The sequence below is a fragment of the Apaloderma vittatum genome, unplaced genomic scaffold (assembly GCF_000703405.1).
Source record: "Apaloderma vittatum isolate BGI_N311 unplaced genomic scaffold, ASM70340v1 scaffold5567, whole genome shotgun sequence".
Classification (NCBI taxonomy): domain Eukaryota; kingdom Metazoa; phylum Chordata; class Aves; order Trogoniformes; family Trogonidae; genus Apaloderma; species Apaloderma vittatum.
Window position 1 is genome coordinate 1 of NW_009725589.1, and position 58,190 is coordinate 58,190.

A 58,190-nucleotide genomic window follows, 5' to 3' on the forward strand; every position below is an offset into this window, starting at 1 on the left:
AACCCCTACGGGTACCTGCAGTCCGATAGCTGGTCACCCAGATAAATGAATTAATGTTTTCGGAGAGGTTGTGCTATTCAGAGCGCTGTCTGTATTTTCACACATAGAGTCATAGGATGTTCTAGTCCAACCCCCTGCCAGGGCAGGATCCTCTAGGGCAGCCACACAGGAACGTGTCCAGGTGGGTTTTGAAAGTCTCCAGAGAAGAAGACGCCACAACCTCTCTGGGCAGCCTGTGCCAGTGCTCTGTCACCATCACAGTAGTTTCTCCTCACATTGAGGTGGAACTTCCTATGTTCTAACTTAAACCCATTATTCCTTGTTCTATTGCTGGGAACCACTGAGAAGAGATTATCCCCTTCCCCTTGACACCCACCCTTCAGATATTTGTATACGTTAATATGGTCCCCTCTCAGCCATCTCCTTTCAAGACTAAACAGCCCCAGTTCTGTCAGTCTCTCTTCACAGGAGAGATGTTCAAGTCCCTTAATCATCCTCATAGCTCTCCATTGGACTCTCTCCAGTAGGTCCCTGTCTCTCTTGAATGGGAGAGCCCAAAACTGGACACAATGTTCCAGGTGTGGTCTCACCAGGGCAGAGTAGAGGGAGAGCAGAACCTCCCTAGCCCTGCTGGACACACTTTGCTTAATGCACCCCAGGATCCCATTGGCCCTCTTGGCCACAAGGGCACGTATATACATGAACATGCGTATTCACACAACATATCCCTGCAAGGTAGTTTTAGGCTGACCTGGTTCAGTAGATTCATCTTTGCATCAAACTGCTCAGCGAACAGTGATTTAAGACATCATGCCATCGATGAAAAATGCACGTGCCTTTAAAAATTAAACCTTTATCTGAAAACAATCAATGTTGCCTCTGAGATTCAGCATCTGTTCTCTCATACGCTGGGGGTATCCTAAAGGTCTGCTGGAGAAGAGACTGTCGTTGCTCCAGTAGTCACAGAGGTGACATAAACACGTCGGAAATCAAGTTTTATTTGTCCCACAGAAACAAAATTCTCAAGAAGTGTGTTCAATGTCTGCTCATACAGACAGGTCAACTGAAAAACATGCTTACAAGTAGCGAGACCGCTATGGTAGATACTTTTACTGGCAGATGTGTTTCAGTTGGGGGACTTTACAATCAACAATGGCATTTTCTTAGTAATAAAAAAAAATGTTGACATTTAGATAATTTTCTGTTTTACTTGTGTACCAGCAATGTTTTGAAAACATAGAATAGACTTAAAATGTCAGGGCCAACAATCCAGGATAGAGTTCTGTTGGTCTGACAGCCAGTTTATAATCCTTCCTTCCTCTCCAGATTTAATTATGTTAGACCTTCCCTACATAAACCCCAAATTATCTGAGATAATCACAATGTAATTATTATAAAAAGTATAATAAAATTGTCATTGTCATCATCATCATCCTAGTTAAAAGCAGAATTAACACTGAAAAGTGTGCCTGCACACCAGTATATTGGTTGTATGATGATGTCATTAGACCAAAGAGCTTCAGAAGATTTTTCTCAAATTCTCCTAATAAAATAGTCTTTTTGGCCGATAATATTAACACAAGTAATTTCAACTAAGAAATTCTGTTGAAAATACTGTGAACAAATTTAAATAAGTTGTAATTAGAATTCAAAACCAAAAATCATAGTAATGCACATAGATCCTTCACTGGACATTGCTCCTGGAAAAGAAAAAACAAAAATGTTTCTGAAGCTGTTTCCTTTTTTTCCTTACTGTTGATAAGTTGAAGCATTTCTTTTGCTGCCCCACCAGGACTTAGATGAATTTGTATAATGTAAATTATGTATCATGTAAATGAATGTGTGTGATGTAAAAGGTATCAGCCAGCATATGTCCCAGAAAGTAACTAATAAACCAAATAACATTCAGATGATATTAGGTAAAACACAGTAAGTGTTTATTGAAAATTTTCAAGAGAAAGAAGCAAAATATATATTTTGATTTTTAAACAAACGACTGAAGTAGTAACCACAAAACATTTTCACATTTCATGGATCAAAACTTTGTGTCTGCCTGGCAAAGTATATATCAATCTCTTTTAACTATTAGCATGGAAATTTAGTATTTTTAAAGAAATACCAAGTGTCCTTTAAAACCGTAATATGTTATCATTTGTAAGTTGAAAGTGATAGCCACAAATGTGCTCGTTGGTTTGTGGGTTGTCACAGTGTTTCTGTGTTGAAACTGATGTACATTATCATTCCTTACTTTCAGGATCAAAATAGAGGTTATGGTTGTCTCCTCAGCAACTGATATATATCAATTTAAAACGTAATTTTGTTATAATAGTATTTTATTTTATGAAAAGAATACTTTTTCAGATTATGTCTTTCGACAGTTTAATAAACACAAAATCATGTTTACCTCCATCTACCTGGAATTCCAGTAAGAAAAAGCATGCTTTGCATATAAGATTAAGATAAAACCACACAGATTTCCTCTAGGCCTGAAAGAGTTAGCTAAAATGGCGCTATTGCAGAATTATGTCAGTAAACTACTAGTTTTTGGCAGCGTTCAGCTGCATTTTATTCGTTTGCTAGTATTTCGATTCAATTAGCTAAACGAAGGCAGAGAGATTGAAAAAGCGTTAGTTTTTGGTGAGAGATTTGTCTACCTAAGGACAAGTCTGTCTACCTAAGCACAGCAAGATTGATCAGGAACAAGGGGAAAAGTCAAAACAGGCTTGCTAGTGAAACTGTATCAACCATACCTCTGTGTACGTATGTGTTTAAAAGTTGGTGTGATGTAGATTTTGCAGAACAAAGTGTCACAGACTCATTCTGAATCATTCTGAAAACTTTGTACCTGATTTCCCTTTACATAAATTGTGAATAATATGGTTCTTAAAAACCAAGCCTGCCAGATTACTGCCTCTAAAGGCAGGACTTAAGTTTTCAAGAAGAGAAACCAAAGTTCTATCAAATTCCAGTTCCTGTGAGGAGCTAAACATAGTTTCAGTAATAAATAAATAAATAAATAGATAGATAGATAAATAAATAAAATCAACATGTGTTCCTCTCATTTTTATTTCTTTTTAATCAGCAGTTTGTCAACATACAGAATTTTTATGCTATATTTTTAAATTAAGAATCGGTTTTCCATCTATAGCTCCTTTCACTTTGCTTGAACTCAGACAAAAATACAAAATTAAAGCATTAAAATTTTTAGTGTTTTATACAATTTAAAGTTTTCCTTAAACTTATAGACAATACAGAAATAGACTAAAGGAACCTAACATGTATGAATGGAAAAAGCAATTTCCTTGTTCCTAATCTATCAGAAGGATTAAGTATTTTGGATAGTTTTGAAAACAAGAAAAAAAAGTTGTTTGGTGACTCAGATATTAACAAATGAGAAGTTTTCCTTTTTTAGCTTATATTAAACTTGATTTCTTTTTTTTTTTTTAAATAACTTCTGAATCAAAATGTGTATGCAACCTTTATGAATACAGGTGGAATAGTTCAATACAATCCGCGGATGTCTTAAGCACATCTTTGATGATGTAAAACTCAAAGGTACAAGAATGCCATCAAGTGAAAGAGAGCAGGATTGCAGTGTCTCAACAAAATATTCATTGAAGGAAGACTTTCTTTTGTTAGAATGATAAAGCAGAAAAAAATAGTCACATCCGTGGGCTGAATGTCACCAACGAAAGGAGCCTGTGATCAGAAGGCAGCTCTTCTTTCAGCAGTTTACACTGTAGCCCCACCTGAAAAATGAAGATTGAACATTCAGTATTTCCACCACAGATGCCCTCTGACAGATTTTCTGGGCTTTTTTTGCTCCAGCCCTTTTGAGGCAGCAGGTGGGAACCTCGCATCCCCCAAGACGTACAGGCAGCCTTCCCGCTTCGTCTCACTCCCCATTTCCAGAGGGCCATGGGATCTCTGACCTGACACTTATAGCAACACCCAGGTCACATAAATGGGGGAAAAGAAGCAAATGTTAGGACCCTGAGGGCACAAACAGCCTTCACGGCCCTGACCAGCCTCTCCTGGGACATCCCCAGGCCGTGCTCCAGCTGGATCTCCCCTGCGTAACCCTGCCCAAGCCTTCCCACAGAGCCCAGCATGGCACCCCCAAGCCCTCATCCTTGAACCCATTTCTGCCTCTGCTGGAATTGTTTGTAAAATTCCCACCTACTTCAGCACTGAATGAGCTCAGAAAGAGGGAAGCCAGTTAGGTCTTACTTACCCTGTGGTTTGAAACAAAGTTTTTTGTTCTTGTAGGCAGAGTAGGCTGCTATGGATCCAACGACTAGTATTACGAAAGCAGATATTATAGGAGATGTAACGCCAGCTATTAATCCTGAATCTGTGGGGGCAAAAAAAGAGCTTTTTCTTCCAGAGGCACTGAAATGGTTTGGCTTAAGCATATTCTCTACTAAGGTGTGCTTTTTCCAAACTATGAGAACTGTTTGGTGAAACACTGGAAATACATTAAATGGAATTAGGCAGGATTCTAGAAATTATGTTAAATTACAGATGGTGTGAGAACAGTGTCTTAAAGCGTAGTTAAGTATATATGCTACATACCTATGACTAGTATTTTCTTACTACTTTATGACAATCAGAAACAAATTGTAAATTACCTGTGTTTCCTCCATGATTGAAATTATGCTCCTCTTCTCCTGGAACAGAGGGTGAAGTTTCATCAAGAAATGCTTATCATCTGGTTTTGATAACAAAGTCTTTACTCAGCAAAGGGTGATTTCTTACAGAAGGTGAAGGGGGAGAGCTTGGCAGGACTGTGAGAGAGGAGCTCCCCTTCCAGTCCTGACTGACAGCTGCGCTGGCTGAAGGAATAACTGCCCATCCTCCTGACACTGTGGTTTGGGAGGAGAATATTATCTTCTAAAAACAGGATAACACTTAGCAGTCTGCATCAAGCTCATTTCACAGGGAGTGGGAGGCCAGTATACTCTGGCTGTTCTCTAGTGCCAGACAATCAGATGATTTATCAATAACTTAAGATCATAGGGCCGATGTATCTCCTTTTGGTTCTCAGCAGAAGTCCCTTGCATCGGGACTATCCTAGCTGAATTCAAAGGGATAAGTCTTGCAGGGTTCTGGCATATGCTAGAATGCTACAAAATGTTTAGGAACAGATTTCAAGTTTGAGCTTTAGACTCAAACAATTGTTTATGGAGAAGGACAACTAATCTAAGTTAAAATAGCAGAGACTTGTCCCATACCTTCAGTGACAAACAAATTACCACTAAGCAAAACCTGCCATCTGTAAAGAGAATTGGTAAATATTACCTGCTATGTGAGGTGGTAAAGGCTTCCCATCAAGGAGGTCTGAGTCAGCAAAACCTCCTGCAAGATAAAGATTAGGATTCCTGTTGCAAAATTATCTGAGCAATGGTAACCTCTTCAGCTCCCTTGTCTGGTCTTTTTGTACCATTCTAGGGAGGGGCAAGGGGCCTTTGAAATCCCAGCTTCGACATGGCACATTGGTCAGGTCTCTTGCACTGAATGGTGACCTACTCAGATTAACATAGAAGCTCGAGTACTTAAAGTGTTGGTGTCTACCCATTCTGCATCTCTCTTGGGCACCTATGGGATGTGTGGGCTTGGGCTCTTAGTAGCACAAATCCTTATATAATATGGACATATCAAATCCCAGCAGTTCCTGGAGCAGGAATTCAGTGGGTCCTTTCCAGGAAAAACTCCAGGAGGACTTGTCCGTGGCTTACCACTACAATCATACCAGAAATAAATATGGGTTAGATGGTGGTAGGTGGGGCAGGTGTACCACTTGCACTTTATTTAAGTGGGTATCTGGGACCACACTAAAGAGCAGTATAGGCTTGCATCCATCTCCCAGGTCCCACCCGTTGTATGCCCCAGGGCCATCTCAGATGCGCATCTCAGTAAGGATTTGAACATAGGCTTATCCATGCTCTGTAGCTAAATGTCAGATTTGAACCTTAGTGTGGTTCAGTGTATACATTACCAAAATCAAAAAGCAAACAAGATGAGTGTTAGTTTCATGCCACTTAGGAGTCAGCATCCCACGTTTTGGGCAGAGAGAAAAGCTTTATGGTACCAACACTATAACTCAGAAAATCTTTCCAAACACTGAGTCAGGAACAGTGACTACAAAAGGGAGATGGAGGGAAGGAATGATAAAAACTACTAATAAAGAAATAAGAGAGAAATCTGGTCAAAATATCTGCTCTGAACAGCTCACAGTCCTAGATTTTCTTAGGAGAAAATATTCTTACCAGAATTGCTGTAGGTTCCAGGTCGTGGTGGAAGAGGTGGGTATAAAGGTTTTCTTGAGATGTCACCTATTGATAATTAATATTATTAGATGATTGGGCAGGCAAAACAGAGAGCTGTAAATAAAGAGTATGATAAGCTGAGATTTTATACCTATTTCTAATTTGTCCTCCGATGAATTAAGAATAGGATCTTGTCACTAGTTACGCCTCAAGCATGATATAGTGCTAGCTACTAAAACTACTTAGGAAGTGAAAAGGGAGTATTTTCAAAATTAAAATGAGAGAACAATGCACAAAAATGTTGAAGGGAAATATTTCATGTATTTCTGGCAAGGGCTGACATTGTTTAACACTGACAGGAGGCAGGCACAGGGTGTTACTGTAGGCATTGGTGGTGCAGTTATGCAGAGCTCGCAGAGAAGTTGATACTGGGCATGAGGCAGCAGGTTGTCTCTGTGCCATCAGCAGGTATGAATAACATCTGCAGATTGGTTTCATCTAACAGATGCTCAGTTCATTTAACTCATGATGAATTTGCTACTCTTGAAAAATGCAAAACGAACTCAGACTTCAGCTTTGCTGTTTAGGACTTTGTGCTTGTATTTGGCCTTAATTTTTGCCAAAGTATTACAAAGAGATGCATTGGACAGAGCAGGAGATCTGTTGACTAATAGCCATTTCCAGATTGCACATACAGTGCTGGACCGGTAAGAGCTGACTCAGGACAAAATATGCCAAAGTTGATGTCCAGGGCTGTTGGTCTGCCTATATAGAGTAGGTCATCTCTTGCCATCTTTTCTCCAATCAGTTCAGTCACATATTTAACTGTTCTCATAGCCACTGAATTTAGCTCCAAGTAAATCAAAGCTAAGTCACAGAAATAAATACCAATTTCCCTCCCTCTCCTTAAACCTTTCCTTCACCTTCAGTACATGCCAGATACCCTTTTATCATGTTTTCATCTTGCCTAGCTGTTAAATATAATGCTTCTGTTTGCGAGCAACACTGAGGTTCTGATTCAGCAAATTATATAGATACATGCTTAACTTCAGGCAAATTTAGCCTACTGCACTCAGTGGATTTTAGATGAAGTCTTAAAGCCTCGCTGAATCAGACTTTGCCCAATTAATTCCATTCAATGGAAGAGACTTGTTCTGTTCCAGAGCAGTGTGTAACAAAGACTCACCATGGCACACAAGCAGAAAACTACTGATCCCATTATTCATTTCTGTTATGAATCTGCACTTATTCAGTCTTCTTTAAGTGTAAGAAGATATGTCCTGTGGCATAGCTACTGAAAAAACAATGTCCCCAGAACAACTGATAGTAAGGTACATACCATAAACCCCATTATACCATGTTTGAATGTCAATTAAGAACCTGAACCGAAGATGGAGCAAAGAGACAAAACCCGAGGGAAACATAATTTTTCATCCTCTGAGTGAAAAGGCAGATTTTAATAAAGATACTTAAGCTATTCATTAATAATTTAATCAACATCGTCAACCCATCCTATCATAAAATTGCCCGTTAAAAACTTACAGGAGTGGAACAATTAGTATGGGCAGGAAGAAGTGACAGTGTAAACATGGGAATTAGAAACAAAATTAGATTCAGCCTTATAAAATACAGGCTAACACATCATTCAAATACAAGGGTGAAATGCCACAGGGGATCCTGGAAATGCAGAAAGCTCTGGAATTGAGAAAGTATAACATAGAAGTTATGATTCTATAAGAGTGAAACATGAGTAAAGGGACTGGAATCATAATTCAGAGGTTCTGTGCAACAGCCTGAGAAGTAATTTTTGATTTGTGTAGCCTTGATTCAAGTGGAATTTTAGGCTTTGATTCAATCCTACTTGCACTTTAGGTAATTTCACTGTGCAAGAACCTTTCTAGAGCACTTCACATCCTTGGTATATTTCTAAACACACTAAACAAAATGTGGTGCAAAAATTCCCAAAGCTAAGGATTTCATATATCCACACAGCTCAGCACAGTACCATGAGTACTTCCTTGGTCAGTTCTGGATGTTGTAGGAACACCTGGAAGTTATAGCAACTTACAACTTGACTGCTTCAAGCTTAAGCTGCATCATGTCCATCAGTGCTCATCACTGAAATATTCCTTCCTACATTTCTGGAGGGATTAGCAGAGCTTCAAAAAGCTCAGACCTCTCTCTATCCACTGTTACCTCTGATTCCTAGTCTTAGGAAGACCTGGGTTTTGTACCCGAAGAAACTACTGCCACCACCTGTTGTCTTCAACATTCTGCCAGAGGCAGAGGCAAAAGGGCTGCATGTACACACTTTGTAAAGACTCCCATTACTGCTCTTTCTCGTAGAGTCTTGAAATCTCTTTTCACAAATTACGCAGACTTCAGGAAAAAAAAAAACAAAACACAACACTAGGAAAAAAACCCAACCATCATATTAGAAAAAAAGAAGAGAGTACTCACCTCCACCAAGAGCGTCTCCTAAATGCAGATCGTTGTCTGAAAATGAAAAGGAGCAAGATGTAAAGTGAGTTACATACCATTCTTGAGGGAAGCGAGGTGTTAGTTTTGATAGAAAATATGTAACTGGAAGTTTGACAAGCAACTTTTTTCAGGTCAGTCACACAAATTCCAAAAAGTACTATGCTTTTCTTGGAAACTCTTACAGAATTTAATGTTTGCCTGTGCAATAATTGAAAAATGATATGGTACTTTGTACTCAAAATATGAAAATTTATTCCTGCTTTAAATAAGTTCAGAATAAATCTCATAATGGAATCGAGATCATTACCTCTTTAATATATTTGCAAGTAAGTTAATGTAATTAGCTATGTTAAGATATTAAAATGTATCTATTTTAAGATATACTTTATTAACATTTATGTCTGTGGTTAAAACTGGTATATGCATGTTTGGCTCAGGTTTAATTTGCTGAACTACAAAAACTGAATATCTATTTCAAGAACAAACACTAGGAAGTAATAAACATACTTAGGGAGAGAGAATTGAATCAACTAATATATGTAAGGTCATGGCGACATAAAAATTTTGCTTCAAGCAATCATACACTCCTGTCTGAGGTTGGGCGACAGTCTGTTTTAGTTTGGCTGAGCTACAAAGGTTTTAAAATATACTTAAATATTTGCACGTGCATGTTAAGCAGTGAATCAACAGACAAGGACCATTCCCCCAGCACTATACATGCGTCTCAGTGTTCCTGGAATGGAATTTTCTACCCAGTAAACAATTTGTCCATGAGCTGCAGGTGAATAAACAAGAACTCCATTTTCAATGTGCGAGCCTGGATATGAGTATGTGGATAATATTTTAGGGCTTGTATGTAACAGTCAGAAATACATTAGATGGATGTCATAACTCCAAGAATCCCTTTCTTGCTCCTTATGAATATGGAATGATGGAATGATTCAGGAGGAACAGCAAAATCTACCTAAATTTTGATACTTATGTTTATTGCCACAGAAAATGAGATAGGCACTCAATTACATCTAGGAGTTTTTTTCATTTCAATTACATCAGAATTCCTGAAACCCAGGAAAATCCATCCAAATGCATCGCTGTGCACAACTCTGCCTTCTTGTGGTCTTTATATCTAGAGGGTGTGGGAAGCTGCTTTTGCACAGTATCCAGTCTCATTTGTGTAACAGTGCTTTGATGTCACCAGGAAATCTGGCAGGAAAATAACCAAATTCATACTACGTGACTTGGGTTGTTCTTGTCAAGTCGGGTGTTGATCCTGTCTGTGTCTGGCCAGCAAAGAGTTGTATTTCGAAAATGCCTTTGCCTGTAAAAGGCTGACACTGTAAGAAGCAATAAATGGCAAACTGGATTTGATCTATTATCGAGATGAATTCAATGAAGATGCAGGGTTCCACTCTGGAGGGTTCATGCAGAGATTTTTTGCAGAAATGCTAAGGCTCACATGAATGAAATATGAGTGGAAATGCACGTGTCTGTAGGAACCAGAAGAAACAGCAGCGCAAAGGGTTAAAAGAACAGACAATAAAGGTCACTGTTCCCAGCAGTAAGATTGATGAGTGAGTTGCTTCTGCTAAAGCTGGCCTGCACTCCGATAAGATGACAGCACAGATGACTTGTCAGCAGAGGGAAAGCAGAAGGGCACCTGAAAGCCAAAGGTTGCAGCGTATCACCTATTGCACTACTTTCCTGTTTACGCACCCAGAAAATTGGCTGTAGACATAGTCTGAGTAACCCAAACAAGCAGAACCAGACAGTGGGCAGCAACCTGGCCTAGGGTCTAGAGACACTGAGGTAAGCAAGATTATGAGGCCAATGACCTCTCCATAAGAGCTGATGACTCCTAAAAGGTATAAAAGGTCTGTACATAAACTGGCTTGTTATTTCTGATCAAGAAGAACCACAGCAACAGGATAAGGCCTCAGTAGCTGATGTAACTGGTCCCATGTTGCACATGATGCTCATCAGATCCCCTGAACACATGCATCTTGGTGCTCATGTGTATACGGGTTTGAGCATACTGTAAAATTAAATTAATGGCAGGATGAACGCTAGTGGGTAAAATTAACTTATTTAGAGATTTGGTAAATAAACATCACCTTCCGTTCAGTTTTGTGTCAAATTTTGTCACATTAGATGGGAGGTACCTGCAGGGGGATTCAACGCTGTCCTGGGATGCATCAAGAGGAATTTGGCCAGCAGATCAAGAGAAGTGATTCTTCCCCTTTGCTCTTGTGAGACCTCACCTTGAATATTGTGTCCAGTTCTGGTGTCCCCACCATAAGCAAGACATAGGTCTGTTGGAACAAGTTCAGAGGAGGGCCATAAAGATGATCCAGGGGCTGGAGCACCTCTGCTATGAGGATAGTCTGAGGAAACTGGGATTGTTCAGTCTTGAAAAGAGAAGACTCCAAGGGGACCTTATAACTGGCTTCCAATACCTGAAGGGAACCTACAGGATGGTCATCAATAGGACAAGGGGAAATGGATTTAAGTTAAAGGAAAATAGATTTAGATTGGATCTTGGGAAAAATTCTTCAGTACGAGGGTGGCAAGACTCTGGAATAAATTGTCCAGAGAAGTTGTGGCTGCCCCCTCCCTGGAGGTGTTCAAGGCCAGGTTGGATGAGGCCTTGAGTAACCTGATCTAGTTGAGAGGCGTCCCTGCCCATGGCAGGGGGGTTGGATTAGATGATCTCTAAGGTCCCTTCCAACCTAGGCCATTCTATGATTCTATAATTCTATGATTCTATGAACTCAAGAAGAGAGGTGTGTGGAAAGTGATGCCCAGAGCACATGGTCTGAACAGTAACTGGCCTCAGTTGAACCAAAGTCATCATCTCAGCCAATCTCATTTCTGAGTGATACCGACTGAATGAGACATAGGGGAGACACTGAGGTTAAGATGAAGCATCAAGTAGATGTCAGGACATACTTTTGTATCATCTTTCTTCACGTTTCCAGGTCTAGTAATTGATTTTTAACATTCTTGCTTTAATTAGTTTTAGTTGATTTTAGAGTTCCTGCAATCCTCTTCAGTGGTAAAAGAGATTCCAGAATGGTCTGTAAAACAGAGTTCTTCATTCTCAAGAATTAGTGAAGTTGATAGGGCAGATAATCATCTGACTGTTGCATCTCTAAACAGATTTAGGAATCTCTAAAAATCAAATTCCTTTCACCTGGCTGAGGCAGTTTATATTAGGATGAGAATAAATCCACAGTTAGAGCAATATGAACCATCCTTAGACATGATGGTTTCTCTCCATTGACTTTAAAGGAAGTCAAGACAGTTACCTAAGTAGAGAGCGATGGCTTATCAGCACTTGACAACAGAAGCTTCTAGTCTAGGCCAAACACACGTTTTCTTCGCAAAATGAAGCAGAAAAGAAAAATTTAACAATTACAGGATTTAGTAATCATCGCATTCACAAAATGCTGCCCCGTTAGTTCAAAGTGAGCCAGAGAATAGTGGGGAAAATGTAATTGCTTTCACATACCTAAAAACTTAGTGCAACGTTTATCCAGAAAAAGACTGAAAGTTGTTGTGTGGTCCGATGTTATCCAGCATTTCCTGATTCAAGCATTATGTTTGATAGCCATAAATTTCTTTCAGTGTAATTTAGTTGAAAAGTCTCTATATTATCGTAAAATGTGCCATCATAAATGCATGTGTGATTTTGTCGTTGTTTGGAGTTTGGGATTTTTTCAACAATAATGAGTGTTCATTGGAAATCATCATTTGTCATCTTCAGGACTATAGCTAAAATCTTTTGGCTCTCTCAGCTGTTCAGGGCCTTTTTTCCTTTCAGACACAGATTTTTGTAACCATCAACACTAGATAATATTAAATAAATACATGGGGGAGAGGAAAGAATATACAAATATATTCTGATTCATTTCAAAGTCCACTACCAAGCATCATGAAGATTTATGCTAAAAGAAAAGATGATGAGAAAAAAAGTCGAAGAACATTTACCCATTTTTTAGCGACAGTTACCCATTGTTATACTCCCCAGGGAGTTCAGTAGAGGCTGGAAAAGCATGAAGATCTTCAGGAAACAAAATGCTGTCAGTGGCCAGTCATGCTCTAAAGCCTTACTGGAAGCAGTAAAGACATGTAATTGGCAATTGCCCAAAGAATATTTACTTTACATAGAGAAGACAACTAGTATTCACACAAATCATTTCAGCTATGGCGCATTAGCAAATAGAACAAGAATCTCATGGGAGACAGTTTCTACATATTTAAGATCAGTGATGCCCCGACATCTTCACTACTTACTCAGTACAGGCCGTGTCGGTCTTCTGATTACTGTAGGCTTCCTGGTAATTATGTCCCCTGTGGGACACAATGACATACAATAAACAATAACAGCTTAAAATTTCTCACCTTATCAAAAGAAAGTATTTACAGATCTAGAGAGCTGCATTCAATAAGCCTTTACTTATCTTGACAGAAGCTAAAAATGAAGAGATAGGTTTTCAAAGCCATTTGTTCTGATTGAAAGAAAAAATTAAGTTTACTACAGAAACTTTGAAATCTACCATTTATCAGTTCTTTATATTTTTAACTTAAGTACTAGTCATTTCGTATTCCAGTCCTCAAGGAAGAGAATTCAAGATTTAATACTGGGTCTAAATGCTCTGATAGAATAAGGATAGGAGATTTACCTACCTGGGTGATCAAGAGCATCAGCTAAATCAAAATCACGTTGACCTAGAAGGAAGGTGACAGAAGGTAAGAGTCGAAGTCAGTGGGCAGGTTTCCATGATGTCCCTGATCCGAGGGCTCTGGACAAAACCAATACGAGGCAAAGGGAAAATCCATCTGAACAGGACTGGGTGCAGAACAAGCTGCCAGCTGTTGTCCCTGCACTGTGCAGTCCTGAATGACCATGCAAGGTGGGCTCACTTAATTCAAAGAAGGTTTCCATTCAGGTAGTGCAAAGCTAATCCGCTCTCTCGTGTTATCCATACTCAGCCACTATGCAAACATGCTTTGAAGAACACAGGTTGCCTGTTACAGGACACGAGGGCTTATTGCCAGGAGATGGCTGAAAGTAGCGTTCAGCACACTGCTTGCAAACCAGAATAATTAGGTGAGAACTTTTAATACCTTCATTATTGTTTTATTAGCTCAGGTTCAGAGAGCAGCTTTACTGGTAAGCCTGCCTTGTGATCACTTATAACATGAATCAACTTTTTTTTTTTAAATTATTCCTGTAACAAGTGCCAGCCATAAAAGATATAAAGACGTGTTTATCTAATTTCATTTCCACTGTACCTTAAAAAATCCAAAAGGGAGAAAAGAACCCTTCCTGTTCTGTATTAGGTGTCAATGATGTTGTTAAATGTCACAGCAGAGCTATTAGCATCCTGACCTTTGAAGCTGGCAAGTAAATAAAACTGGAAAATGTTTAAAATGTATAAACTGTAGCATGACTTTTAACTGAACAAACACAGTTATTCATGCGAGCTTTACTTTCCACTCTCTACAATCTACCACTTTCTTTTTAATACACAGCCTTCATGAAACACCTTTTTGCAGAGTATGCTTCCATTAGTTTTCATCCAGACTGAAACCTCACCGAAAACAAAATCAGCTTACACAAACCTGCAAAAGGTCATGATGTGCCATGGCTTCCCTAGCAGAAATGTTTTACTGTGCTCTATCGAGTAAGCCTCTTGATCTGCACCTGTTTATTATCCCATCTAAAAAGCCTAATACCTAACTCTTCAAAGAAGTTTTTTTCTCAGTAAATCTTGAACACTTCACACCAAGAAAAGCTTCTTTGTTCAAGAGGGGAAACTGAGGAACACAAAGAGGCCATCAGAGGTTCTCCAGCATGACAGCACTTTGGGCTCAGCTCAGCACTCTCTTCTTGACGTGTGCTGTCTGTCTTTGTGGCATTCTTCACATGAATCACAGCTCCTGAATAATAGCTCTTGCCTGTCTCAAAGAGCTCCTGGAAAGATTAATTATCAGTAGTAAAACATTGTGTGATCCTCAAATAACAATCAGTGCAGGAGCATAAAGTAAAAATGTTCTGATTCCCGTGAGGATTTTCACGTAAGTCTGTGAACTTAATTATAGCTGGTGTCTGACTGAAATGATAAAATGAGGCTGGAATGCAAAATAGTAAATGGCTTCTAAAGCAAAACTGTCCCTATAAAACATTATGACAAACCCGTGTTCAGAAAGGAAAAGCAGATAGCAGCATAAGCTTTTCCCAGTAATGTTCTTGGCATTGTATGTTATCTCTTATCATTTGAACTGATCTTGGAGGGTCACCTCATCCGACCACCTCTCCTTTCCCTGCCCTCGTTGCTCAGCCAACCTTGTCAAGTCCAGTAACCTTTGGACTGGGTCCTTAGATGGTTCATATTCTAAGACAATACCTAACTACATAAAATTGACAAGTTGCTTCCTCAGAAGATATTCCTTGCCAGAGCCCTGAGGGCACCACCAGCCCTTCCTGTCCCTGAGCCCCTGCCCGGGGGCTGTCACAGCTGCTGCCACGGCACCAGCTGATCTTAATGCAGGCCCTCACCAGCAGGCTGACATCCTGGCATTGCCTCAACTTATACGATCAAATTATACTTTTCTTCAGTGCCAGCAATATGAGCAATTTAAGTTTGTCTGTCCCTTGTTTTTGTCCTTCGTTCTTGACTGGTGTCCCGAGTGCCGAAAAGGGCTATCTGACCTAAGCCCTGCTGCTGCAGGATACTGCAAGCAGGGCTCAAACCATTTTTTGTTGGAGTCATCAGAAATAATTGTGTAACACCGAAGAGCTGTCGGCCAAGCCAGCTCCTTTGTTGCAGGTCCTGACATGCAGGAACTAATGATATAAAAAGCAGCTCCCAAGGTCCTAATGTTGTAAAGAGAACGTGACAAATGGTTGTGTGAAGGAAGACTCTGGAAGACTTCCAGGTGTAATATCTATTTGAAGTTTGGGGAAAAAAAACAGGAAAAGGAATCTAATGAAAAGAGATTCTGAAATTCAGACAAGATGATGCAGTTGCTTGCAATTGCCTGAAAATCAAAGCAAAACAACAGACCAAAACTGTTACAAACATCTGCTCTTCTACACAGTATCGACATTTCCTTCTCCTCTTGTATGTCTGCTCTGTTATTGAAAAGATTGGAAAAGACAAGAGGTGTTGTTTTGAGACAGCAAGACAAAAACAGAAGACAACTACAGAAACTTTAAGAAGAGAAAAAGCAGCCTGAAAATCATCTGCAGAAATTAACTCAGATTGATTTTTGAAGAATTATTTCTGATGGTAAACCAAGTAACAAAAAACAGACACCAATGCAGAATGACTGATCGGGAGTGAGACATGAGTCTACACTGAAATCTCTTTGGCTGTGTAAATATAACCCCTGACAGATGGGCAGATTGTGTGTGGACATCTGTGTGGAATGCTAAATGATATTCCCACAAACTAAAAGATTGCTTGGACTTCCATTGCGACTTCCTCCGATAATAACATCAAATGACTGCGAGAAGTAAGATTTTGTGGAGCAGAATTTTAAATGCTCATTACCATTTCTGAGACTGCACCTAGACATTTTATGAATCTAATCTGGGAGGATAACAGATGGTTAAATAGCTGAACAGCCCGGATTTCATCCGCAAAATGGTGGGTCTAAAAACAAAAGCACATTAGAGACTCAGAGAATGTTCAGCTCAATAGGAACTACAGTCACTTCAGGGAATTCTGAAGATAAATCACAACAGAAATAAATTAGTCACACTTTTTCACAGAACAAACAGACTGAAATAAATTCATTTTCCACATATAAAAGTGGTCTTTTTTTTTTTTTATGAGAGTCTATAATAGAAACAGCCAGAAATATACTGATGAAAATGAGAATGAGAGAAATTTTAGTGGGGAGAAAACAGCTTTGTTCCTTTAGGGATTTTTATTTGGTTAGGGTTTTTATGCATGTGGTTTCTGTTGGCTTGGGGTTTTTTTTGTTTTATTTTTTTAACCTGGATAAAGTTATGAACACATTTAGCTATGCGGAAGGTATTATCTCAGATTTACCTCTGTTGTTATTGCTTTAGGCTAGTATGCTATTTCTTGGCATCACTTCGAGCCTTTCTTCTGGGAGCATCCCTGTTTTTACATAGAAATAAAATGATTGGAATAGTGTGTTTTGTTGGGTGGTCTTCAATGATTTATAACAGAGAATTTGAGAAAGTGCTTATAAGCTCCTGCCTGACACCACAGAATAGTCCTTATCTGCAAATGAGAAAATACTGAGGTAAGAAAGCAAGCCTTCCAGATGGGTATACAATTTGTATCATGAAAGGACTTGTTTTGACTATATTTATATTAGCTGCTCAAACACAATGAACTATACTAACAGCAGGACTTCTGCTGGCACTGAAAGCCTTATTTGGAATATAATTCCCTCATCTCCACCCAATGCATGTAGCTGTGCTGTAAAAATCTGAAGTATAGACCTGGCCTACATAGCTAACAGTAGACTTCTCTGTAGCAGCCAGGCCAGGGAGAATAGAGTCTGCAAACCAAGCATCAAAACATCTTAAATTAAATTTCAAAGTTACTACATTTATTTTTAGACATGATTCTTCCAGGTAGGACGCTTGCTTTCACTACTGCCCATACTTTCTATGAGCCTTTTGAATATCATGTGTGGAAGGCTGGTGACATAAAAACCTTTTTAGTCCATTTGTTCTGATATGGGGACTGTTATGTTTGCTGTTTGCCACAGAGATACTGAGCCAGCTTTTACTAGGTTCCCTTGAATATATGACCCACCCTGCTGAAGCTTCACCTTTTGCCTCTGGTTGGATTTGTGACCTAAATGTTAAATGGATCCATCACTCTTTATCTGTGTAGATGATGGATCACAAGGGTCTGAGGTCCCACAGTTTTTGAGGAGAACTTATGAGGCAAAAGGCTGGATTCTGCAGGTGGATGATACCAGTTCATCACTATGACTGTAGTCAGAAGGTTTCTGACAAAAAGCCAACACGACATCACTCTGCAGTTTTTAGTCTCCATAAGTGGGCTCAGTCCTGCACTGAACACAATTTGTGGCCATTGAAAAAATGCACATTTAAATAAGACAGCACAAGTGTAGCTAAATGAGAGGTTATGCAGCAGATGAAATTAACTTCTCAGGCATTAATTATGCATAGTCTAGTATTAAAAACGAAGCTAGGATTGATGAGAAAATGTGTTTATATGTGTACATGTGTGAGAACATACATCTTAAATGCCTACATGCACATGTGTGCTGGATAAATCCTTTTGTCATTAATATGATTATATTAATGGGCTTTGAGTGTACTGCTAGCAGTCACGTGATTGGGATGAGATTACCTGTGCTACAAATAAATTAGAAGAAACTTAACTTTGAAACGTGAGCTAGATAGAAAGGGAAAAGAAGTTGATTTTACACTATTTAAAAACAAGAACAAAAATTATTTCATAAATAAGAATTGTTTTGAGAATACAATGAGCTTGAGACATGAAGCTGGCAAAGACTGAGGAGGAAGTGGGTGACTCACAAATGAGAACAAAAATTTTCTAAGAAAGGAACAATATGTTACTGAATTTGCGTATGGGACACATTTTATGTTCTTTTTAGCTGAAATAGTAAATTATTCTTTGTATAGGTCATTTCTGATTATTATACAATCATGACACATACTTCCCCTGTAACAAGAAAATAGGATGCATTCTCCCAGGTATGTGATTCAGAACATACCCATTTACTGGTCCAACTTTATTCAGGAAGGAATTACGTTTGTTTAAAGGAAAGTATTCACATTAAAAAAAAAAAAGTGTGGGAGAACATAAAAGTTTACACCCCAGTGCAGACACTTTGGACAAAATCTCAATGAGTGGGTACTGCTTCTTTGATGTAAACCTCTTATGATCCATATTTCCTGTTGAGGTTACTGTAGCTCTTTTCTTCCATCATGGCCCTTTCATTCCATAAACAACAATTGCCATTACAACCCCTTGATGTTGGGGTGGAAAATGAGTATGCTTGAAAAACTGTAATTAAGGTCTAAGTTCCAGTGTATAGACCTCAGCATATCTACCTATTTGCTTCATGTTTTTTGCTAGGTCACTTCTGTTTATAGTTTGAATTCAAGGGAAATGAAAAGGTCTCTCTCACTTATTCATACAGGAACACATTTAAATAATTACCAGCAAATAAGACGTGCTAATAAAGCAAGACTGGCAGTACTGCTGCAGGTCTGTCCAGCATGGGCTCATCAAACATGAAAGAAAATCTTCTAGCTCTATGGTGTTTACTCTGTGGTGTTTACTTCTAGCTCTATGATGTTCACTCTGGTGTTTACTTCTAGCTCTATGGTGTTCAAAGACAGGTGCTATTCTTTATGGTGTTATAAGCTCTGCGTGTGTAAAATACAACAGAAAATTTTCTACGCTTTCCGTCAAAGTGAGTGCAGAGGAAGCTGGTGCATGCTGTAAAATTACAGGCAGAGAAAAAGAGTTGGGACCTCTGATGAAGCGGCACCATTTGTCTGTGCATCTCACTGAAAACTCAGATTTTCAGGTTCATGCCATGAGGAAGCAGAGCTTAGGTCCTGGCATGGGCTGTTCACCAAAGCTCCTCTCTGTCCCCATGTGGTTCGTGATGCTCTCAGCCCTCTTCAGCGTTTTGGTCTGAGAGTGTCAGGTCATGTTACATGAGAAAGGTACAAGTAGATTGGCTCAAGCAAGAGACCTATACGAAGGTTCCTACTGAACAGCTATAGTGTGGCGCAAGGAACAGCTGTCTTGGGCTCTCCAAGTGACTGCCTAAATCCCAGCTGGCTAATCCACACTTCCCCTAGCTGGTAATTTAGCAACAACACAGGGAGCTGAAGATAATGCGGGAGGTCATGGAGATGCCAGGCTTTGTTACTTCTGTTGCTCACAGGGTGTCATTTCATGTTCCTTCTCCCACCTTCATCCCAAGTACACTGGTAAAATACCTGTAGCTCTTCAATATAAGTAGCACAGATCTCGGTAGTCCCATTCTGTAACTTAACATCAAGTTGAATTTTTTTCGGAAATTCGGTTGTGTAACTAACCCTGTGCCCCCTAAAGTCATAGTAGTCCATCAGCATAATTATATTGCTTACAAGGGGGTTAGTAATACTGCCAAGCCAAAATAACTGATCGGGGCATTTCATACACGTTTTTTGCTTGTGTGTTTTTGAGATGCAAGAGAACAAAGAAGCAAGACTTGTGTCTTCCCTATTTCATGCCATTAAGGACCTGTTTTCCGAAAAACAATAATGCTGGAAAAAAGTTGCTGGATGTCAGCAGGCCTGTTCAGCAACAAAATCTCTGTGGAGTCTCTGGAGCCATCTCTCATCTCATTTGGACTAAATGAGAAGGAGCAATTAGGGTCCTTTCACAGAGCTAAGGAAGCTGGTGCACTTGCTGCCAAAGTGCATGAAGAAGCCTCTCTGAATGGCCCTGGGCAAAGGGTGACAGAGCATCAGCTGGTACCTGAACTTCAGAAGTAGGAGACTCAGAACAGGATTTGATGGTAACCTGCAAGGTGCAGTTGTAGTTTTGATGTGATATAGATTGTGATCTGGGAGACTTTGTTGCTGTTAACTCAGGACTGTTCCCTGTGTGGAGTGTTGTGCCTCTGATTCCTCCACTGCTGATATTAGAGAATCATAGAACCGTTTAGGTTGGAAAAGACCTTAAAGGTCATCAAGTCCTGCTGTTAACTTAGCAATGTCACGTCCACCACTAAACCATGTCACTAAGCATCACATCTGCATGTAATCTGTCACCCTTTGAAAATATATTCCTGTGATTTAGATTTTAAATTAGTTCCTCAGGAATTAAAAAATACACTGATGTCAGACAAAGCTTATACAGTAGAAGTGGGACTGTTATATTTTCATAACCCATCCAAGCCCTTTCTTTCAACTGGGGTGGCCTATTTGCCTTCATGAAATATTCTAATACAGATCAGATTTTAGATAGTGTTTTCCCATATCATTCATAGATGTCAGCCCTATTGTGGAAACAAAGACTCTGATCAAAACAATCTGAATCCTTCTCCTCCTATCCACAAGGCAAAATGCCACAGAAAGGCATATTTTTACTGATTTTTAACTTTGAAAGAATTGTGGCATTTATTTGTCTATTTATTACCCGCAGTGGTATGGAAAGAGATTGACAATTGCTGATGCAAATGAAGGAAAAATACATACTAGAAACGGGCACTTTGGGCTCACAGAGTGGCAGCAATGTTTGAGAAGTGAACCTGAGAAGCTGAGTAACCACGCTGGTGGTTAGCTCTTCTCCTGCTCTGATGTTGCAACAGCTCTCTTCTTGTTAGCGTTTCAACCAGTGCAGGTATGTCTGTCTATCAAACTGCAATCACACCCTTGGATGACAGCGCTGCCATGCATACAGGTGATAGCAGCTTTGGTATTGGGAGTGAAATAAGTTTTGCTGCTCAGCAACAAGATAATCCATTGTCTGGCATATTAAATGCTTCAGCACATACACGGGGAACTCACACGGAGTGACGGTGAGGGCTAGAGTTCAAAAGAGCAGTATAGGTAAAATAGGACTGTGTTTTTCATCTCTCCCATCCTGTCTTTTAACTCCAGTGAAAACTACATTATTCATAAAACTAAGTCATATACTGCCTCAAAACCAACAAGGTCTGTAATTTTCTCTCCCTAAAATCCCTAGCTAATTAACCGAGAATACAATTAGTTTTGAGTCAACATCTTTGTAAGCCTTGGGTGGACAGTGGTACATGGTTTACTGGCTAGCAATAGCTGCTGTTCCCTTTACCTGCATAGAGTGCAGTACCTGATGGCGTAAACAATACCCCTTAAACATCCTCAGCCTTTGTGCTGTCTTAGTTACTGACTAAGCATATAATCTACCAGTATATGGGTATATAGATTATATCTGTATAGGGAACCTGAGGAGCATTTCTGAGCAGTCAGGTCTGAGTGAGAGTCTCAGCTGCTTTCCAGCTTCGTACTGTGGCTGCACTGCTCCCCCACTGCAGGTACGCACACAGGGTGTAAGGCCCAAGTGGGACCAACAGGGTATTTCAAAACGGAGGTGTATGTCCCAAACTGGGCTTACAGTATGTTCCAAACAGGTACATACTGTATGTTCCTGGAGGACTATCACCTAAATTGTGTCATACCACACTGTAACTGGGCAGTGTAGCCAAAAACTGAATTACCACAGGTCAGCTGAACTGCATTAGCCAACATGGGATGTATTAGCCAACCTGGGATGTTAGCATGAAAGAAGTTTCTGTGAATTTTCTTTCATTTGGGTTGGGCTAAAAGCCACTCAGACAACTTAGTTGTTGCAACTCAACTTATATGGGAGACCTCATGTAAGCTGCTTAAACATAGACATAACACAAGCCAAAGAGATAAAAAGATAAAAGCATGGAATACTGCAGCGAGTGTGTAAGTTTCTGAACTGTAGCAGGTCTCACTTGTGCAATGTGGTCCTTGGTTTTGCCATGCTTCTCTGCTGAGATGTGTCCACCAAGGCAGTCTAGCCAACTAACTGAAGATAGCTGCATATAAAGAAAATACTAGATAGTAACAAATGTGATGTGATTTGGCCTGGCTATGGTAGCACAATAATTTCTGGAAGCCATCGCAGAGGGTTACAGCTTAGATAAGATTTAAGGCTGCATAAAAGAAGGTGAATTATGCCACAGAAATTCCTATCACAAGGACTTAGACCAGTTATTCACCAGCACGGCCAAGCCATGTCTTGAATAATACTGAGAGGTGATTCCTGTAAATGTCCCCTGAAACATTGTAAATACTGATAAAATTCAGTGGATATTGCCATAGCCTTAAAAAAATAATTTTGCTTTTCAAAGTGGATTAAATAGTTTCTGCAGTCGTAAGACTGTGCCCAAAGCACACAGCAGCTTTTAGCAATGACTTCTTCCCTGGAGCAGGGTCTGGACTGGCTCTAAATTAACACATGCATACAGCAAGAACGGTTAGGCTGACAATCCTTGTAATTAAAGGGACAGAGGAGATGGGAATTGGCTTGCCCATGCTTAGATTATCTGAACGGAAATACTCAACATGAGAGAGTCCCCTAGAACAAGAAATTCTGCATGCCGGTGATGAGTGACCGTGTGAATCATCGCTGTTCACAACACACCACAGGGCAGGCCAGCACAGTCCTAATGCTCTGCTGTTTCTACGCCACGTTACTTGCTGAAGACCTCTGACTGATTCCTCGTTTGTTAAAACAGAACTATGGCATTAATTTAAGGCAAGGTTTTTCACTGCCCATCACTACAAGACCTCCTAGGGACTCCATTTAAATCAGGGCTGGTGGGAGGATGAGCAGCAGCAGCTATTTTGGAACTAGTGGTTAATGACTGGTTTCTTCCTGCAATCAAACACGGCGCTGCAAGTTTTAGAAGTAAAGCAAATATACGAAAAAGAAAAGGTTGTGAGTACCCTTGCCTGGCAGGGTGCATGAGGATGTTGCTATTTGGTTTGATTTCCAAAAAGGTTTCACATAATATTTTGCTAAAAGAAAATTACGTTCAAATGTAGAAAACCAACTCAATATGAAGGGACTACATTTTCCTAGTTGTTACTCAGTCATGAAAAAATACATACAAAATGTATTAAATTCTTCATTAAGCCTTCATGAACAAAAAAATATGCTTGTATGTGGATTTTATATATTCAGGCTAATAAATTATTAGTTTATAATTATTAAAGCATGTGCACCAGTATGAATGCATGACCATCTTTAAACTGAATCAGAATTGGGTTTTACAAAATAAATTTCAAAATATCAATAACCATGAAGTTAGTATTTGACTAAGGATCTCTTTGGAAACTTTTAAGTAGCCCTGGAAGCTCTCACTTTACAGATTCCATTTAAAAAGTTTATAGTCAAGTCCAAGCATGTGCATAATTTTAGGGAAGCAACACTAAAGGAAAGAAAACTCCAACTAGTATGGCTATTATGAGCGATCATCGAAAGGATATGTATCTCTTCAGAAAGTGCAGAAGTACTTATCTAAACACTCTTGAGCACTTCTCATGAAACAGTAGCAACAAAATTAATGCCAGCCAGCATTTTAAATAAACAAACATATTTTTTAGGGGCTTGAAATTGTGTGTTCTTGGTGTGTTCTTTTTTGTCTTTAATAAGCAAGCCCTAGGAATAAGACAGGGTAAAGGTCACTTACCTCTTACATGGACTAAAAGAAAGCCAAGGCATAAAAGAAGGATACTTCTGATTTTCTCCATGGTGTTCTCTGCAGTGCTTGGATTGCACTAGTTGTTTTTCCCCACGGTAGATGTTGCAAGTGAAGTGACAAGTTTGAAGGAGAGGCTTAGAATCAGCGTCTCTGTCCAACGAGTTCTTTCACCATCACACTCAAGCACTGCGGAAGAGAGAGAAGTCCCTGAAAAACCCTTCTAGTAGAACACAAATAACAAAGGCAAACAACCCCACTGCAGCCAAGCTGTGAGCAGCACTGTAGGTGCCACCCACCCTCGAAGAAATCTATTTATTGCCCGGGAAAGGAGTGTGGGGAGCCGGGGAACCCGCGGCAGGACCCAATGAGGAGGGAGGCGGCACGCTCTGAACCCTCCTCCTCCCCAGAGGGAAAGCCAACCTGTTTGACATCCTCGCCTTCAAAGCAGGGTGTGGTGCTTTGCGAGCTCAAGGAGCTTGTGAGAGCAGAGTCTGCTCTGAAACACAGTTGAAACAAATCTCTCGTATATATTCTATCCTCTTGTGCTCACTTTTTGGCTGAGCAATAGCTGCTGATAAAGGCAATCCTGTCAGAGTTCTAATCGCTCACTCAAGCTGCCATCTTGGGGAAGTGGAGGCAAAGTCTCTGTAGAATTGTCTACAGAGGAATGACAAAACCCTCTAATTTTATGAACTTAAAATGTGATCTCACGGTGACAGAGCACTGGCACAGGCTGCCCAGAGAGGTTGTGGAGTCTCGTTCTCTGGAGACATTCAAAACCCGCCTGGACGTCTTCCTGTGTGACCTACTGTAGGTGATCCTGCTCTGGCAAGGGGGCTGGACTAGATGAGCTTTTGAGGTCCCTTCCAACCCCTGACATTCTGTGATTCTATGATTCTACTGAACTGAAGCATGCTTAGCTCCCCAGTGGATGCTTAGCTTCACAAGATAAATGCTGTCTGTCATCATTTTTTCCATTGATCTAGGTCTATTTTTAAATATGAATATTCATGCATGTCCTTCATGGAGAGATTGTGCCAAGCATGAGAACAAAACTTTGAAAAATGAACAAAAAAAACCCCCATACAGCCATCCATACATGAACATACTTTAAAATCACCGATGTGATTGAAATCCAGTTTTGTCATAGCCTCTCTCTAGCAAACACATATGCCAGCGCACTCGTCTCTCGGACTGCCACCGTTGCACTGATGCCCGGTGCCAGCAAGGGGACAGGTGGGTGTCCTCCCTTTTCCCGAGGTCAAAACTTCAGGCACTTTTGTCAGTGCCTTTTCCACCAGGGTAGCAAACATGCTCTGGATTCTGCTCCCATGAACGGCCAATCTGCACCCTTGTGGCGTTGCTGGGCAAAGCAGTCTGATGTGGGGCACGGGCTGGCCCCAAGTGCATTTCTGTTGAGTTACCTAGAACATCCGATGCAGTGTGTGCAAAGAATTCAGGTTTTAGTCTAACTACAAAAAACTGATGCAACGACATAAACTGGAGGGATAGAACTTGGTGATATCTGATCTTCAAGCTGCTTGATGTTCAGGTAGATCAACCCTCCCCAAACCCTCTTCCAAATCTGAATCAGCAGAATGGCTTATAAAAGCTCGGCTTAATGTGTCATGTGGCTTAACAATTTTTAAGCTAGCAATAGAAGCTCTGAAGTTTAATTTATCTCTCATCTTTCTCCTTGTCAAGGCAAACTGTTGAATCTCAGAGCACTTAAGAACATTTAAGAGGTGACTTTGTCAGCCAGCTAAAGGAAGAATTCTACCATGACACATGCAATCCTATAAAGTCCACTGTTTATTTTTTCCAGAGTAAAAAAAGCAGACACGTGTGTTAATCTTATCAGTGATGAGTTTGCCTGAAGGGAATAGGGAAGTCAGCAAGGCTATGTACTAGTCCCAAGCAAGCCCAAGCAGCTCACAAACGTTCAGTAGCTTTATTTCAAAACAGTTTTTCTTCAAGTGAAGTCTTTCCAAAATGTGTTTTCTTACCTGTCTTCTGATACTAGTTCACTGGGATATTAAGCATTCTCAAGTTAAGTCTCAAGATGATGCACCCCTTGTGTAGTTCTTCTGAAGCCACCTACTGCTCTGTCTAGCTAAATAAAAAACAATACAAAGGCGGCACAGGAAGACTGCACCTAGTGTTGGAGTCAGGATGTCTTCTTGAGGGCATTGCAGAAACTTCTAAATCTTATCTCCCTCTGTCAGACATGCAACTGCTTGCCCAAGATAGAAGTAAACAATACTATATGTTAAAAATAAATGTAAGGCCTTTCACTTGACTGTAAATAGTAATTTTATCACCTTGAGAAATCATTGATCCATCTTCTTCTATTTAAAGTAGAAACACAGTTCTGCCTAATAGTCATCTGGCAAGGTGGATGACTTGCCTATTTTTTTTTATTTGTTCTTTTAAGAAAAGAACATAAATTTAAGAAATATCAAGTGGCTGGAGAAACAGAGCCAATGTGACGGTCTGTTCTCTACACCACATACCTTTAGCCCATCTGGCCTCTTTTAGATGAGACAAGCTAAAAGAGGACAGCCACAACTCACCACAGCTGCAGCCCCATTCTTCCTATGGACAGAGGACAGACATTGCTCTCTTTGGCACAGGTGACCTGCTGGATGAGTCCATCTGAGATGAAAGAACCAAATTATGCACTAGAACCAGACTATACACCGGGGAAAGCCACTACAGTATTAATCTTTTGTCATAAAAATGGAAGTATTTTAATTAAAATATTGAAACATCCAGTAATATTAAACATTAATTTAAATATAGGCCAAATACACAAGCGAATTGGTGATACAATTTCATGGCAATGGGAGACTACAATTACTTCACGCTAGCTGAAACTTAAATGTTTTTCACAAGCAGGTGGAAGAACACATATTTTAGTATTCTATTCTTGTGGTTCTTGAAGTACTCAAAATGCAGGGGTTTAAAAAAAATATATATTTTGCTCTATTCCAGTCTTTTCCCTATTACTAATCATCTCTGCACTTTCTTTGAAATGTATCTTTTATATCTGTGTAATGGAAAACAGCAAAAAGAAAATAATCTTTTCAGTATATGAAAACGTTAAGGTTTATTTCATAATCTTGCCAAGTGAAAAACACACAAAGAATTAGATAGTGGCCTAAAATAGCTCACGAAAAAAACCACCAAAATGCACCATTGGGAATGTAATTCAGCCCAAGGTACACTGAAAGCTGAGTGCACTAAAAAGTTTTCCTAGCATTCAAAATTTGGCACCGATATTGAAATGAACATGAATAGGAGGTACAGTAAAAAGCTGCCAAATCTTAGGCTTAAGAAGTGGCTGCTTTCATTTCCATATCCCGATGAATTCGTTTGCGTAAGTTTGGGTAACTATTTGAAATGGACATCACATTTGAAAATTGTCAAAACATTTTCCAAGCGGTCCTTTCACTGATAGTGGGGATGAACTAAAACGCCGCTTCAGCTCCCTTGCAGCAGCTCAAGTGACACGGATATTCTACAAGAGGATTCTGCTTTGCTTTTTTTCTCCTGTTACTGAAGGTAACCCCGAGCAAACTTATCTAGGTGAAGATGTCCCTGCTCACTGCAGGGAGCTTGGACTAGACGACCTTTAAAGCCCAACGCATCCTCTGATTTCTCTTCAAAGGAGACAGACTGGAGAAAAACCTGAACTGAAGAGGGTGTGCTGCACGGCCAGGACAGACCTCTTTTGTTGTCAGACATTTAAACTCAGCTTAGTGGTGCAGGTACCTCACCTGAACTGAACTTGCAGTTCAGGCCAGGAAAGGGCAGTGATTTTTCATCCCACTGCACAGTCTGATTGAAATCTGTACGGAAACTAGAACGTTAATTCCCAAATTGGGATCTGAAAGTCACTGACAGCCTGCAAGGCCACGATGGACAGCAGCAAATCCATGGGACTTAATCATAAAAGTACAACAGGGTGAAGAATAATTGCTAACTGATAACGTTTCTTGACCCAATGAATGTGAGAAATAATGAATTTGGATATTTAGTAATGCAATGCAAGAGCAGTTGAGCTAGGGAAGCGCGAGGTCTCAGCGGGTAATGAGGCAAAGAGCACCATAACAATTAGTACACCGACAAGTGAAAAATAAGTGAACTGCTACACTTTACACATATGTAACAGAAACCCATAAACTGCCTGGCTCTTGCTCACCACAAGAGAACAGCCTGAAATTCCAAGGCTTCTCTTTAATCTTTTCTTTCTAGGCGGCAGCAGCCAGCTGCTTCTCCTTCTCTCACAACTCGAGCCTGTGAGGCCACAGACGGGCAAAGGCAGAGGAGATGAGAGCTGCTGAAATCAGCATTACGACAGCCATTCCCTCTGAACACTGCCTTCAGGTTTGCCTGCTTTGTGGAGTATAGCTGTGCCCAAATTCAGTGCAGCAGTCTGTCTTGCTTTGAGCCTAGTTTGACTGAAAAAAATAAATAAAACCCAGTCAATTTGTTACCATTTAGTCCATTTGCAAGCCCTGCCTTGCCATCTTGTTGTGTTCCTCTCGTATCAGAAGGTGAGACAATGACACGTGGCCCTGCAAAAGTGCTCCTAAAGGCTGTGGTGAAAGCTGGGTGAGGAACACTCAAAGCAAACAGCGTCAAGTTTGCCCACACTGAGCCTTCTATTGCCGAGCACATCTTCATTTGATTCTTCTACCAAGCCGTGGTGTCCTTCTTCAAAAGTCATGTCTGTGCTTCACGTGTCTGTCCTAAGTGCCCTGTGAAAGCGGCTCACAGCTTAGTTGCTACTGGCCAACTTCCTTCTAAAATGATTAAAACGTCTCTAAGAACTAAACCTGAACTGCTGATGGAACAGGAAGACAAACTCCCTTTGAAGATGGCACCAACTTGTTTGTATTTCTAGAGCTACTAAGAAGGAAAATACACAAACACTTTCTTTTAAATTTTTTTTAATTAATTTTTAGAAAAATCACAATGTTGGTATGAGGTTTTAGTAAGTAATTTTGAGGCTTGCAAAAGCTGAAGTATGATTTAAGAGTCTGGTTAGCTAAAAGGTAGTTTGAGCTGTCCCCACCATTCCATCCCTAACAAACACTGGCTTATTCTCTTTTTTTTTTGCACTTGGCATGGATAGGAGATACCTGTTTATCCATGCAGGTAAGCAGTATATTTCATTTCTTTGTATTTACATAGATCAAATGTTTATATAACTGTTCATATAAAAATCACTTTTCCACTCTCAAACACACTTAAAGGTTTTACCACTTTTATACTAAAAGCAGAAGTGGGGCAAAAAGAGGTTTACAAATTAATTCCATAACAAAACAGTAAAATCCGTGTAAAGCTTTGTTGCAAGCTAAGAAACATGTACAAGAAATTCTTAAATGAATTACCCTTGTCATACATTCATATTTGAATGCACAGATATATTTACATGTTTAATATCCAAATTCATAATGACATCCAAGACATTCCATGAAAGGTCATCCTTCTGTAGAACTTTGACAGGTGGCTGAAGCACATTACTGAGACGCGTACTGTAAAATTGCATGAAAATTGGAAACAATTAGAATGAAAGCCAACGGAACTGGTCAGGCTACTTCTTCCAGACAGAACTAGTTATTATTCCAGACTTAATCCTTCAACTGTAATGAGCTGCAGCTTTCTGGGTTTCCACAGATCTTTGAAACCTTCCCGTGGCTTTCCAGAGCGATGGCAACCAGTGCCTCTGGTTGAAGATGTAGTTGTAGGTGCTCAGTGGCAATCCTTCACAAGTCCAAAAGCATTCTTCACTCTGGCAAGGGGGTTGGACTAGATGATCTTTCGAGGTCCCTTCCAACCCCAGACATTCTATGATTCTAGTGTATGCTTCTCGTACTTTTCCATGCATGCTTGTGGAGTGAGGCTGGGCTGCTCTGGTCAGTCTTGCTATTATGTACTTTCAAGCTGTAGCACACTTAATGCCTTCTGAGTGTGTACGATAACACCTTCTGAACTCAACTTCTCAACTCTGTTGGGTTTTTGGTTATGGAAGCCCGAAGACGTTAATCCCCATTGCCCGATACTTCATCCACAGCTGTTTAGACAACTGCCAAGCACCAATCTTACCAGATATTCAAAATCCAATTATGGTTCTGATTTGCAAATTGGGCTTTTCCACATCTGGCCAGCCCAGTACTTGCTAAGCAGGAAGAGCCAGAAAGGATCTGTGCACAACAGTTGGGGTGTTCTGAATCTGTACCAGACAGATGCAACAAAAAAACCCCAAAGCATGCAAAACTAAAGCTCTAAATTTTTGTCTCTTGGATGCTAAAGAACAAGTATCTCTTCCCTGGTGGCCAAGCCAGGCAGCTACAGAGATTATATTAGCAGCACCCATGCCCAGAGCCATCACCCACACACAGTGAGCCACTTGTTTTCAGGTCCCCACAACACATCCTAAGTTGTTTGGCTGGTGCACTCACTGCATAGAGGATATTTTAAAAAAAATTATCTTTGCACTGCCCGAAAGCAATGGCATAACAAAACATTCATTGCTTGTTGGTTTTGGAGAGGTAAGGAAAAGCTGAAAATACTGAATGCACTTAAGACACACCCATTTGTCACAGGAGTAAAGGAAGGAATGTAAAGGCACAGCATACTTGTACGCTCCTGTCATTAAGGCCTTATGTTGGTGTGCAAGAATGCTTCACAGGGCTAACCACACAGAAGTACTCGGGTCTAATTCACACTCCCAGAGGTGTTTCAAACAAGAACTGTTTTCTCATGCAACTTCAGGCTCTGCTGTTTACATTATGCTTTTTTTTTGTTCCCCTTTTTTTTTTCTTTCTTTTTTTTTTTTTCAGGCAGAATGCAGGCTCTCTATCCAGTTTCAATGATCTGTTCTTCATTGTGTTTTCTTTAATTTAGTTTTCCAGAAGTGTGCGCTGAACTAAAAAGTGAGAAACAACTCAAGGTTAGTACATCAAGTTAGCACACATTTTAAGTCATGCATCGCTATGTAACGCTGTATGTGGATGACAGACTTTTTCAGGAGGTGTTTGAAACTGTGGGATAAACTCAGGCAAACAGAGGCTTGAAGCTGTGAAGCCAGTACCCTGCATACCAAGAGATACTGCATCCCAGACTTCTCACTCAAATAACCACATCCTACCAGACCCGTGTAGCGATCTACACCGGCAGTATAACCCAGGGTGCAGTTTCAGACTTGCAGTTCTGTGAGTGCAGAAATGAAATGGAGAACAGGCTGTGTAACTCATAGAAAAACTGAGTTGTTGAAAAAAAGTGCTAGCCCAGGTTATTTACATTTTCAGGAAGTCAAAGATAAGTCTACGCAAAATTTCAAAAACGCAAACCTGTTCTGCCACGCCATCTGACCTGGCCTAGCGCAAGGCTGCTTCTAACTAGAAGCTACGTAGGTACACCAACCCTCTATTCCCAAAAGCAGAGCTACTGTCTGCTGACTCCCAGGACGTTGACCAGGAGTAGCACCATGCTGGTCATGATTGCCCAGTTTCTTGGCTCAAAACATGCTCACACTTGCCTGCAAAATATAATGGAGGTATGAAATTTGGGATGTAACATGACATGTAACATGATATAAGCAGAAGTAATCATGGTAACATCCCAAGACTGACTTTACTGGTTAAAATAAAGTATGCATCATCTGACACATTTCACATCAGAATTCTAGTGAATCCTGGCCAAAATTTTAGCATATCCTGACCCCAACTCACATGTTAACTGCCTTTGGCAGAGGTTTTTCAACAACGCTGCTCGCTGCAGTATTCTACAGCTGAACTTAAGATACCTGCCTGTCTCCTGTGTGGATTTCAACAGCCAGTCACAAGAAAATGTTTTCTCCTTAAGAGTTTTATGTATTTGACAGCATAAAGGAAAACTGTTTACAAAGGGGATCATGAGCCAGATGAAAGTTTTTAGCAAACTGATGAAACACCTGAGATACGTAAAGTATATATATTTTTAAATTATAAAATCCCAGAACTAGTTCTGTGAATTTTAGATTAAGTCCAGAGAAGGACGTATTGGAAATTTATACTGCTTAGAGATTTTAGTATTTGATGTTTCAAAGAGACACTCAGCAAACTTCAGCATGAGGTTGTACTGCTTCTTCCTTTGTTGATTGGTGACAAGGGCTAGAAGACGAAGTTTTTACCTATACTGTTTCCTGCAGATCTATCTGTGGCTTTCCTGGACTTAATCACCTGTTCCATCAACCCTAGACAACCATTCCTGGAAGGGTGAGGTTGTTTGGGAATTTATTGCTTTAAAAGAGATCCTTCCACAGCTTCCACTGTAGAAAGATTTATTATGTGAGGATTCTTTCATGCAAGAATCATTCTCTGTTGACAACAGAGAATGTTTCAGTTACAATGACATACTAGAAAGTTTAGTTCTCCTTGCCTCCAGTGTACTTTCACCTCTGTTAAAACATTATTAACATTGTTTAGTACACATTCTTGCAGAGTTCTATATTGGTTTACAATCAGAAAAGGTATCATATTCCAATCAGACATAACATGCACTGATAAAACCAACTGTCAGCTAACGGCAGTTATGTGTCTCACTAAAGGAGCAGGCTTGTGTTTTCATAATTGTCTTTAATACTACTTTTGCAAAGAAAATTCAATTCTTTACTTTCTCTAAGCTCCTGTATCCCAAGGACTCCTCAGGGTAATAAACCAATCTGTTCAAAGACTAAAAAACTAGAGAAGAGTGACCAAATTACCAGAACTGAGTTCTTGATTAAGTTCTAAGTAAGTTGTCATGGTAGTTACAAACAATACTATTAAATTTTGAAACAAAACAAAGCAACACAAGTAACTTTCTCCATTACATTAGATGTCAATAAAGTGCATTTAATAGGATCCCCACCAAAACGCTGATCGTCCATCTAGATTCTTCTCTTACCAGGTGGCTCAGATTGTGCTCCTCGATGGCTTTCCATATTCACATTCTCTTCATCTGCTGGGAAACAAATAGTTGTTTAGCATCCAAATTCTTCAAAGTTGCCGATTAATAGACATAATTTGAGATAAGAAACAGCACCGAAGAGACTGGGCTACTGATAGTAGTTGAGATGCCCTTGTGCTGCTTGCATGTTAATTTTAACATACATAGTAAATGCCACTCCATTTCCAAACTTCTCAAATTACAAAGCAGCAGTGCCTAGCTGGATGGCTGCTCTATCATCTCTCTTCACCAATCAGTCAGAAAGGACAGGGGGAAAAAGAAACTTCTGCCTCATCTATCACTCACAACACTCATAAAGTTCTCTAATCCAAGTTATATCCTATTTATCACAGAATGACAGAACGTTTTGGGATGGCAGGGACATTAAAGGTCATCTAGTTCAACCCCCCTGCAGTGAGCAGGGACATCTTCAAACAGGTCAGGTTGCTCAGAGTCCCATCGGGCCTGGCCTTGAATGTTTCCAGGGATGGGGCTTCTACCACCTCTCTGGGCAACCTGTTCCACTGTTTCACCATGATCCTTATAAGATATTTCTTCCTTACATCTAGTCTCAGTCTACCCTCTTAGTTTAAAACTGTTATCCCTTGTCCTGTAACTACACTCCCTGATAAAAGAGTCCCTCCCCAGATTTCCTGTAGGCCCCCTTTAAGTCCTGGAAGGCCACTGTAAGGTCTCCCCAGAGCCTTCTCTTCTCCAGCCTGAACAGCCCCAACTCTCTCAGCCTGTCCTCATGGGGAAGGTGCTCCATTTAAGGAGCCAGTAGCAAGCAACAGATGACTGCAGAAGAAAGAATCATTTGGGGTGAACATCCAGGTAGTTGTCAGAAAACACTATACTACGTAGGCAAGCATCTTGTGAAGACAGAAAGGCAAGACTTAGAAAATTAGAAACGACAAAGTATTTTTCAGCATGAAAATAGTATCTAATCTCTAACCTCCACTCAATTTTCCTTATAGAAATGTTTTCTTACAGTCTCTCCTGCACTCTTTAGAAGGAAATGCTTTTATTTTAAGAAATGCAAAGCCTTAAGTCTGTCTGCTTCTGAAAGTCTAAATTTTGGGCAAGACATTCTTCAGACCATCTTAGACAACTATTAAGAGCATTTACATACTGTGAACCCAAATTCATTGTGCTATTAAAACTACCTTATGCGTAAGATCAATTTCTATCCCCCACATAAATACAAAACCACATCTCTTTAGATAGTAGGAAATAAAACTAAGTGAGAATTCTTACCGCTTTGTTTGAAACAGAGCTTCTTCTTCTGGTAAGCAATGAAACTAGATACTGTTCCAAGTACAGTAGCAAAAACAGCACTTACAATTCCAGCTATCGCTCCCTGAGAAGCTAGGGGGAAAAAAGAAAAAGGGAAAAAAAAGGCTTTTTATACATTTTTCAAAACTGAAAGCAATATCAAACTACTATTGTCTCAAAGTAAACCCCGTGAACACTTCTAAACAGCAATAAACTGAAATTATTACATGAAACTGTAATCAACTTCTTCTGTCTTTGTGAATAATGAAAAGTGAATCCTCTAATTTTATAATCATTGATTTCTTAGCATTGCGTGTTGTTAAGCAACTTAAGCATACCTGTTGCAAATTCCACTAACTAAAAAAAGCTGCCCTTTCATAGCCAAATCTAAGTTGTATGCATGCAAACACTGCACCAGCATCTCTGAGACCTTAACACTTCTGAAAGATTTGCAACATTGACATTTTAAAGAACTGTGAAAGTAGAGCTTGAAAATTCAAACTCTAAATTCCACAGAAGTTTTTAAAGCTGAAACCCACTACCAGCAGTGACCATTCTAGCAGAATATTAGCAATACAGAAAATCCTAGAAAACAAGCTTCGGACATACAGACATTATCATACACCTAAACATATGCATTTATCCTCAGATTCTGTGCCATTATTTGGACCTGGACCCATGCATTCTCTAAAAATGAATAAAAGGTTTAGATCTTACACGTCTAAAGAGCAGCCATATCATAACTGACAACCTTTATGCCAGTTAATCATGCAAAACTAAAAGCCACCTATTCTATCCATGCACTGCTAAGCTCCGGCACCTAAACTTCCTATTTTCAAAGCACAGTTCATGGTGGTGCCAACTTCAGCCTCGGGTGCTCAGCTCTTCTACAAAATGAGTGCAGCACACTTGTGCAATCTGGTTTAAGCAGCTTGACCACCGTCACAGAATACTCAGTGGAGAGAAACAGCATGTAATTTCAGGATAGCATTCAACTGTATTTCCATGGAACCAGTTATCTTTTCCTCATTTACTAAATACCTTTGCAATTCTCTGAGCGAACAAGACAGAAGTTCTGCAAATTCTATCCCTATTTGTCACTATGAAACTCGTATCACTGAAGCAGGAACCTGTGCAGATGAAAACACCACAGAAGTTTCAACAGATGCTTCTTTGCCCAGAGAAGCTGTAGAAGCCCCCTCCCTGGAAGTGTTCAAGGCCAGGCTGGACAGAACTTTGAGCAACTTGGTCTAGTGGGAGGTGTCCCTGCCCATGGCAGGGAGGTTAGAACTAGGTGATCTTTAAGGACCCTTGCAACCCAAACGACCCTACGATTTTTGTCCCTGCTAATTTTCAAGTTACCGCACCAAAGGAACCTTGGAAGGTGAAAGCTTCCCAAAAAGTTAGCAGCAGTAATCTCTGAAGAAGTCAGTAACCAGTGGCACATCTCAAGACCACATTCAGACACTTAAGCTAACTCTGGTCTGGAAACTGTCAAGTTGCAGTTATGCACACAGGGACAACTAATCACATTGTGATTATGACTGTGGGATATTTAGAGAACAGCAAATGTGTTTTGAGCAAGCCAGGCAGCCTGTTTTTAGACAAGTTTTAGGCCTCGCTTGACAAGAGTTTGTGAAGGACATTGTGAAGGTCACTAGCTGTGAGAATATGCTGAAGCAAACAAAAAGAAGGAGCTGTGGCTGGGGTATATGACTGAAAACAGAAACAAACCCAGGCTGCAGGTGGGGAGAAGAAGAGCGAAACAGCAAAGGAAAACAGCGTGTGAACAGGAGCATGGACTGCGTGTGTTTGTTGTTAATAGCCAATCAATATAGAGCATTTAGAAAACAAGGACGTTGTGAACTGTATAAAAACTGCGTTAGTGCGTTAATAAAGTGGCATTTGCTTGATCACATTGATCGTCAGCAGTGTCCGTGACTTCCGCGTCAACATTATTCCAGCCTGGTTCCAATGTCCAGCTCTGTACTGAGCTGCATCGTAACAATTAGACATGACAGATTACTCAAAAAGAGTTTGATAAGCTATGAAATGGTTTTATACTGCTCAGAGTACATATACATACATCACTTGGAAGTCTAAGGATCAATTCATCGTGTGGGGCAGATGAGATCTTTGAGAACACAAGATGGACCCTCTTCTGGCCCACCCCTGGGCTGCCTAACCACAGGAACTAAAAGAAACTGAGAGTATGCCACAGAAGATCTGAAAATAACACCTGTATGCCTTTAAGAACTATATTTGTGATTAATTTTGAAATACGTACCACATTCACACCTCAGTCTTAAAGTCCATCTTTCTTTAGCAGAACAGTAAAAATCATTGAAGATTTTGCCTCTACAGCAGTTCTCTCTCTTAATTATCTCGGGTTTTTTGGCAGAGACAGAACACATTGCTCTTGAACTGGAAGGAACGCTTTTAAGTTTCACATACCAGAACCAAAGGTGTTACAAATTAAACCACATTAATCAGCTTGTGAGCAAGCTTTTATCAAAAGCTCAGGTAGTTAGAGGATCAATATGAAGCACAACCTACTGTCTTACCATTGTTGCCACTGTTGTCCTCTCCTTTTGGTAAACTGCCATCGTATAGATCTGAATCATCAAACCCACCTACAAAAAATAAAAATGTCATCCTAGATGTTTTAAGTTCAGTGAAAAAACACTTCAAGGCACATAAAAACATGGAAGTTTTCTCTACATTGTTCAACATTCTCTACATTGTTTATTCTGTCCTATCTTTCCTCCTCCCCACACCATCCGACTTCTAAGTGAAAGTGACTCAACAGGTTTGTTATGGAATTTCAAGACTGCTGCAAAGCTTATTTTTCCTGAATCTTCAGTGTTTATCCAGTGCAACATCTAACATATACGGCAGCCAAGTTACAAGGAGTAATTATTAGGAGTTTAATTGACATAGTAAAACCACATCACTATTCAGGAATTTGTGCATACCAGAGTCTTTAGGACGAGCAGATGGACCACGCCTGGGGTTATCTAGAGACAAAAGAGAGATTTAGAAAGAGAAGAAAAAGGTTAAGATATCAAAAGTAGACTACAAAGCAGTAACTTTGAAAGTTACTAGGAAAGATTAACAAATACTTTTCTAGTGTTCAGAAATTCTTGTTAGGTCAGTCTTACCAGCATCTTTAGGTTTTGTTGGTGGAGCTCGCTTGGGGACATCTGTAAACAAACAGAGTTAGAACAAAGTAAGCAAAGTTACTAGTGTGAAGAGATCAAAAACAGAGCATATAGTGACCCTCTGGATGTGACCATTCAACCAATTTTTCATCCACTGGACAGTGTACCCATCAGATCCCTACAGCTCCAACATAAAGATAAGGATGTTGTGTGGGCCCATGTCAAAGGCCTTATGGAAGAAGTCCAGGTAGACAACATCTGTAGCTCTTCCCTTGTTCACTGATGTACTCACTCCATCACAGAAGGCCACTAGGTTGGTCAGGCAGGACTTGCTCTTGATGAAGTCATGCCAGCTGTCTCAAATCACCTCCCTGTGCCTTAGCAAAGCTGAATGGCAGCAGTTGGAATAAAATACCAGCAGTCAGAAGCAGATTGCCTTAAGAGAGACAAAACTTTAAAAGCGCTAAATCAAACTGATGAGCAAACCATGCTGTTGTCCTGCAGCTCTACACCTTGTGCCAGTAAAGCTGTCTGTACTGCAAGGGGTCTAGTGATGGTACTTGAAAAGGTACTGTGCATTACCTGCCAGCTGGATGCACCTTTTACTGGCTGAGTGAAAACAATACTGCAACTTCTGCTGCTGCCCACACTGCAGAGCTGAAGTGCATTAGAAAGAGCACATTCCTTCATATCATTTCACACAGATCAATGTTTCCTTATGGTACTGAAACTACTTCCTAGAAAGGAAGAGATTGCTTCACATTTAAAAACTACTTCCGTAAGGAATACTTTGTGGAATTAGTGCCACCTAGTGAAGGCACAGCAATGAAACAAGTAGGACTTGGCTAAGAAATTAGTGAAATACATACAGTTTTTGTGATTTAGTAGGTACAACTACATTTGATTTCACAGTAAAAGGCACTACAAGCCAGTGAGATCTCACTGATACCTGATGGTGGTGGCTTCCGAGATGGAGGAGGCTTCTTTGTAGTTCCTGTCACATGTGATTAGAAAAAAGATAGTTAAAATCCTATTTAACACACGTACACGTATAGGATGGACATATGCAAGCCTATGTCTCTACAATGAAAAGCACAAGACCAAATCTACACAGCAAGACACTTTCCCTTTTAGAGGAATCCCTGAGTGTCCACAAAGACAAATTTCAGTTCTATGAGGTCAATATTTTGATATACTCATAGCAGAATTGTTCCAATGAAGTTTAAACAAATCATATATGGGGAAGATGTCATGCTTGGTCATGCAGCAATACTCAGAAACAAACAAGTCAAAAGAGCAGCCACTATCTTCCCTGCCCGCTTTCCCAAATATCCAAGAGTGTAATAATTACCAAGTGCATCTTCTAAGTTGAAGTCATCAACATCACCTGTAAAAGATGAAAGCAACAGTAAGAACTTTGTTTTTCTTTCTCAAAAGCAACAACTATTAGTCATAAACATGCCTCTGATCTATCCTAAGGTATGTTTTCTGTGTCCTGCATCAGGCTAGAAGTGTATTTTGAACCAGATCTGAAGACACTCTTCTCTGCTCCTCCAGACATCAGGAAAAAGAAAAGAAACCGCACTAAAAATGGTCTCTATAGAAAGGATCCAGAGAGCCAGAATATATATTCCTACAGTCAATGTAATGCATTTAATACTTTATTCTTGCTACTGCTATTGCATCCTTTCCGAGTGCTGTTCAAAGCACATTATTTCCTATCCTTCTTTCCACTGAGCCACAAAATGAGCTCCAATTCGCAAGAGTTTACAAGATTCAAGTGTGAATAAGAGCCCTGGAGCACAAAGACCGGTATGAAAATTATATGATTGGGTAATGAATTTAATACCTTAGCATTAAAAATTAGTTTTCATGGGTTTATAAGACTCATCTTTCCCCCTAACAATGGTTAATAGAATGAAGGTGGCTAAGCTATTAGCACAGATAGTCTTGAGCCATCTCTTCAACTTCTCAAAAGCCAGTTAAATGCAGCTGTTTCCACTCTCTCCTTGTCATGGTTTAGGACCAGCCAGCAGCCAAGCACCATACAGCCACTCTCTCCCTCCTCCCTTCCGATGAGATGAGGAGGAGAGAATATAATAAAAGGCCTATGGGTCAAGACAAGGACAGAGGAGTTATGGTCAGTGGCAAAACAGACAACTTGGCAAAAAAAAAAATCAATTTAATTTGTTACCAATCAAATCAGAATAAGATAATGAGAAATAAAACCAAACCTTAAAAACACTTTCCACACACTCTTCCCTTCTTGCCGGGCCCCACTTTGCATCCAATTTCTCTACCTCCTCCCTCAATGGTGCAGGGGCATGAGAAACAGGGGTTGTGGTCAGTTCATCACACTGCTGCTCCTTCCTCCTCAAGAGGAGGACTCCTCACACTCTCCTGCTCCAGTTTGGGGTTCCTCCCACAGGAGACAGTTCTCCACAAACTTCTCCAACTTGAGTCCTTTCCATGGGCTGCTGTTCTTCATGAACTGCTCCAACATGCGTCCCTTCAGGAGCAGACTGCTCCAGTGTGGGCTTCCCTTGGAGTCACGGCCTTCTGTAGGTGCAGCCACCTGCTTCAGCGTGGGGTCCTCCACGGGCTGCAGGGGGACAACCTGCCTCACCACGGGCTGCAGGGGAATCTCTGCTCCAGTGCCAGGAGCACCTCCTCCCCTGCTCCTTCACTGACCTTAGGGTCCACAGAGCTGTTTCTCTCACATCCCACTTGTCTCTCCACTGCGGGTTTTCCAGCAGGTCTTTTTCCCTTCTTACGTAGGCACTACCACTGTCGCTGTTGGGCTTGGCATTGGCCAGCAGTGAGTCTGTCTGGGAGCCAGGGAAACTTCTAACAGCTTCTCACAGGAGCCACCTCACTACCAAAACCCCAACACACACAAACCCAATACACAACTCCCAGTAGGTTAAGTTTTATTTTCAGCCCTCAGGAAAAGAACATCCTCTCTTACTGTATTAGGTCAGCTGCTAGAGCTACTGCTGCTTACCCAGCCAACTGCAGTCATGCTAACTCGATATATTCATGATACAAACTGGTTACACAGCATGAATATAGTAGTGTGAGCTCACCAGCAGAGGCTTGTAAGATAAAAAAGACAGCTAAAACATCTGCTCGGGATATTTCTGATGGTTCATCGTTCCTACTTTCACTGAAGCATGGAAAAAGAAAACAGCAAGAAAGTAGAGAACAAGATAAAGATTTTCAGGAAAAAGACATCCAAATATATTCCAACATACATCCAGTATATTCCAACGCTGAAGAAGCTGGAAGACTTCTTCTATGTACCAAGTATCAAGCCAACCAGAGCAAAACTTAATTCCAGTCAGAGCTACCTTAATTCAGAAGATACACACATAAAGCACTGATGTGTCGTGCTCTTCCTCTAAGAATGTAGCTACAGAAGAGGAGTCAGAACTGGTAACTGCAAAGTCTGAAGACAGGAATGAAACCCAAACACTTCACTCCAGGTGGAGAACATAAGCTTTTTTAGATGCTTAGCTCATGAAAATCTCTTTCACAGAATGCACAATATTTGCAAGTTATCTGAAGCCTGCAACATCTTGCAATGTGATCTTAAAAACCTCAGTAAAATGAGCAGTTGCTGAGATCCAAATTTGTTACCTCTGAAGTTACCCCTTTGTTTAGACTATATCAAGAAACCTCTATATTAACAACTTCTATATCAAAAGGTCAAAACACTCGAGAGATATTTAAACAGGTATTTGCATAGTTCTTCCTCAAACATGAATTCTGGTTGGTTTGTTTCTCAGATACATACATCTCTCAGGCTACAGTCCTCCAGGAAGGAATGCCTAAACCCATAGCTCATCAGGTTTAACTTTAACAAGGCAGGCAGAGGGATCTGTTGAAGATGCAAGCTCCTCAAAACACTCTACCAAGAGTAGCAGCCAGAGGATGGACCACAACCAGCTGTTAACACCAACTGTAGCAAGGGTCAAGACACATCACTAAGTCATTATCATAGAATGGCCTTGGCTGGAAGGGACCTCAGAGATCATTTTAATCCAACCTCCCTATCATGGGCCAGGGACACGACCTCTCGACTAGATCCGGCAACACATGGGGACTAAACGGGAATTGAACCTGGGATCTCGGTGTTCCCAGCACCGCGCTCAATCCACTGAGCTAACCGGCATGTCAGTGAATGTTACATTGGTGGGTATAGTTCAAGAACACTATTTCTTTTTAGGAGTGGCTGAGGGAAAAACAAACATGCAGACTCAACATTGAGCTCTGGTGGAGCTGAAGATTTACCCAGAGCAGAAAAGAAGTTCTATGAAGAGTCTCCCACTGCCACCACGAACCTTAGTCTGAGAACTCTGAAGGGTTCCAGCTGCAGAGGTTTCCGTCAAGAGGAAGAAATTGGTGTAAAAGAGTCAGTGACATTGCTACTTTAAGGGCTTGTTTTCACACATGATCATCCTGGAGAAATAATTTAGGATGTAACTGCTAAGTGACAACCTCACATAAGACATGCTTTAGAGAACAACAAACAAATCTGAGAGTTAATAAATTGAAAAAAAAAATCTACATTGACTGCAATTATTCAATATTCTGCAACGACAGTTCAGTTTTCCAAGCATGCAGCAAGATGTCAGGCTCTTCAAACACATTGTTTTATCTTGATAAAGTAACAGAACATGTCAGAACCTAGCTTATGAAACTCATTACAATAACATGCACTCTGCAGTCTACTTCCCCAGCAAAGCCTGGGCATTTCTCCACTGTTCATGATTAACTTTCACATGTCATTAAACCCCTTGCTTTTACAACTATGCTCATTCAGCTTCAAATATGAGGGGGTCCACCTAACACAGAAGTTCAATCACTTAGCCTGAGAGAGGCTCAGTACCAGGGATTCAGCTGGTTCCAAGAAGAAACAGACAATGGAGATAAAGCTACAAAGCTAGAATAAAGGTAGTTGCAGTATTCAAGGAGAAAAAGTAATCAAGAATATGCTGTACGCCCTACAGGTTTAAGGAGCATCCAGAGTAACTGAGCTTATGAGCATTTTCTTAGCCTAAGCAAAGATAATTGCAAATAAAGCTGATACATTGCATTTAAAGCACAGTACAGCAGATACTTCTAACAGCAGGTATTTCTAGCTCCTAGGGGCATAAGCAGATTCAAGAACATTTCAGAAGTGTCTGTACTATTTTCCTTCCATCACCATAGCTCAAATAGCAGAATCTCAAGAGACAGATCCTCAGCAGGCTTTTCCCAGTAACTTGCACATTTCGTGTCAGATGGGGTAAAAACAGCAGGTAAAACAAAAGAGAAAAATAAGCTTTTGAAAAGCTGATGAGCTAGAAGGTATTCTAGACAGCAAAGTAACTATGCTAACAGAAGTCCCTTGCAAAGACTCTCTCTCAGATACTTACTGCTACAATATTAGATTAATCATATTTACATTCCACGGCAGAAGCCAACACGAGTGTTGCAAGGTTCCTCCATTAGTCCTGTGTATGATGAGATGCCAAGAAAGGAGACTGGTGATGAATCACCACAAAGATAACTTTCTGACTTGTGCAACAAGACTGCTTGAATTCTGTTTTTCTAAAACTGCTGGCACTCGCCTCCTTCCCTCCCTCCGCACCCAGTGCCCTGCACACCAAAGGGTGTCACAGAGCCTGCAGGCTTCAGCTGGTCTTCCAGCTGTAGGCCTATGGACCAGGGGACAGCGGTCAGCTTGTCTCTGTCCCACTGCTGGGTGTTATCTGCCACTCTATCAGTGGGTGAGTAACTTACAGTCATAAAATAGCTTGATATAGAAGAGACCCATACAGATCAAGTTCAACTCCCTGCTCCTCACAGGATCACCTAAAACTAAACCACAAGACTAAGAGAGTCATCCAGACACTCCTTGAACTCTGACAGGCTTGATGCCGTGACCATTTCCTGGGAGAGCCTGTTCCAGTGACTGATCATCCTCTTAGTGAAGAACGTTTTCCTAATGTCCAATCTAAACTTCCCCTGACACAGCTTTATTCACTTTGCTCATGTCCTATCATCGGTCACCAGAGACAGAAGATGAGCGCCTTCCCCTCCACTGCCTTTCTTCAGAAAGGCATAGGCTGCAATGAGGTCACCCCTCAGCCCTCTCAAAGTTGAACAAACCAAGCCACCTCAGCCACTTCTCACAAGTCTTGTCCTCAAAGTCCTTCACCATCTTGGTCGCCCTCCTCTGGATACCCTCTAATAGTTTTGTAGAATCACTTAGGTTGGAAAAGACCCTTGAGATCGAGTCCAACCATCTGATGCCTTCATATTAAGGTGCCCAAAACTGCACACAATACTCAAAATGGGGCTGCACAAGTGCAGTGTAGAGTGGGACCAGCACATTCTTCCAAGCAATGCTGTGCTTGATGCACCCCAGGTCACAGTTGGCCCTTCTGGCTGCCAGGGTACCCTGCTGACTCATGTACAACATGCCATCAAGCCAAACCCCCAAACTCACAGATGATCAAGAAGCTCCTGGACACACTTAAAGATAAAAAAGAGAATTTACAGGAAGTGGAAGAAAGGACAAGTAGATTGGGAAGAATAAAAGGAAGTGGTCCCAGCAACCAGGGATCAGGTTAGGAAAGTTAAAGCCCAGACAGAATTACATCTAGCCAGGGCCATCAGGGGTAACAAGAAAAGCTTTTATAGGGATGTCAATGATAAAGAAAATCTAGGGAAGATGTGGCCCCTTTGGAAGGGAACAGGAGAGCTGGTCATGAAGAACAGGGAGAAGACGGAGGTTCTCAATGACTTCTTTGCCTCAGTCTTCTCCGGCAAGGGCTCCTGTTGCACTGTCCAAATTGTAGAAGCCAAAGGTGGGGGCTGGGAGAAGGAAAATCCGCCCACTATAAGTGAAGATCAGGTTCAAGACCATTTAAAGAACCTGAAGGTGCACAAGTCCATGGGACTTGATGAGATCCATCCATGGGTCCTGAGGGAACTTGCAGATGAAGCTGCTAGGCCACTTTCCATCATATTTGAGAGGTCATGGCAGCCTTGCAAAGTGCCCACTGACTGGAAAAGGGAAATCACCCCCAGCTTCAAAAAGGGAAAAAAGGAAGATCCAGGTATCTACAGGCCAGTCAGTCTCACTTCTGTGCCTGGCAAGATCACAGAGTAGATCCTTCTGAAGGCTCTGCTATTGCACATGGAAAATGCGGAGATGACTGGTGGCAACCAACACGGCTTCACCAAGGGAAAATCCTGCCTAACAAATCTGGTGGCTTTTTATGATGGAGTAGCAGAATCAACTGACAAGGGAAAAGAAACTGATGTCATCTGCCTGGACTTGTGCAAGGCCTTTGACACTGTCCCGCATGATATCCTGGTCTCCAAGTTGGAAAGACATGGATTTGATGGATGGGCCACTCAGTAGATAAGGAACTGTCTGGAAGATCACACTCAAAGAGTTGCAGTCAATGGCTCAATGCCCAAATGGAGACCAATGACAAATGGTGTCCCTCAGGAATAAGCACTGGGACCGGTGCTATTTAACGTCTCTGTCAGCAACATGGGCAGTGGCATCAAGTGCACCCTCAGCAAGTTTGCCAATGACACAAAGTTATGTGGTGTGATCAACACGCTGGAGGGCAGGGATGTCATCCAGAGGGACCTTGACAGGCTTGAGAGGTGGGCCCATGCCAACCTCATGAAATTCAATAAGGCCAAGTGCAAGGTCCTGTACCTGGGTTGAGGCAATCCCAAGCACAGATACAGGCTGGGCAATGAGTGGATTGAGAGCAGTGCTGGGGAGAAGCATTTGGGCATGTTGGTGGATGATAAGATCAACATGAGCCAACAGTGTGTGCTTGCAGCCCAGAAAGGCAACCATATCCTGGGATCCATCAAGAGATGTGTGACCAGCAGGTCAAGGGAGGTGATTTTGCCCCTCTGCTCTGCCCTTGTGAGACTCCACCTGGAACACTGCGTCCAGCTCTGGAACACCCAACACAAGAAAGACATGGAGCTGTTGGAGAGAGTCCAGAGGAGGGCTATCAAGATGGTCAGAGGGCTAGAGCACCTCTCCTACGAGGACAGGCTGAGAGAGTTAGGCTTGTCCAGTCTGGAAAAGAGAAGGCTCCGGGGAGACCTTACAGTGGCCTTCCAGTACCTGAAGGGGGCCTACAAGAAGGCTGAGGAGGGACTTTTTACAAGGGCCTGTAGTGACAGGATGAGGGGTAATGGGTGGAAGCTCGAAGAGCATAGGTTTAGGCTAGATATAAGGAAGAAGTTTTTTACTCTTAGAGTGGTGAGGCACTGGAACAGGTTGCCCAGGGAGGTTATGGATGCTCAGTCCCTGGAGGTGTTCGAGGTCAGCCTGGATGAGGCATTGATCAGCCTGATCTAGTGGGAGGTGTCCCTGCTCTGGCAAGGGGCTTGGAACTAGATGATCTTTGAGGTCCCTTCCAACTCAAATTATTCTATGATTCTACAATCTTTTTCCAAAGAGCTGTTCTCCAGCCTCTTGTCCACTAATTTGTACTTATAACCAAGATTATCCCATCCTAGGTGCAGAATCTGGCATTTGTTCTTGTTAAATTTCATCGTACGGGTGATTGCCCAGCTTGGGTCTGTCCTACTGCCTAGCCACTCATTTTCACGCAATCTGCAAAAATCTTGAACTTAAAGAGCCCTCTCATCTCTGTAGGGTTTCCAAGAGGTTTGGCAGTCCTCTTAGGGGACAAGGACACTGGTAGCCACAAGGGCATAAACTCTGGGATGACAAGGGGTGAAAAGCAGTTTCTCCAATAAGGAAACTGAATTTTACACTCCTGTATCTTGTGCTCTTTCAGACCCTTGGGGGACTGAAAACAGAAGAAATGGAAGTACTCAACACCTAATCATAACTGAAGCTAATGAAAATACAGGAAGGCCAACACATTGAAACTTGTTCATGAAATACTTGAAATAACAGAGCAAAGCCATCACATCCCTTACAATTGCTTTGCAAGCTTACCAGTGCTTGATTTCAATCCACATTTTGCCCCATTAGCATTACTTATCTACAGTAAAAGACTTCTACTGCTCAGCACACATTCTGACAGTTATTTTCCAACGTGTCCTAAGCAGGCAAAATACGGGAGAAAGGTCACTCGATTCTCCACACCTTGCTGTAAGAACCTCCTTTCTAAAGTTTTAAATGGAGAATGTAAAAACCACTCGCTACGAGTGGACGAACTTATTTAAAGCTGGACGACTCCTCTCAGCCAGGGCAGAGGTTTGCAGGCAAGATCCCTCTGCGTCAGGCAATGCAGACGGGATGTTTATTCTCACTGCTAAACAGCAGTTTAAAATTAGCCCTGTCTAGAGTCTCATGAAATTAAATCCCACACAGCTGGTGTCAAACCTTGTCTCTCCTACAAGTACTCACTTACCGATACTGCTTTTCAAGTACAGTTTCTCTGCAGAGCAAGTAAGAACAAACAGTTCTGCATTAAACTCTGTTTAGAAGAATGAAGCCCCTTCCCTTCTAAAATAAATATGGCCCAAACAGAAACAACTGTAAATCAGCCAAAACCCAATTTTTAACATCTGGGGAGCGTCTGCTTTCAGCACATCTGGAGCATTTACTAATGTATTTGACGGGAAAAAAAGTCAGCTAAGCCTCTGTTGGAACCAATAAAAATATTTCCGCTTCAAAAAGATGCGTAAGACTACCGTAATAACTACACTTTTTTATTTTTTGTACAGTAATACAAATGCTACTTCCCTGAAAAGTTACTTTATTTGCACCAGTCTTGAAAATACAGCATGGGAAAAGTTGGGCAATTATGTGGCCTAACCTTTTTCTGATCTGACTGCTAGCAAAATAATTTTAAGGGCAATCTGTGATTTAATCTAATATTTGAATTACTAACTATTCCTTCCATCCAGAACCAGCAACTGAATGTTTTGAAAAGTATCCAAGGTCACATTTTGACTTGAAACTATTTACTTAAATAACTGTAGTCATGTGAGGGTATTAGAGCAGAAGATGGTAAAATAAGCCATCTATGGAGGAAGAAAACCCTGTATTTTGAAGCACGGTTTGGCGAATTTTGTTTGTCTAAAGGTTTCCCATGTACTGGGCAACTTTTGTTACCCTTTTGAGCTGTAGAAAGTAGAAAAATACACTGGGACTATAAACATCACCTATAAGCAGAGTTTTTCAGAGAGAATTTGATATAGGAATAAGAGAACAGAATGGATAGCTCTAAATCAGCAGAAAGCACACAGAAGTAGAGTCACGCACGAAACTAGAGAATTAACACAATGGCAATAGTCCTGCCAAATTCTGAGCTGCTTATCCAGAAACGAGAAGGGGTAAAAGAGAACTACACAATAGTTACGAAAGGTCTAAGAATCCCTTCAATCAAGTAGTGAAGATAAAATTAAATACTTGGCATCTTAATCAAAATCTGCCCAGGAACAAGTAGCCCAACACAGTCTGGTTGTTTTCTGAGTTTTTAATCCTGTGTGTCCACAAGCAATGTGACCACTTTCCCTCCAAGCAATGGTTTGGACGCTTGGTGATTCTCTTCCAGTTACAACCCTTGGTGGCAAACCAACATCACACAGCAGAGCCACAAGTCTCAGGCTCCCTCCTTAAGCTTAAACTGGCTTCCAAAGCACAGTCACTAACAGCAGCTTGGAAAGAGCTAAAGCATTTCCCATGCTTCAAGGAAAGTTGTCTCTTGCAGAGAATACCTCCCCACGTATTCAAAATATTCAAAACCCGGGTGGCCACAGTCCTGGGAAACCCAGTAGCTGACTCTACTCGAGCAAAGAGTGGGACAGGAAGGTCTCCAGAGGTGTCTTCCAGCCTCAGTGCCCTGCGGTTCTGTGACCTGCGCCAATTCTAGTCACTGGGCTAAATGCCTTGTGTTATAAAACTCATGTAACTACAAATAAAACAAATCACTCTGTCCCTCTGCAATTCTTACAGATGAGAACTAAAACACATTTCTCTGCCTCATGAAGTCTATAAGTGGAAACCTAAGATACACTAATAAAAGTTCTTAGAAAAACATTTGGGTGACAAAAGCACTTTCATCATGAAATGACAAGATCAGGTTTTAGGGGCACTGAGATGGGAAGCAGGAAGAGAGCAAAAGTTTTTTTGCAAAATATAATAAAGGCACTGAATCCAGATGGCAACAAATAAAAATATATTGGACACATTTACTTGATTTTTGTTCACCTCGTTTTACTTGTAACTTCAGCAGAACCATGCTTCAAGACTGCAAATGCTGTAACACAGAATGTCTGTGCTTAGAAGGGACCTCGAAAGATCATCTAGTTCAGCCCCCCTGTCAGAGCAGGATCACCTACAGTAGGTCACACAGGAACGTGTCCATACCGGATTTGAAAGTCTCCAGAGAAGGAGCCTCCACAACCTCGCTGGGCAGCCTATGCCAGTGCTCTGTCACCCTCACAGGGAAAACGTTTTTTTCTAACGTTTTTTTTGAACCTTCTATGTTCTAGCTTGCATCCATTGCCCCTTGTCTTATCCTATACTATCCTATACTATGCTTATTGCTATTCCACCCAAATACTTGGCCTTACCAGAATAATGCATTAGTAATATCAGTGATTGTTTTAAAAAAGTGTTTTCTAGAAAGCAAATACTAAGTTTCCCTTGGTATAAATTCAGGGACTAAGGCAAAATGTAATGGGCAGATAGAACCATAGTCTTGTCTGCATTCAAGTGCAGCATACCCTTGGTGAAGGCTGCAAGTGTTTGACTAAATATCACCTGCATTATTTAAAGCCTGCGCATTGGGCCTGCAAGTGCCAGGCACATCGAAATTTTGAACCCTCTGGCTCCTGAGTTCTCAGTACTCCTCCTCATAGCAGCCCTTAACCAGAGACATCACTCTGCGCATCAAGCATCCCCAGGGCTACTGCTGCCACTGCCTTCCCTTGCGTCAACAGAGCAGCTGCAGAAGGCGGCCCTGTCCTTCTGCCCCTGGGGCAGGCAAGGAGCAACCCCTGCCCCTCTTCCCATGTCTTAGGTGCCAGCGCAATCACCACTGCCTCACGGAGGTGCACAGAATGGGCACAACGGGCCAAGACACCTATGCTCTCCCCCACTGCCTCCTCAGAAACCTGGGCCAGGGTACGTCCGGGAGTCCTGAAGCACTCTTAGGAAACCCTGTTCTCAAATCTCACCAAGATCAAGCAGGCACTGTGTACCTGCTCTGTATTGAGCCACTTCTGAAATTCTGTCTTGGCATAAGAAATGTCAGTAGTTAATTTTTTATAAGCCAAAGAAACCAAAATCCTTTAAGTACATGTTGCTCACAGTCTACAGCTTCAAGTTTAAGCTGCTTGATAGACAATGCTTCAAGCTTCCACAGAGCTGACAAGCCTCGCAGCTACTACTCACACAGCCTACATTTCCATAACCAGATGCATTCTCACAAGACTCACGTTTACTCTTGTCATGAAAGTTCTCTTTTTTAACTATTCTATCAATCAGTCTCCATAGTACGAAAGTGTCTTCATTTTTCTAATACGTATTAGTTCACATTATACATTGCACTGCAGTGAGGTAGTGGAATTTTACTGGAGACTTTGATGTTGTTCATGCTCAAGTAAAAGAAACCATAAGGACTTTACTTCTTGGAAGCTTAGAGCTGTTCATGAAGGATAAAAGATACACCTGGATAACCAGGATAATGCCAGCATCTCAGGCCATCTACCACCAGTGTCGTCTGGCATCACAGATAAATAACTATGGCAAGACTGACTCCAAGAACATCTGGATCAATAGACAAGCAGCAAGAAAGCTGCAGAAATATATGTTGTTGGTAAAGTTTTACTATGATTAGTAGTGTGGGTGTTAGCAACTAGACAAATTGTGTTGTATCTGAGTCTTTGAAGGCTACATGCATTCTGTGTAAAACTACATTTGGGGTTCCCTAATTTGGTTATGACCCCTCATGCATATGAGTAAATATTTACCCTTCAAATTCCGTACTTTGCATCCTAGCCTCACTCCTCAGTCAGCAAACGCCAGCTGAAAATTTTCATAACACTCTCCAGAGGTCAAATCAGTATGTCAGCAGCTCTCCCTCTTCCAGAGTGAAGGAATCTCGTAACTTCTTGAGGGTTTCTGCGCTCACTTCTAGTAATAGCTACAGCAGTTCCTGGCAAGAACCTTTCCACAGCTGACCGACATGCATTACTTCAAAACACTGTGCACGCTGCAAGCAGTCAAAACTATGCTTTGAAAACTGCAGGGCGATAAACACACTGATGGCACTAAGATAGAGATGGTGGGGCTGGGCAGGGGTGTGCTTTTGAGGCCCTTTGAACACTGTGCTCTCACCTTGACGAACAAGTTCACAAATGTTAAGCCTCACTGGGATAACAACCCAAACTGCAGCCAGCACCAAAAAATAACAGTTAATTACAATGGACAGACCTCAGTGGTGGTTAATCAAAAGATTAGTATTGGATTTAAGAAAAGTGCTTTACCCAAGCAGGTTGCAAACTCTTCAGTATTGGATAATTTAATAAAACAATTGGTTCTCCTGAAAGTAACTACAGCTGACCACACACAACCTAATGCTGAATAGAAGTTTACCTATACTTTCATTCGGATAATAAAATTCTCCTCCCTCTGCACTGAAAACCTCTACATGCATCAGCACAGTTCAACACCCTGCCCAGCCCTGTGCAGAGATAGGGACAAGTGTTTTCAGGGCAGTTGTGCTCTCTTGAGCCACAACTTGAAAAGTTGTACAGAAGACTCTTTTTTTTTTTTTTCTACTTGAACTAACTTTGTATCATGTATGTAAAACTGCTACCTAAAAAAAGTATTTCTGAAGGATAGCCATGCACACAGGGATACTGCATTCACCCAGGTCAAGGAGTTTTAGTTGCCCAAACCGGACAGATGAAAAACTAAACAGGTTAATTAGAATCTAACTGATTGACAGCCACAGATACATGGCAAGCCAGAAATGTAGCATAGGTTTTGTCAGCTGAGAGTTTATCTCGTTTCTCATGTTTAAAAAGGTTTAGATTTTTGGGCTTTGTTTTTTTTTTTTACTTCCTATCCTTCATTATTGTTACCTGAGGAAGATAAATCCTTCTTTTCATACCTAGGCTACTTTTTTTTAGTTTAGTGTACAAGCACTCAATAAAATATCTGGAACGTGTTCACAGTAAGACCACAAGCATTTCTAGTTCAAATGCATTTTGTGAAAGTAATTCTACTCTGCTATTTTAGACAGAAAACTTCTATCAAGAATTCTCCATGTCCACCCCAAGAAATAGTTTCACCATCTCCACTCTTATTTTATATCACCTTCTAATGGAAATTGGATTTTATATGTCAGCGTTATCACTTGCAGGCAGCCATTACACGTGCCAGAGTCTTTGGTCTGCGCTATAAATTTACACATTTTGCAGACCACCACAGGACAGCAATAGGAGTGGATGAAAAAACAGTCCTGAGGACAAAGTGGAATGGAGCGGTGCTTGGGTATAGGACTGACAGTGGAGACAGTGACAAAGCTGCAACGGCAACACCCAAGGGAAAGGAGCAGAAGCAGGAGTGAGCAGGGAAGACAAAGAAGGAGCCAGAGCCACAGAGGTCCAGACACAGAGAAGTTGTCAGCTCACCACAGAATTGCAGCTCTTGCCTGAGGTTTTCAGGAAAAACAGTCCGCATCTGCTTTGTTAGCACAATGAAGAGCTAGCCCTTACAGATGCCCAAAAAATAGGAAAAAGGAAAGCCAGTAGGTTTTCTGAGAAGAGGAGGGGGCAAGGGTGTCATAAATCAGATTGCAAACTTGCTGGCTAGAACAGGTAGGGACAGCTCTGACCTGAAGAAGCGATGGCTGTGTAAATATTGGCAATATTTGGGAAGGGAGAGGGGAGGAAATAGTTGGTGAAGTAACTACTGAATTTGGGATTCAATCACAAGATGCTTGGCATCCAGGATGTACTCAAGAAACACAGAGGCAGGCAGAGATTTCTGGTGTCAAAGTAAGCAGACAGGCATGGATAGCTGGAGGCAAGGGAAGAAATGGTAGACTCAAAGATGAAGGTAGAAATTCAGAAAAACATAGCCTCATCCCAAAGCTTTCCACAGAGGCTTCCCCAAACCTAACCCTGAAACTTCTTTCTAAATTTAACAAGAACTTGTGTTGTTTCGTCCAACAATAGCATCAGTTCTAATAAAAACTGTGTCCTACCCAACACATTTGCCTCACTTATTTTTAAATCACCACCCCACTGCTACTACTAGTACCATTAGATCCTCCCCTCTTCATAGAAGTTCAATATTTTTGAAAACAAGTGGTGATAAAATATAAGTCTAAACACTGTTAACCTTTTTTTTTTTTTCCAGATAGAAAAGCTTGGAAATATAGTGTTTTTGTAGCAGTAACACTATCAAAATTTCAAAGTATAACCAGACTTGCAGAACTGGCTGTCCTGGAAATACCAGATTTTAAACAATTTTTCACTGTATTTTTCCTTCAGAATATTGGACTTCTTCACAAACAGAAGACATAAAAGCAGTATTTTCTGTGGTTAAGCAAAAAAAAAATCATACAAAGATAGTTTTATAAATAAAATCTGATTTTTACCAATGAAATCAATGAGTGTTTGATCAAAAACAACTCCTTATTTCATAGAAAGATTAACTTGTATACTGAGTCATAACATTTACCTGATGAAAGAACAACTAAAAAACAACCCTAAAAAACAAGTTTGAGTTTACCTATATTAAAACTCTTTAGCTCAAAGTGAAATGAAATTTGTGGATGCTTTGCACACATCAAGAAATAAACACCATTTCTTACGAAAAATTTTGAAGAAACAAGATCCAGTGGGAGTTTTACAGAAGCTATGAGGAAAATAGAGCTGAATTAATATCAACAGTTAATTAATAGTTGCCTCAGTCAAAAGGTTTTCCTTTTACAAATACAGTTTCAGATGCCCCTCCTTAAATATTTATTTTATCTGTACTCTTCACAGGTGACTGAAATCTGTATAAAGGAAACCAACTGCATCTGTCATACAGCTAATGATGTTGTGTGATGAGACCAGACTAAAATTCAAATGTTTTCATTTAAAATTATCTTTTTCCCAAAACATGTTAGAATTCCTGTATTTGATATATTAATTATGTATTTTAACAGAACTGTTCTGTATTTAGAAAAACTTCGGTAAACAGGCCTTACGCCACAAAGAATGAAGTTCTTGGACTGTCACGGGAATTTGCCTTATGACTTTTTCAGAACTCTTTGTAGAAAATCTTCTAGATCCTGTTCTGGGCTCCCCAGTCACATCGCATGCAGAGACTAAACCAGTTCAAAAAGAGTTTGTGATGAGTATCACTGCAGGAATTTTTATTTTCAGCAAGCGAAAAATGTGCTCTCCTGCAGCAAGCAGGGAAATCTTTCCCAGACTAGAATTTGCAAGCCTATAGAGAAACCAAGACTTGTTTCTTTTTTTTTAAGCCATAAAGAAAACTAGAAGTAATCTTCATGACACCAACTAACCTTCCAAACACTAGCTTTTGCAGTATTGGTCCCAAGTCTGCAGAAAAGCTGACTCAGCAGTGTTGTTGCCACTATGTGCTTTTGCAAGGTGGCACAGAGACCTCCTGCAGCAGCCGATTAAGATAGAAACAGACAGGCAAAGGGCAAGATCCACAAGCCAGAACAGTTTCTCTATATTGGGAATAACTTGCAGAGTCGGAGTAGCAGGGGCTGACAACACGGTGGGACCCCTGTTAACCAAGGAATGACTTATTCTGTACCATGCCAGAGGGAGCATGCTATAGGATTAACAGCAAGGCCAAGTATAACACCAAGATGCCATCAGTACGGTAAACCTTGGAGAAAAATGCCTGGAAAGAAGGGGAAATGCGCATGCCCCTGTCATAGGTGCTGGGACTTAAAGATGCTCCTGAATAGAGAGAAAGAGTATGATTAAGTCAGGCAGAAGCCCCTTCAGAGCCGCAGCAGTGCCGGCCAAGGAGTTGAGCACAGGGCAGAGTCAATCTTGTGTGATGTGCTCTGGGCAATCCTGCTTTAGCAGGAAGGTTGGACTACGTGATCTCTAGAAGTCCCTTCAAGCTCCAACGATTCTGTGATTCTGCGAAAATCATCAGGAAGCAAGGAAGAGGAGAAGAAGAAAGAAACTGTTAGGCACACAACCTCTGTGCTCTGCCCATCACCCCACCTGAGGAGCAGGGGATGGGCTGAGCATAACCTGCAGCGAGAATCAGAGAAACCTGCAGCGAGAATCAGGGGTGTTTGGTTTAAGTCAAGTGAGACTGAGGGAGTTTTGTGGAGCGTTTTCCTTCTCCCAATTCCCGAGTCCATGATTAGAAGTTTGTGTTCACTGACAGTAAACTAATTTAAGTAAAAGTTTCCTGAGTGGAGGCTTTTTTTTCCTCATTCTCCAAACACTTTTACTAGACTCCAAAGCATAAGTTCCTGTGCCAGAGCATGGTTAAGCAGTTTTGCTAAAAAAAAAAAAAAAAAAGAAAAAGAAAAAAAAAAAAAGAGAGATTTGTCCTTGGCAAGATGATCTTAATTGATGAGGTTTACTACTATTGCTGCATTTCAGTAACACAGCTGTCACCTGATGAAATTTAAGTTGATTGCAGTGAGGGGTTCAAGACAGGAAGAATTAAAGCAGAGCCCTTTCTCAAGCACAGGTGACCCCACTAGAATAAGGGAGTAAAAGACTGAAATTGGTCTTGGCTGGATGGCAGTAGGCTGAGTCATACTTAACTCTTGCCAAGTTAAATCACTGCAATGATGGAAAGCTTAAGGGCTGTTGCAGTGATGTCATTTTGATGTAGCAGTGCAGTAGCCGTTTTATATAAATAACAACAGACTAAAAACCCAAACTCTTCTAGCCATTTCAAATTTGAGGAAATAGAAAGGTGGAAAAATACGTGCTTCACTTTTCAAGTTCATGCTCCTATGTATGCACACTAGCAGTGTTACTAAAATTGTTCAACTGAAAGAAAGTTGTGTGGTTGTTTGGTTGTTCGTCATTTTTGGCTTAGTTTTATTTTTTTTAAATAAATCAGATCTAAAATTCCACAGAGCACAAAGTCGAAACCAGTCCCCAGGAGTCCCTGCATCACCTCCCTGCCCCAGCTGAAAGCTCCATCTACCAGATTACAAGCAGGCTGATTTGTCACCATTTTTCATCCATGGAGTCATTTTTCTCAGCATTGACTTGCCTCAACAAGCCAGGGGCACAAACGTCTCCTTCCCTTTGCTCACAGCTCTATAATTACAGCGGTCTTACGAAAAAGGGATCTCCGCCTGTAATTTCACCTTAGGCTACTGATCTTACAATGTAGATACCTCAGCCTTCAGTGTGTATTTTCCCATCTCCTGGTGTTCACCACTACAAGTGTTTCTTGTGGCAACCAGGCTTCAAGCAACAAGCTCTATTCAGTTCTTGCAAAGGATACTTACCACATACATTCTCAAGTCCAAACTAGGTATCTTCAGAAAACAGACAGCTTTCTATATTTTTGATTTTTCTGCAGCAGATAATGAAGACTTCCAAGACCTGTGTCTGTGCGCAGCAGCTTCCTGCTGCTCCTCATGTATGGATCTTTTAATTTAATTCTCCTTCTACTGTGCTCTTCATGTAAATTGTACAGAAGATCTGCTGCCTAATACTTTTTCATTGTTGTTGTATTTTGAAAACCGGATGCCTAAAACTATATGCTGGGCTAACCTGGTTATTTTTCAGATTTAAAATGGCTTAGCCCATCTCAGACCTCACAGCCTGGCAAAGCAGGAAATCTGTTTTCTCCTCCCCTGCCCCCATCTCATTTCCACTACCCAGGGCTCAGCCCTGCCACTCCCTTGCACTGGCTCTGACACCCATCAAACACTCTGCAGAGCAAACTCAATGCACCATATTAGTCATTTGCTGTTTATCGAGCTGAATCATCTTGGTACAGACCCCAGTGGGCACCAGACTAAACACAGGAGGACAGAAATAGAAAGATCCCACTCCTCTCCATGGGCAAGTTGTCAAGCTGCCTATAGAAACTGGTGAAATAAAACCTCACATTTGACATTCTTCTGGATCCAGCTCCCACGATATTTAAATTCCAGCTTTGCCTGAGTTGCAGAGCTCACATTTGGCAAATAAGACAACAATTCAAAAACAGTTTTGAGCTTTTAAGTGCAAGCTTTTTTTTCTAAGCAAGCTCAAATAAAGCTCACCCTTGCTTAACAATGCATTCAAATCCTCGTGACATGTTGAATATTGTTTTAATACTATCAGCTTTCACGTGCCTAAAATGGATGATCCCGTAAGAGGTTCTCAGTCCGAAGGCACAGACTCATCCGCCTGAATTGTGAAAGCAAGCAGTCCCGAAACCAGTCACCTCCAAACAGTCACACAACAGCTGAACTGCTTAGAAGTTAAGATCCTTAACTTTCTATAGCAGTTCTGCAAATTCAGACTACAGACACTCTACCAACAGCAAAACTAAAATTTTCAAAAGTAAGTAATTTGAGTTTTGCCTTTATTTTCATTTAAGATCGCATGACCACACATCTCAAATTCCCCTGGAGGGCCCCACCCTCCCCAGGCTGACATTCTCCACAGTTCTCGAATTCTCATGCATTTTAAGGAAAAAACTAATTATAACCTGCCTACTTGCTTCATATTATTGGCATTAACCAGTACCCACATAAACTATCTAGCTTTTAAAGAAGAATCTGTTTAAAATGTAGCACGATTTTTCTCAGAGTTCAAAACAAAGCCCTTGAAAGCAAGTTCTGTGCATCCTCCCTCCAGCAAAGCAGTAAACCAGACAGACTCTCTTCACCTCCAAACTTCTTGGCATGAAGTTTAGAACGACTATTTTTGAGCAACTCCAAATACTTCCACATCTTAAAAGCATCACACTAAAGATCTTCCTGTCCACGATCATGAGGACTGCTTGCAGAGGTAGAGGAGCACGCTTTCCACGTGAGTTAAAGATGGCATCATTTTAAACGTTAGCAGCCTGAATCATCTGTCAGTTTTAAAGGCAGCTGCTGTAAAATTGTGCTGTTTGTCCAAGAGCTCACATGTGATAACCTGGCAGTTAAGACCACGGTAAGGCCACAGCAGAAGAACAGAATTCAAACCGGTTTGACACCAAGCAGCTTATCTGGCCGTATCTACAGCTGCCAGTCGAGGCTGGTGAACGGGTACTTTTCCTTCTCTCTTACAGTGAAGAGGCAGATATTTAAGTTTTGAAGCGTTACTTTTATAAAGTACCTGAAAGAAAATACGTAAGCATAGCACCGAGTATGCTTGTTGAAGTGCTCAGAAATAAGTCATAAATGGGCAAGGGCAGTTTGCACTGCATATTCCACCAGTTTAGGAGTGTTCCTCCTGAAAAAAACTTGGTATTGGGAACTTCGCTACTTCTCTCCCCCACCCAAACTGTTCCCTTACACCAAACATCACCGGGCGATTCCACACACGCCGTTTGGATCAGGGTTCAAGAAAATCGTCCCGGACACACACTGAAGCCGTGAGGGGCTTCTCACAAAACACACTGCGGCGTTTCACCTTGCAGTTTTGCCATTTTATTTTTATTTTTTATCGTGCAACCGCGGACTTGTTAGTAACCATCTGTTGCGCTAGAACTGCCGTAACTCCGCTTTCTTTCCTAAAATGGAAGCTGAGCTCCAGCTGAACTCCCCCCGAAACCCCCTCCGAGCCTCCTGCG

The 58,190-nt window shown here is 41.0% G+C and overlaps 1 protein-coding gene across 1 annotated transcript; it reads right to left on the reverse strand.

The window, feature by feature from the left end:
• Nucleotides 1–4,234: 4,234 nt before the first annotated feature.
• On the reverse strand, nucleotides 4,235–39,935 carry LOC104269436 (CD99 antigen-like protein 2; the record flags this gene model as incomplete). Its single annotated transcript, XM_009872952.1, has 13 exons — nucleotides 39,827–39,935; nucleotides 38,784–38,819; nucleotides 37,433–37,474; nucleotides 37,247–37,288; nucleotides 36,836–36,904; nucleotides 34,254–34,364; nucleotides 13,437–13,478; nucleotides 13,044–13,100; nucleotides 8,730–8,765; nucleotides 6,270–6,335; nucleotides 5,302–5,358; nucleotides 4,632–4,670; nucleotides 4,235–4,354 (listed from the first exon to the last, which is right to left on the reverse strand). Coding segments are annotated over exons 1-13 (826 nt in total), but the record flags the coding sequence as incomplete, so codon positions are not given.
• Nucleotides 39,936–58,190: the final 18,255 nt, after the last annotated feature.